The 72,089-nt window shown below is 46.8% G+C and overlaps 1 protein-coding gene across 1 annotated transcript; it reads left to right on the top strand.

Annotated features, from left to right (window-relative positions):
- Positions 1–230: 230 nt before the first annotated feature.
- On the top strand, positions 231–22,126 carry LOC142572015 (LIM/homeobox protein Lhx9-like). Its single transcript, XM_075680806.1, has 4 exons — positions 231–289; positions 3,016–3,218; positions 20,120–20,262; positions 21,370–22,126. The coding sequence occupies exons 2-4, from the start codon at positions 3,071–3,073 to the stop codon at positions 21,526–21,528; spliced, it is 450 nt and encodes a 149-aa protein (XP_075536921.1). The 5' UTR covers positions 231–289; positions 3,016–3,070; the 3' UTR covers positions 21,529–22,126.
- Positions 22,127–72,089: the final 49,963 nt, after the last annotated feature.

A 72,089-nucleotide genomic window follows, 5' to 3' on the forward strand; every position in this document is an offset into this window, starting at 1 on the left:
TTAAAAAGAACACTTAAGTCGCCTGTCTGTTCCCCGGCTTAATTATCTGTTGGCTTTGTCTGTATGTAGCTATGAACTACATGTGTACTCCATCTACAAGGTGTAGTTCTAAGCCTACAAAAGTGTAAGACCATTTTTATTTTTATTTTTTTGACCGCTCTCCGCAGGCGCTGGACCAGCCTTGGCACACGGGGTGTCTGCGCTGTTGTCTTTGCGGCACAGGGCTCGACTCGCAAGCATCTTGTTTTGCCCGAGAAGGGCGAATCTACTGCAGGGACGACTACCTCAGGTAGGCGTTGTCACTATTCCGGTGATAGTGCTGATCAATGAGTGCAACTAACAACGAAGGCTGCGCCAATAAGAATTTGGCACCGCTCGTAACTTTCAGAAATGCGTCTGCGTATTCCCACAGCACTGCACTACGGAGCCAAAAGAACTGGTCACGATGGCGTAGAGTCGGCCGTTGCCTGCTCTGGCCTGACTTTCCCCTGCCGCGGCTTTTCGCATGTCTTTTCATCTTGTGCGTTCAAAGTAAACCCACCCATACTCCCTTAACAGTACTGTCGTTGCCGTATTGCAGGAACATCGGTCGCGCTGTGGTGCTATATTGAGCAGGCGCGTGTGTCAGTGACTGGACGAAGGGTAGGATTTTCCGAGCGTGAAAACAGCCCGCGAATACACGCAAAGGGCCTCGAGCGGCCAGTCGGGCGGCAATTTTGCGTGTATTCGCGGGATTCTTTGACGCTCGGAACAACGCTTTTATGTAGCACGTACTGAGCAACAGAAAGCTGTATCAGGAGTTGTTCGTGTTGCTCTACAATGTTCTCATGGATACTTTTCATCTAATTTTAATATCTAAGAAGTTGCTTAATTATTTAAGACTAATTATCTAATTAGGCATAATGAAAAACATTTCAGTATCTTCAAGTGACGGCAAGCAAGATTGCCGTTGTTCTGTCCAGCTACATGGCATTCGCATATTTTTAAGCTCTTGCTGAAGTTAGCTGGGACACCCTGTATATAGAGGGTGTTTCAGCGAACAATTTCAAAATTTTTGAAAGGTTGCCTCTGGCAGATAGCTCAATTCTAGTTTATGAGCCGATCTACTGGAAGCGGCGGACACTATTCTCACAAGAAATTGAAATGCAAAATCGACTAATTAGCAAGAATTCACTAATAAACATTTTTGGCTAATTATCCTATGACCCATATTGCAATTTACCAATTCTAGCCGTGGACTTCGCAAGGCGGATCCACTTGGAACGAATTCTCAGGACGACATCAGTTTCGAGATATTCATTCCCGTACTTTGCGGAGAAATTCATTGGCGTTCTAGTTACTTGTGTGCTTCAGTGCATGAAACGAAGTTTTGTTAACAAATTAATTGGAACGCCAATGTATTTCTCAGCAAAGTTCGGTAATTTATATCTCGAAACTGGTGTCATCTTGAAAATTCGTTCCAAGTGGATCCGCCTTGCGAACTCCACGCCTATAATTTGTAAATTGCAATATGGGCCATAATGTAATTAGTTAAAATATAATTAGTGATCTTTTATTAATTAGTCGATTTTCCATCACAAATTTTTGTACAAGTATTGTCCACCGCTTCGAGTAGACCAGCTCATGAACTAGAATTGCGATATCTGCCACAGGCTACTTTTAAAGATTTTTGAAAGTGTTCGCTGTAACACCCTGTATATTCTGTGGCCGTGTTGCAACACGAGAAGCACTTTTATGTAGTGCGCATTCAGCAGCAGAAAACTGTATCGGGAGTTTTTCATGTTGCTCTCCAATTTTCTCATTGACACTTTTCATCTAATTATAATCTTTGAGAAGTTGATCATTTAATTAAGACTACTTATGTAGGCGGAATAAAAACTATAATCTTAGTATCTCCAAGAGACGGTAAGCCACATTACCTTGGTTTTCTCCAGCTACGTGGCAGTTGCATATTTTTAAGTCTTGGTGCATAATATTTGGGATACCCTGTATATCTCAACGAGAAGTAGGGAAACAGAGGGGCTCGATTTTTGTTAATCACCACCATATAAAGCAAGCAGGCTGAGAAGCCAAGGAAAGCATAGGAGTAACAGCTGTGGTTGAAATAGAATATGTAGAAAACAATGAAGAAAAAATGGAATGAAAGTAGACGAAAAGATAGGTTCGGTGGGTTCGGTGCCCACCGGTGGCAAGTTGTCTTTTCGTATACTTTTATGTCCCCTTTTCTTCATTATTTTCTACATTTATATTTCTGCCATAGCTATTACTCCTATGCTTTCCTTACCTTCTTTGCCTGCTGGCGTTATATTGTTGTGATCTATCTATCTATCTATCTATCTATCTATCTATCTATCTATCTATCTATCTATCTATCTATCTATCTATCTATCTATCTATCTATCTATCTATCTATCTATCTATCTATCTATCTATCTATCTATCTATCTATCTATCTATCTATAGTGACATCCATGTCATGCCAACATGCAATGAAACTAACAAACTCATAGGGTAATTCACTTGTTTTAATTGCAACGCAGAATTAATAAATTAAAGAGAAATGACAGTGGACGAAAAACATGTTGTCTGCTGCTCTGTGAGATGCGATTTACGTGTGCGATGCTCGTGCCAATTGAGGTGTCGCAGCGCCGTGTTGCCATTCACTTCGTCGGGCACATTGATACGTGTACAAGACCTAGAACTGGGAGTGTTAGCCAGCCCCACAACTCACGGCCGCCATGGCAGTGAGTGAATTGTGGCGTCTCGGTTTCTGTTCCAGATCATATGCTAGCTGCGTTCCCACTACGCATACTGCCCCGTGGACGCCCTCACGGTGGCCCTTGCCAGAACGACAACAGTACAGCTGTGGTGCAGTACCTCCTATGCTGAAATGTTTATATATCTCTTTATCTACAAAACCCTTTTCTGGCAGCACGGCGTGTTCACGATATCAGGGGCCACCAAATGAAACGTCCTGCCCCGTTAACTTGGCGCGCGGCGGGCTCGTAATCGCAGGGCGTTCGTGCGATGCTGCGCGTGCGGCGCGGCGCTGTCCCCTCGTGACCTGGTGATGCGCGTACGGGGCGGGCTGGCCTTCCACGTCGGCTGCTTCCGCTGCGCCAGCTGCCTATGCCCGCTGCTGAAAGGCGACGTGTTCGGCATGCGCGACAACAGCGTATTCTGCAAGCTACACTTCCAGGACACCGCGCTGCTAGCAGGTATAACACGCACGGCCCGCGAAACCGATTCCGCGGCGTTCGGCTGCTACTTGCGCTCCGATGCCAAACCAATGCGGACGCGAGCTCTGGTGGCGTATGGGCTCAAATCCCTGAGGGACGAATGCAAAGCGTGGCATGATCTCCTGCTGCGATTCGAGCCCGTTTTGCGATCGACAGAATGAGACACCACCACCGTCGTGTGCTGCGCCAACGCTTGGAGTATAGTAATATTTGTTGTTCAAATGTTAAAATTGAACACTCTTCTTCACAATAACTTCGGTTTAGGGAATAATTCGTGGCCTAAATGATTTGTAATAATAATTTGCGGCCTATATAGGAAAATAGTGCTGCCATGGTGTGGCCCGCGGAACAGGGTTTTCATAGAGAGCTTGGCCTAGCATCATTACCTTGACTGCGTATTTTGGGGCTGTTCATGCAGCTCGTCTCTCTTGCTTACCATGAATAATACGGTAGCTTGTCGGGACTTTATCACTGTCTGGAGCATGGCAAAGCGTAACGTGTACGCTACATTTTGCCTATCCTATAGACGGCGCTATTTAAGAGTGCCTTCTGTGCCCTGAACTGTGCTTCACAGGCCGCGCAATCACTCGAGCCCGCATTTTCAGCCACCACTTACTTAATATCTGTCGCCTCGAGATGCATGTCCGACGTAACTTCTGGCTGCCCTAGTGGCCGTTGAGCGCGAGGGGATAAGACGCCTTCTTACCGGTCTCCTGCTATGTAGGTAGGCGTTGCCAAATCGTTCAGGCAGCTCAGATAATGCTTCAGATACGTCCAACAGTCGCCAGCCTGTTGTCTCTGATAAGTGAACACAGCATCACCTTAAAGTCAAACGGCATTTCTGATATTTTTGACGTGTCTTACATTGTTACCTAAATAGTTGTGGTGCTGGAAGAGGCCACTTCAAGATCTCACCCACTCTTTGTTACTTACATAGGTGCAGCTATGAAATACGCAGAAGTCTGCTTATTACTTAATTTGCGCCAATATTTTGGTACAGCTACGAGCGACCACCCGCACCCACACGCACACACAGCACAAACACACAAACGCACGCACACTAATTCTTTCTAAAAGTCAATTTTCTCTTTCTTGTTTGAGAGCTGAGCGCCGTCAGCGTGTTTTCGCTACGACCATTACGCCTCACAATCTTCGAAGCTGCACAATAGTACCTGAACACAAACAAGCACATGCACTCACAAAAAAGGAGAAATGCTGAAACCTTGTTTTAGTTGGAACTCGCGCCTTTTATACGCATCTGCTTACTTTGGCGCTGAAAACCTGGCGTGCACGCATCTGGGCGGTGTAGGTTGCCGCCTGTACAAAGGGATTAGGAGCGAGATTCCCGTACATGAGCTGCTGCGAAGAGGGATCCAGCTCAGCCCGCCGAGCTTCTAAGCTGCTTAACGTCCATGGCAACTAGACCCAAGTCAAAGCAGCGTGGGCGAATGCCCCCGGGCCGCACGCTGAAAGAAATGCAGATGTCGTCAATCCACAGAGAGTTTGGGAACCAACGTTGAACTTATGGCATATCATCCACCCTGATGAGCTCAGAACACCATCGCGGGAAGAGGACTTCGCGCACACAGTTGCGCACAATTAGAAAACGTTCACGGTCTTTGCGCGTGCTACTGGTCAAGTAGTACTAATCAACGTACAATGTATAACATAAACAGTGGCACCAGCTTGCATCTTACGTCAATTAAAATAAATCCGCACTTAATTAAGCACCGTATCTCATCCACACACGCGATGTAAATCGCCGCTTCAGTGCATGTACCATCCGCCAAACGTGTTCTAGCTGCATAGCAAGTTCACATATTCGAAAAAATTCTTGCATTGTTCCTTTCGTATTTAACTTTTCATCTTGTAAGACAGCAATGCCTTCGACTTCGGGGACGCCCTCGTTGTGTGTTGTTCTCCGTCATTTTCGAGTTGATAAGCACATCCAATTCTTTTTCCATGGATCCCTCCTGACGTTTCTTTTTTAATCGTGCGGATCAATGGTTCACAATATGCGTATATAGGCAGGGAGCAGGTCAAATGTCGTCTATGTCTGACATGACGGAATGTCCGGTTGCGACGCCGTATGAACGTACAGCTATGCCCGGTACAGACGTGGCTACGTATGATGCGAAGAAGCATCTCACAATTGTTAAGCTCATGCAGAAATGTGTCATTCCGGATTTTCTAAAAAAGCAGAAAAGAGATATAGACGAGATCAGGGAAGGGAATTATCAAGGGTGAGACGTGGCTTTAGCCCTCACAGGGCTGCCTCGGCGGCTCCCGATCTTTCCCTTGCTATTTCCCCAAAGGTCCGCGCCTGACAACTACTCGCTGTCGCTTGTGAAAAAACTGCGCTTTGCAACGTAACCCGCACCCTTGTACTCGCTTCCCAGGGGACGAGGTGATCGGATTATATCAAATGGTCGCTATGGGGTGGCACAATTGAAACTGGATATCGATCCTCGCGTCAGTCATCCCCGCGCGGGTAGGTGGGGATGGAGGTTGGGCGCCCCGCGCTTGAGTAGAACGCCGAATTTTAGACAACACACAAATCGCGCTCTTTGTGGCTGCAACGATATTTATCGTCGGGCCAGCAAAATAAGTACCGCTGTAGCCCGCGGAAGTTTGGTGAAGTGTCACGAAATATTGCCATTCATGGGGCTGTAGGAAAACCACGAATGGATACGCTGCGCGTATTCGCGAAGCGAAAATTGCAGTTTGCGAAATATTTGTCAGCTTCTGGGAGTATAGAACCCGGGACCTGGAGAAGATTATCGTTCGATGGACTTGTGCACGGCTTGTGGTCGGTTAATTAGCTCTCGGGCTATCTTCGGCATAAAATGCCACTTAGTTCCTTGACCGACTGCTCGGTCGGATCGACGGCGGTCCTAGGTTCCATTTGCAATCGGGTTGACAGGTTATACTGTAAAAGCTTACACATTGCCGTCTTCAAGGTTCCAGGTGTACTAGAAAAGCTTGGTTGCACTGCAGAAAGTGACCCGCAGTGGATATCTTGGCTCAAGACTCTTAGTCTGCAGTAAACCACATAAAACCAACGCTTACGCATCTGCCGTAGCAGATTTTGCTCGACTGTCGAAGAATAACTTACGGCACGTTGCTAAAGACACTGGATTGCCCAAAAAGTTTTCACATCAGAAAATTTAATGCTGCCCCTTAATTACCATGGCATCGTTTACAGTTACCTCAGTCAATTACCGACGAATCGGTGGATAATGGTTTGGATTATAATAAATGTGGGCAGTTTGCGCTAGTGGCGCAAGGCTGGGTCACAGCGGAGCTAGTTCCGGCTTTTGCTAAGTATTGCTAGGCTTTGCTCAGTTTTGCGAGGTTATACATGGCTCCGGTAGGTTCATACAAAGTGTTGCTAGGTTTCGCTAAGTTTTGCGATGTTATGCATGGCTTGGCTAGGCTAATACCAAGCGTTGCTAGGTTTTGCTAAGTCTTACGAGGTTATGAATGGCTTAACTTAGTGGCTCATACTAAGTGTCACCAATATTTGCTAAGTTTCGCCGAGTTTTTGCGAGGTCATACGCGGTCAGGCCGGTAAGCCACACAAGCCCCAGCAAGTCACACGCATACAAGCCACAGTATGTGCATCACAATTTATTATGTACATTATTATGTATTATGTACAGTGCTTCAGTACCAGTCATCATCGTCGATCCAGTCCTCGTCCTCGACGTCCGATCGTCGTCGTCGTGGTCGTCGTCGTGGTCGGTGGCGTCGGGGAAGGCTTCGCGAAGCACTTGCAAGGCAGAGCTCTTCTGTTAAAAGTTCCGCACCAAGCTCACCGTGGAGAAATTCACGGCGAACCAGAGCCGGTCAGAGACGCGGCAGCTGTGCCCGAACTCTATGCCAAGGAATTCGCGCTGGAAGCGGCCGTTCACACCTTCCATGGATTTGCGGGCTTGGCGTAGGAAGTTCTCGTTGACGCGCACGCCCGGAACCGATTCCCGGCGGCGCCGAGCATTCAGTCGGCAGCGTTCATTGCGTCTGGCGCGAAACTCGGAATCCTCGGCTCGGCCACGGCGTTTGTCGGCGGCCGCCTCGACGCGATGGGCAGGATCGGCTCTCCTTCGTCGATCGTAGTCCCGCTGAGCCGCGTGCCGAGCTTCCTTGTAGGTCACAGACGCGACAGCTGTGCCCAAACTCTATGTCCAGAAGTTCGCGCCCCCCGTGTCTCAGCGGGCTTGACGCTGGAACTTTTTGGAGCAGTCGCAGGCCTGGATCGCTTTCTCGACGACGTCGAACGTTCAGGCCCTAACTCTCGCGTTCCCTGGACTGAAACTCGGAATACTCGACTCGGCGTCGCCTCTTCTCAGCCGCAGCTTCGGCGCGAGGTTCCAGATCAGCTCGGTGGCGACGAATCGCTTCTCGCATGGCAGTACGGCGCTATTCCTGGTAAGCCGCTTCTTCTTCGGGCGTCCGGACATTCTTCAGTCTTTCCATGGTAGCAGCACATACGCACGGAGTTAAACAGGCGAGAGGTGTGCGTCCCGAGCTTTTACTCGCCTGTGACGTCACGACTCCGCCCTACGCGCGGGTTGTGCGAGGAGGTTACGTGGCTCGGTGCTCTTACAGGTGGCTGTTAGGCAACGCGAGGCAGCGCACAGCTGGGCTGAGTTTTCTGGTACCGCTCCACAGTGGAACGAAAGCTAAACAGCTCCGCTGTTAAAAGCGATGTACGTGATCACAGTATTCTGCATGACCAGGTTGCACAGTGAGCGCAACGTGATATGGGCTCTTCTTCACCGTTGTATTGTGACCATATTCCTCAGCGTCTTCTCAAGGATAGACTCGGTAGTATCCCAATGTGTGTTACCGAGCTTTCTTTTCGACGTAAAGGACATCGAATACTTGCACGACACGAATGCTGTTGTTGTCCCGTTATAAGCACAGATCCAAGGCTCCCAGTATAATGTTCCTCGCTTTTGTACGAGTAGCTGTGCCGATAAGCACTCGCAACAAGGAAGCCAAACCAAAGCCAAGCCAACGAAGCCACATGGACCGTATTTCCGCCACCCAGCGTTTGAGTGCCCATTCTAAGTCAAGTGATAACACTATCATCATCATCAACTTCTTCTACTTCAGTCTATTTCTAGGTCCACTGCAGAACGAAGGCCTCTCCCAGCGATCTCCAATTACCCCTGTCTTAAGCTAGCTGATACCTACTTTTGCCTGCAAATTTCCAATTTTCATCACCCCACATAATGCTTTACCGTCCTCGACTGCGCTTTCCTTACCTTGGCACCCAGTCTGTCACTTTAATGGTCCGCCGGTTATCTGCCCTACGCATTACATGGTTGGGCCAGCTACATTTTTTTCTCCTAATGTCCCCTAGAATATCCGCTATATCTGTTTGCTCTCTGATCCACACCGCTCTCTCCCTGCTCCTTAACGTTACGCCTAACATTTCTTGTTCCATCGCTCATTGTGCGGTTTTTAACTCGTTCTCAGGCTTCTTTGTTAACTCCAAGTTTCTGTGCCATGTGTTAGCACCAGCAGAATGCAATGGTGGTACACTTTCCTTTTCAATGACAGTGGTAAGCTTTCAGACAATATTTGGTAATGCCTGCCGCATGCACTCCAACCCATTTTTATGCTTCTAACATTAGCTTTGTGTTCTGCATATTAATATTCTACCCTACTCTTACACTTTCTCGGTTAAGGTGTTCAGTCATTTGGTGCAATTCCTGCCCAGTGTTACTCGGAAGGACAATGCCATCTGCAAGCAGAAGGCTGTTTGGATACTCTCCGCTGATCCTCACTCCTAAGCCTTCCCAGTCAAATAGCTTGAATACTTCTAAGCATGCGGTGAACAGCATAGGATAGTTTGTGTCTCCTTGCCTGACCACATTCTTGATAGGCAATTTTCCTTGTGTAGAACTTGTTAGAACGAAGTTAGCTGTGGAAACTTTGTAGATATTTCCCAGGATATTCACGTAAGCCTCCTGTACTCCTTGATTACGCAATGCCTCGATGACTCATGGTACCTCTACTGAATATAATGCCTTTCCATAATCTACGAAACCACTATACTATATGGTTAATTATTAAAGAAAAGTATTCACATTGCTGACACCCATGGAAACGATAACTGGCTTCAGTGTCTGTCGTTAAAGGCCTCTAGTAGTCTTGTTTCAGATTGCCATACTTGCGTGCTTGTGCTTGCTTTTGCACTTACTGGTTATATGAATTCCCTTTGAAAGCTTACCATTTATGAAAAGACTATCGTGAGAACGACGGAAGCATTCGTTGTCCATATATGACAATATTGTCACTTCTCATGCTACACACTGACCCACAGTGCCAAGAGATTTAGTAAGGAGCTCACGTGTACTTACCTTTTCAATATTTATTTGTTTTGTTTATTAGCTGATTTCTTTGATTACTCATGATACTACCCATATTTCAGTGCCTATGTTATAAAAAGGAAATCCACCTACGGTTCGTTACCGTAATATATCGGATTATGGTGACAAGCTAAAGTAAACATAACCACGGATTTTATCCTTAAATGACGTTCCTTTCTACATGTCGCACCTGTTATAAACGCTTCCTGGACACGCGATATTGCAAGTCAGCATGTTTAGCGTAAAACCTCTCCTTTTAGAGTTCTCCAAAGGTCAAATCGAGTGAAAGTTCGCGTGTTGCAAGTGGAGAGTAACATAAAAAAAAACGCTTAAATAAGATTGCTGGATCTTTAACAAGGTTTGCATTCTTTCTCAGACCGAATGTTCTGTAGGCGATCGTATGTACTGACAGCGGATAACATAAGGCACCAGTTGCCCGCAGCGGAGCCACACACTTTCCGCTGCGCGTTGGGAGCTCCACGGTCGCGCAAATGCTCCTCCACTGCGTGCTGCTATAATGCGCGGACCCAACAACGCGCGGCATCACGCGCCTTTTTCCTTTGCACTTGGCAAGCGAGCCGACACATGTTTTCTATTCAAGAGCACGTGACTCTTCACTAAGCCCCTTGTCACCCCCTACCGTACCTCGAGTCGTGCGGCGTTTATTAGGCCTCTCATCTGCGGGAGAAGCGCGGATTAAGGCGCCACGCCGGACGAGGCGCAGAAGCAACTGCCAGATTAGCAGCGAGGCCCCCGTCCGACACAAGGGGAGAGCATTCAGGCCGCACACGCCAGCCTCTTGACAAAGAGCGCCCGAGAGCTGTTGCGGTTAATCCCGGAGTTGAAACCCGAGCTCCCCGCTTGTCCCGCCGGGCGGCCCGCGCGATGCCCGACATTCTGTTCTCTGCGCTTTTTCGGGTGAGCGCTAGAGTAGGCAGCAGCGGGGCTATGCGCCTGGTGTTTGGTGTCTCAACGGTGGCGCGTGGGCGCGAGTGCGTTTTATGAGGTCCTCCGGGACCGTGGACGCTTTAGCGATGGCTGCTAGAGGAAAAGAGGTTGCGGCATGCCTACACCCGAGGATGAGACCGAACTCGTTTCTCACGAGGATTTTGACGTTCCGATCTGACAGTAGACGATGCGCGCAGGCCCGGACCCACCCCTTCTGCGCTTGCATTGCTGGGTGGGCGTGGCACTGGCTGAGCACTGCTGCTTCGGTCCCGACTGGTGTTCACTCCGGGAAAAACAATAATGTATGGGGAAATAGAGCGTGATGCACCAGTGCCGCAACGAGGAAAGGGTTTGGTAGCTGCAATTGAGCGTCGAGGAGTCTGATTAGGCTTACATGCTAAAACATTGTATCTGTAGAGACAAATCAAGTCAAAAGTAGCAGACAAAATGGAATAAGAGAATAGTGGGGGGGGGGGGGGCAGTAGCAATTATTTAAAAAACATACCGTCTGAAAAACGGAGCAAAAAGGGAGCTGGACTACTGGAAGCATTCGCAAAGGCCAGTTGATCAGGGTGTCTATTCTCGAACGATGCCCTTCGGAGATGCTTTCCCTTTGACGCCATTTTGCGCGTGCAGGACGCGTCGGTGTCCACAGTCGACAGCGTTCCTGGCATTGTGCTAAGACAACGTGCCTCCCCCTAAGGGGCTGTGTGAGGACTGCTGTCACTCGTCGACGCCGACATTTTCGATTCTGGTCACGACAAATTTCGCGAAAGGGACAGTATCGACGGGGAATACGGTCCCAGGAAATCCGTTGAAAATAACGTCCAATGAGGATGAGTGACCTAGAAACCTACGTAGCAAGCCAGCTAGAAACATAGTAAACGGAGTTAAGGCGCATGTTGTTGCGACCTGGTGCAGATCAAAGGACTTGTGAAAGTTGTTCGTTTGCTGTTGGTCACGTTATCGATTCTCCGATGCACGATATAGTTTTATTTACGGATCTTAACGAATTATTCGACGAACATTCAACAGACAACTCGGAACGTTATCTATTTTAGGTATGTAGTAATTGGGTAAGTAGTAATTTGGAGTTTGATAGTGGCAATGTTCCCCTTCTGCTCTACAAACGTATCTGACCAATCAATAACTGCAATCTGCTTTAAGCAGAATGTGATGTCTGTTCATCTTGTGTCCATATAGAGCAAAGCAAAAAAATGATATTGTTGATAGTTTTTCAAGCAATTCTCCAAGGTGGGCGAAACAATTACTTCACTTGCTTCATTAGCATAAAGCGCCGAGACGGGCATACTAATTCAATGTAACTTCGTGTGTGAAATGAGATAAAATGAATTTTCCGCATATTGATTCTCAAGAGAACGCAAGTAATGCTGCTCCTGATAAAAGGCTAATAGCTCATAATTAGCTAGAAATATAGTGCTAAGCAAAGGAAGGGAGGAGTAGGAGGAAAGATAAAAGTAGAAGGCAGGGAGGTTAACCAGAATAACGTCAAGTTGGCTACACTACACCGGGGGAGTGGGAAAGGGGAAAACAAAGATCGCAGGGAGAGAGAGAAGGGAAGGAAAGAAGGAAATTGCGGCGAGTTCGCTGACGCGTGTGGTTTACAGAAAGTGCATTGATAGTCACAGATGGTCGCACCAAACCCGTCCTCCTTAAGAAACACAAAAGCGCCTTCACCGCTTTATGGGCCGACGGGCGATGGGGGTGGTGTACCAGCAGCACCTGCACAGAAAGCGGCCGATTGTCCAGTTTTTGGAAAGCTTTGGCAAGTTCTTGTCACTCTGGGGCATATCTTGGACAGTGGCACAGCAGGTGGTCGATATTTTCTTCGGTGCCTCAGACCTCGCATGCTGCACTGTCAGTCACTCCAATTAATGTAGAGTATGCCTTTGTGAAGGCAACTCCTAACCAAAGGCGACAGAGAAGCGCAGCTTCACGTCGAGGAAGTCCGAGTGGAGGTCGGAGTTGCACGGAGGGGTTTAGTCGATGCAGTCGCGTAAGTCGTAAGTTTGGCGAGTTCCACTCGGTCACTGTGAGACTGTGTGCCAGGTGTCGAAGCTGCCTTGCAGCGTCAGTCCTCGAAAGCGGAATTGGAACGCTTTGCTCTTCTTGATGCGCTGTGCGAGCAGCGTTATCGGCGGAATCATTGCCACTGATTCCGCAGTGGCCAGGTACCCACTGAAAAACGACCTCGTGACCTTTTTGTTGGACATCATGGTAAAGTTTCACGACTTCGTATGTCAATTGGTCATGACATCCGGGTCGGAGAATTGACTGCGTGCACTGTACTGCCGGTTTTGAATCACAGAACACAGCCCATTTTCTGGGTCTTTCAGAATCAATGAATTCCAGTGCTCGACGCAGGGCCATTAGTTCTGCCGCCGTTGAGGTCGTGACATGCGATGTCTTCAACCGCAGTGTCATTCCTCGAGTTGGTATAACCACGACACCACCAGAACTGCAAGACGTAGTCAATCCATCGGTATAGATGTGCACGTAGTTGCTGTACTTTTCATGCAGAAGAAGTAGGCTCAGCTGTTTTAGAGCAGGGGGTGGTAGATCTGTCTTCCTCTGTAGTCCCGGAATCATCATATGTACTTGTGGACGGCTCAGACACCACGGAGGAAACGCTGGCTTGGCCGTAGATGCGTATCCTGAAGTAAACGACGCATGATGTGCACTGACAATACCGCTAAATGTCGAGTAGGGTTTGAAGCAGTGAGGCTCGCCAAGTGGTGGGAAGGGGTCCTAGCATAATGCCTGAGATGCATACGCATTGTCTCAATGGCAATGTGCGTCGTGATTGGGTAATCCTGCGCAAGGGCAATGGTTTCAGCCGTTGATGCACTGCGTGGAAAAGCCAACACATATCTTAAGGGCTTGGGCTTGAATACTCTGAATCGTACGCAGGTTAGCCTTGCAGGTGTTGGATATTGCAGGCCGGCTGTATTGCAGGAATCCAACGAACAACGCCATGTACAGCTGTAACATAGCCTGTATAGATACTCCCCAACTTTTTCCTGCAAGGAACCTGAACAGGTGACAGATAGCAGTCAGCCGCCTTTTCACGTAATTGACGTGCGGAGTCCAAGACAGGTCTCTGTCAATTACGACTCCCAAGAACCTGTGACTTCTGCTGTGTGGTATAAGTTGTCCGTTAATACGCCGTAACCAGACATTGGCTTCCTCGTGAATGCCACCATTGCGCACGTTCCGCATGAAATTTCAAGTCCTTGTTGACGAAGGTAGCAAGATGTCATTGTGGCTGCCTTCTCAAGCCGAGCGCGAAGCTGAAGTCGTGTCACACCTGATGCCCAAATGGAGATGTTGTCCGCATAGATGGAAAGTCGTACGGTTGGCAGGTTGTCAACTAATCCACAGAGGGTGAGATTGAAAAGAGTCGGGCTAAGCGCTCCACCTTGAGGGACTCCTCGGCTACCGTAATGCTCGGATGTCGGGCAATTTTCTGTGTGCACGTAGAATGGTCTCCTTCTCCTCTGTAAGTAGCTGCACGCCCACATATATATCTTACCACCAAGTCCGACGGCTTCTAACGTGCTAAGGATGGCTTCATGGGTGACATTATCATAAGCCCTTTTAACGTCTAGAAACAGAGCAGCAGATAGTCGCTTACAGGCCTTTTGGTGTTGCACAAATGTTATCAAGTCAACAACGTTGTCTATTGACGAACGGCCACGTCTGAATCCGGTCATAGCATCTGGGTAGATTTCATAGCACTCTAACTACCATTCCAGACGTGATAAAATCATTCTTTCCATTGTTTTTTCGGCACAGCTGGCAAGTGCGATCCGACGCACTTGCCAGCTCTCCGAGGAAATGTCCAAAGGCGACTTGCCAGGTTTGAGAAGTGGAATAAGGCGACTTGACTTCCATTCTTGCGGAACCGTACCCGTCTGCCAGGAGTCGTTGTACAGGAGCAAGAGTGCCCTCCGAGCTTGGTCTCCTAGGTTATACAGGGCACGGTATGTAATGCCGTCAGGTCCTGGCGCTGGAGAACACCTGCACAAAGCCAGCGCAACTTCTAGTTCTTCCATAGAAAAAGGGCATTCCATGCGGGGAACGCGTGAGAACAGTGGGTGGTCGAGCGTTCCCGTACCCGTTCTATCGGAATTTGCCTCGCCAGCAATCTTTCTGCAGAAAGATTCAGCGACGTCAATATCTCTACATTGTAGATAAAGTGCTAGAGATTTAAACGGGTGGCGCTGACCAAAGGTTGTGCGAAGGCCACGAACAGTCCTCCATATAAGCGACAAAGGTTTTCGCGGATCCAGGGACTCGCAAAAGGATGCCCATTGTCGCGAAGCCAGCTTGTTCATGTGACGCTGTATTTTCTTTTGTGTTCGTCTAGCCAATCTCAAATCATGATTAGACTTCTTGCGTCTATATCTTCGCTCCACATGACGGCGAATTGTTCGCAGTTTTGCTAGTTCGATGTCGAAATCGGTGGGGGAAGAACTCCTCGAAAGCAAATGCGTGGTTTTTTGTATGGCATCCTTTATCGCGCCCTGTAGGTTATAGGAGGTGTCGTCACGACAACAGTCTAACATTATTATTTTGTATTTAGGTCAATCGGTGCACTGGACGGTTCTGGAGGACTTGGAGCTAGTCAAACCTTCGATCTTCAAATAGGTTGGGATGTGGTCGCTACCCCGTGTTTCTAAATCCGAAAACCAGTGCACTCTTCTCGAAAGCGAACGTGAAACGAAGGTTAGGTCCAAGCAGCTGCTATACGCTGATCCACGCAGATAAGTAGGGCTTCCATCATTTGACAAGCAAAATTCGCGTTTAGAGGCAAAGGGCAGCAACGTTCTGCCTCTAGAGTTCACTTTGTAGCTTCCCCATAGGTAATGGTGGGCGTTAAAGTCACCAGTGAGCACCCACGGCTGTGGAGTCGATTTTAAAATTCCCCCTAGGCGCTCACAATCTAGACGGCTTGCTGGAGATAAATAGGCTCCAAAAATTGTGAACGTGAGCTTTTTCTTCTTCACTGTTAAGCAAACGTATTGATTTGCTTCGTCAGGAGGCACTGGGTGTTTCCAGAAGAGGGTTATAGCGCCGAAAAAACACAACACACAGCAAGCGAGACGGGACGCTTGCTGTGTGTTGTGTTTTTTCGGCGCTATAACCCTCTTCTGGAAACATGCACCAACTAGCCCCCCAACAAGTATTACTCAGGCACTGGGTGCTGTACATAAGTCAAGTCACGGCGTATAAACACAACTACCTTGCTGCACTCTCCGTGGGTAGAGGACATAAAGCGCTCATACCCGGACAGTCTGATGGCAGCTGACAGGTTGGGCTCGCAAATCACGATAATGGGGAACTGGTGCGTAAAGACAAACTGTCTAAAGTCGCAGATGCTTGACTTAAGCCCTCTGGCGTTCCACAGAAAGACAGATGCATTCTTGACCTCCTCTTGAAACAACGGCATCTCTCGGGCCGTGGTTTTACCCTAGAGCGGCAAGCACCGGACTTAAGGTGTCCAGCACCTGCAGTGCGCTCTTTGCCAACGGGGTTTTCATGCTGCTCAGTAGAATGCGCATGGCGTCCATAAGTGACTTCAACATCACTATGACTTGGCGATCCTCAGTCGTCGTCCCATCCGCGGTTCGTGAGGTCATTGAGGGCGGCGCAATTTGATGCGACTCCGAGGCAGGTTGTGCTCGTGGAAGTGTAGGCCACTCTTGAGGAGGTGAGAGTGTTGCCCCAGTTTTCGTTTTCGCAGTGTCTGTCTTTGTGGAAGTCGGCGTTGATACGGTAGCCGCTTTGCCGGAAGATGCTGTATATCTTTCAGTAGACGTAACTCTTCGTGCTGCTCTTCGGTGCTGATGTCGTCGTCGCCTATGAGTAGCGGCAGCCTCTCTGTGTGTTGAATGGTCCCGTACCATACGTTTGAGTACTGCTCGCTCGTTCCTCACCCGCGGGCGATTATTGGATGAGGCCTCATGAATACCATGGCAGTTAGGGCACTTTAACACAGTTGCGTGGCAGGCATCTGCTGAATGAGATTCAGCGCACCGTGGGCACACGAGGTTATTCCTACAGACACCTTTTACGTGTCCCATCTTGGAGCATTTGTAGCATTGCAGGGGCTTCGGTACGTATGGGCGGACTGGATGGCGGACGTGGCCAACTTTGACGTGTGAGGGAACGCTGTCTCCATCAAACCACAGCTTCAGGCAACGGGTGTTGCCAAGTCTTGTGATGTGCGTGATAAGAGTGCCTTCGGTAGTTGGCTTTATTATTATTGCTAAGTCGTTGGTTGGTATAGAAATATCGACATCATAAATGACGCTGATAGTGCCATTGCAGCCAGTAGGTATCATGGATCGCACTTGCACTTTGTCGATCTCCTTTACGTGCTGCAGGCTTTGCAGTGCACTACGGTGTAGAACATCTACTGCAAGGACATTCTTCCGTACGTTTATTCTCACGTCCTTTCTCATCGCGTTTTTGCGCGATTCCCCCAAGAAACGCAGAAAGGACTTGCCTGTTTAGGAGTCGCAGATTTGACACTGGGTCCACAGGCATGAAGAACATAGTGTACGGCCAGCGCTGTGGTGTTGTCTTCACGGTGGAGACACTTGGCGACGATGACCTCCGTAGCAGTCTTCTTTCTGTGGTTCGGCTCATGACAAGCGTGAAATCGTCGTCCGACGAGTCGACGCTGTCCGAGTACAACTCGGTTGCCTCGCTGTCCGTGTCAGTTGACGCATTTCCACGTTTCCTGGACGCGACCCCACGTGATGGCTTGGCCAGGAAGGTCTTCGAGGGCTTCTTCGTCCATTGCCGCAACACGGGAGCGGCAGCTCCCAGAGTTTGGGAAGAAACAAAGCGAGACAAAGGTACAAGCGTTCTATGATAGAAACACTTCGTCGGCGTCCAAACTACTACCAAAAGCAAAGGAAGAATACACCACATGACACAGGACCACAATTATGGCATACCAATAGCCCAAAGCGCTACCCTCTTAAGTTAATAGCTCTTTTGATTAGTCTTCCCATTTCTTCTTAATTTGCTTCAGTAAGCTGATTACTTCTCTATTTTATTTGTTTACCTATGGATTGAGCATATCACTCCACATATACGCATTGTTCTTCCAAAACAGTATAAACATTTGCTATATGTTGCACGGCTCCATAAAGACTGAGTGATATTGTTTATGCCGTACCGTCAGAAATCGTAAGCCAGTTGTTTTACTTGTAATGCATAAATAGCATTGATAATCTTTTCATGCTTAAAATGTCTCAGTTTATTGCCCTTCTAATCACTGATATTTCTTTTTCTACGACGCACGTGACTCCACTGAGTAGATGCCATCCCCATTCGATCCGGTCTCATTACGACTCTATCGCCCCGCTAGGAGGCACGGAGGGGTGGCAAATCCCCAGCTACGCAGTAAATGCTCACGCCTTCGACGTAAGTCGAGGCTTGTTAAACAAAACACCGTAGCCTGCTTTTTATTACTGCAGGAGGGCTTTGCATCCCGAGTGAAAAAAAAAATTTTTTTCTAGCTTTCATATTTTTTTTCGCGAAGAAGACAAAAGAGAGCGGGCGAATGATAGAGACGGGGAGAAAGTTTCTGCCCCACGTCTTCCCTTTGTGCGCGAAACGTGCTCTCGGCGGGGCCCGGCCGAGTGCGCCGCACGCTGGCTTTTCCGGCCCCCACAGCCAAGCAGGCCGCCGAGAGCCGTCGGCGGTGAGCGCGCCCAAGAGACACGCGGCGCGCGCGTTCGTGCGCAGTCCGGCAGAAGGGCAAGTGTGCTCGACGCTTTTGTGTCGAGCCCTCCGTCCACCGTGGCAAGCGACCTGCTCATGGCGCGGCGCTCCCTCTTGTGTACACGGGTGCACTTCTCTCTCGACGGCTCCTCGTGCTATCGGCGCCGCACTGCGAGAGGCAGGTTTTCAGCACTGCCGGCTGAGGCGCGCGGCCAGGGCGAAAAAGGCAGGAGGTGGAAGGAGGGGGACACCTTGCGCAACAACAAAGGTTCTGTGCTGGGGTCTTTGGGGGGATAGTTGAGTGTGTGTCCCAGAGTCACGTGCTCCCGAAGTGCTTTCCCAGCGGCGGGGGGTTGCGCGACAATGCGGCGCGCGTCATCGGGCCGTCACCGCGGTGGCCGGGGACGTCGGCGGGAGCGAGACAACCGAGCGCCCGGTGACTGTGACGCGCCGCTCCGGAGCCAGCCTGGCTTCGACGAGCGGTCGCCTCGTCACGTACCGCTACGGGGCGCGCACTTGGCCGTGATTCCGGCTCTCGCGAAAAGTCGCCGTGTTGTGGTGGGGGTGCTGACACGAACGACGGGAGAGCCGCGCGCTCGATTGACGAAGGCTGCGACATCGATAAGACATGCTCCGTAACGTGCGCAGGCGAACCGGACTTATGTTCCTGCTAATCTCCATGTAGCCTGTATTCTCTCTGTTACAAGTGAATATATCATTCAGTCGTGCGCTACCTTGTGCTTTCAATACGTACTGGTCATTATAGAACGGCAATTAAGCTTGTGCACGTTTAAATCCCGCTGGCAGGGAGCGCAGAAGCCACAGCCTGCGTAAAGATTCGAACGCGTGTTGTAAATAAGTGACCAGGATCTTACCTCCACTATGTAGAGCGGGCGGCTGACATTTCTCAATGGCCTCATTCAAAGAATTCCTACAGTGTACACGTTTCATAGTTTGTTTTCACTTGCTAACACTTTATTTAGATGACTAAAGGTGCTTCAATAAATTTCTTGGTACCGAGTTAACCTAAAGCCTACAGAGCGGCATTAGGAGATTTCGCGAAGGTAGGCTATGTTGGAGTATGCCGGCTGCATGGTTTTGTGAAGAGTTTGCAACTAGTGATTTACTGGTAAAAATTGTCAGCTGCCACCATTCGTAGTTTACGAGAAGAGGCAATTTATAAACAGTATGAAAAGACAGCTCAAGTTACAGGCTATTTCTTGCCAGCTGCTCGCACAAAGTGAAAATCTACAGAATACGTTCAAACAATGCTTCTCCACAAAGACAGCAATTCAATAGTTGCTTCGACGACCTGCAAGTGTCGTCCGTGAATAAGCTTTTCTCAGCCAGCAGCAGCCGTATGCATTTGCAAAATAATTGTTACTCATAGGTCTAAGAAAAAACAGCGACTTGCCTAATGTTAATTTGATTGGGCTCTCTGATGACTGAAGCTATTTTCTACTACCTATACTTCAAACTTTATGAACTTCTGACGCACTCGTGCATATTTCACACTCCGTAGTTGCGATTATGGCATTGAGACAGACGTCATAGTCTCTCTGAGCTCCCTCTTTAACGGAACATTAATTGTGAATGGTGATAACAGTCGAGAAAAAGCAGCGTTTTCCTCGCCTATTTGCTATTGGCAACCACTACTATCGGACGCAAAAAGAGGGAGAGAGAGAGACCGCACAAGTTCATACTTGTGATACCTTTACGGAATATTCTTATGATATCGTATGCAGTATTTTTACGCAATATTCGATGCAATAATATTGTGCATCCTCGCAGAGCGAAACAAGCGCATGCGCACCTCCTTCAAGCACAGTCAGCTGCGTGCCATGAAGGCCTACTTCACCGTCAACCACAACCCTGACTCCAAGGACCTGAAGCAGCTGTCTCTACGCACAGGGCTCAGCAAGCGAGTGCTGCAGGTACCACCCGCTCCAGTTATTTGCAATGTTGCAGGGTTCATCTTAAAATAGTGTGTAGAGTATCACGGCGTTCAAGGCTTCTTTCGCGCTGGATCCGAAATAATCAGTGAACCGCAATCGCCTATAGTGGGCGTAAAACACAACATAACTCCAACGACGCTTACTTGGAGGATAGCATAACACTGAACTAGTTGATTCATACGCAATAAAATTCAACACCATATGGGGAAGGCAAAGAACTCTAAAAGACACAACGAATACGTCGTTATGTCTCGGTGAAAGGAACAGGCCTGGGGGCAAGAGTGCATGCACTCGATGTTTGCACGCTCTTAAACTAGAGCGCATGAGCTATGCCTCTCGAAAGCCCCAAGATGTGTTCCAGTTCATAGAACCCATGAAATTCAAGAATGGGTTCTGAGAATTTTTAAGCATTCGCTTCGCTCACAGCCATATTACGACTAACTGACTTTTAAGCGCTCGGCCATCTCCACTCGGTCCTGCATGTTCTTGATTCAGCTTCGATGGTTGCTTTTCGAGGACTTAAAAGGGGCCTGTCCCTGCAGCATTCTACTTTAGTTAGGTAGGTCCCATATTCTCTGTCTCAGTGAGAGTGCATCTTCGTATGCGAAGAAAACAACCATCAGGGAGTAGACAAAAGGGGGGGGGGTGAAGAAAGAATAAAATCTACTTCGCTATCGTATACTGACCAAAACGAGCAGTGCTCTGTTGTTTCTAGACCAGGAAAACCACTGTACAGTAGACCGTTTGCAAAAAAAATGCTTGTAAAAAACGCGAAATCCGCAGCAGCTCACACGGCAAGATTGCGTTATTTATTAGCGGAGAGGGTCATAAAAACACTATGCTAAATCTTCGATTGCACCCATTTTCATGCTAATTTTTTTTTACTAAAATTTGGCGGTGAGTAAATGTGCATGCCTTCCACTTGTGCTAAATGTGTCTGCCTACAATCTGTCACAGTGTCGTTCTGCAGGCGCACTAGAGGCCTCCGCCGAGAACATTGTGTTAGAGCTCCGTCTAAATACTTTCCTGCGTAACCTCACACTGTGCTTCACTAATGCGACTAACGACGCTTTTCCCGCTGGGCAGGTGTGGTTTCAGAATGCACGAGCCAAGTGGCGCCGGAACTTGCTGCGCCAAGCGAGCCACGGACCCGAGATTGCGCAAGACTCGAGCCCGCTCCAGGACCTCGGCGCCACCATCACGCTAGAGGAGCAGACGATTCACTCCTACGCGAACCTCTTCTGAGCCCTGCCCATGGCGTTTCGCTGCGCTTGTTCGCTAAAAATGTTGAAAGCCATTCTATAGAATATCACAATTATAACATGCGCAAACCGCCGTCTAGATTAGAAAAGGATACTCGCGGAAGGCGACGAAGCGATGACTTTCTTTACCAGACATTTGGTGATATCGCGGCACAGATCATGGCATCTCTGCGCCCCGTCTCATCTAGAGTGTAGTCTCGGCTACGGAAAGCGTGGCGCCCTTGTTAGTGTACAGTGTGAAACATCGAAGAGTACTTGGCGAGCGCTTGTGCCCTCCTCATGTTGAAAGCATAGTTCAGCACTCTGCCAGAAGCAGGCTTCTGAGACGGGTTTAAACGTCATAGGCGAGGAAAGAGCCATGCACTAGTTGGATGTCCTGTATTACAAATATGCCATTTAAAAGGACTTCACTTACATAGTATTATTTCCTGATTGACCAGCGCTCGGGCGCCTGTCACTTAAAATAGGAATAGGCGTGATAGCGAGATGGTCCCCGCAGCGATGGCCAATCGCGGTTAGCACTTGCGTAAAAGAAGTTTTGGGAATACAGACTCAGATGTATTGCGATATGTGCCTGTGATTCCGACAGTATATATATATATATATATATATATATATATATATATATATAGACCAAAGCACTTCTCATCTTTTTTTTTCCGTACAACGTTCTTGATAAGGTGCACAAAACGTCATACGTTTTGGTAAGCTTATCACTTTGGTGAAGTAATTTCTTAATGAACGTGTTAGTGGCGAATTCTAGAAGCTAACTAATCGGCACGCCTTAGAACATTACAATTGGTGAAGGCCCTCCAAGAAAGAAACACTAAAACATCTTCGAATGAAGCAAGTGGATGTCCTCCTAAATGTGAAATGTGTCTTCCTAAATGCACAATGTGAAAAATATAATTAGAAAAAATTAGAAAAGACTACTCATCGCCTCAAAATATCCTTAAATTGAATATATGTACTTTAGTGAAAAATTTTGCTAAAAGCAGTTTGCGAGGGCAGAGTAAGCGAAAAAATAAATAAAAAGAAGACCATTGACGTGTATGCATCCTTTGCTTTCTGTCTTGGACCGCGCGTAAGGTCGCACCCACTCAATGCTCGTGTCTGTTTATGTTGTTTCAAAGCAGAGCATACAACAATACTCTCAATTTAAGAAAAAATGGTTCACTAGTTAACCGGTAATATGAACCCAAGGGAAAAGACTTGCGGCCATCCTTGTCAAATAGTGATAATTAACAAAAACTTTGATTTCCGCTTAGTGGAGTTATGAGACCCACCAAGAGGACAAACAAAAATTAAAGCCAGGCCCGGGCCAGTGGTGAGATAACTGGTTGCTTCTACATATATACGTGTTCGCTCCACATAGAACATCGAGTTTTTCGGGCAGAATTTGCCTGCCCTTACCTGAACCTTTCCATATTACGACCGCTGTTCGCAGCTCCTGACGCACTAAAAGGAACAGCTTTCCCACGTTTTGAGCGCATGATACGCTGAAAAAGTGCGGTGAAATGAATGCAAAAAAATACGCGCTAGATTATCAGCGCTTTAGACCAAGGATTATAGCGCTCTGTAAGGAACTACGAGATCACAATCTATCATACGACTGTAAACGTGTGAGGCGCAAATGTTTCTAGTCAATACACCAAACTCTTATTCACAGTCACTTGAGCAACGAGGTAGTTTGTTTTGTCCCCATGGGGGAGAGGTTGTAGTAACTGTAGCAATGTTTCGTGATTTTTCTCCCAGGCTGCTATGATTAGAATACGAGGTAGATCAACGGTTGCATAATGCCTTGAGGATGTAGCAACATGGTGGTTAGTTGTCACGCAGAAAGGTACAGAAATTATGCGCATGTGACGCGTCTCTACGACTTCCTTATACACGAATAGAGAAAAAAAAGTTCTTATTTTTTCTTTTACTTCACAGAAAATGTACTGGATACAAGTGTTAGGCAAGCAAGCAACAAGTCGACTGTTGCGAGCTATCTCGTCACAATCTAGTCTTTAGTGGAAGCTCTACAAGCCGTTAGAGATTGTTTAGCGCAAAGTTTTGCGCCATCGCTTTGGGCTTGGCCATATAATAGATGATGGCTTCCAGAAACAAAACACTTCGCCTTGTTAGCTTGTTCACTGTTCCACTGGCAGCTACAAGTCTGATGAAATATCTGACGTTCGGAACAGCGTACGGGTTCCTTGTTCACCGAGTTGGACAGGAAATTGTCGTCACTTATGTAGCCATCAAGTGACGTAACGAGCGTCCGTAAATGACAGGTATAGTCCCTGCTGTGCGGTTCATCGTAGCTGGCGTCGACTGAATGATTAGCGATTCTAGCAGCCGCCCGGATGACATGTTCTTTTCCTTGGCGACAACAGTTGCATTGTCCCAGTCAATCTTGTGATTATGTTTTTTGCGCATGCTCGGCAGTGGCGTTCGTCGTCTGACTTATTTCTTACGTCACGTTTGTGTTCCTTGAGCCATCTGGAGAACTTCCCTGTTTCGCCAATATATATATTATGGCAATCAGCCATCAAGTAGAACATGTGAAAAAGAACATGTCATCCCGGCGACTGCTAGAATCGCTAATCATTCAGTCGACGCCAGCTACGATGAAGCGGACAGCACGGACTAGCCATTTACGCACGTTCGTTACGTCGCGTGCTGGCTACATAAGTGACCAACTCAGCTCAACTCAACTCAGTAAACAAGGAACCCGTGTGCGCTTCCGTGACGTCAGACATTTCATCAGACTTGGTCAGTGATCGTGATTCTCCTCATTCTATGCCTGACCAGACGAACGTTCGTCGAATCCTTGATTATGATAGCTACAGAGAAGTTATTTCCGGGTCCCATTATTACAGGCTCAGCGGCTTGGCTTCAAGAACTACTGAAAAAAGAGTAAATACAAGAAGGTTGTGGAGCACACCAGTTGGAACACCTTGGATCGTTGCGCTGTAACGATGAACAAGCACCTGTAAAGACAATTCCATTGAACAGCAATAAACATAAATACTTTTGTCTGTTACAAGGCAATGTTGACTGGCGTGTCTTATTTGCAGGTAAAACGTAAACGTGCACTCGCGTGTAAAGGTATACTAAAGAAAACGAAGAAAAACATAACAAAAGGAAATGATATGCCTAACGTCTTATATTCTGTGTAGCCTCGGATAGAAAAAAAAAATCTTAATTTAGCCGTAACCGCCGTCCGTATACTTTTGCTCAGCAGTGTACGTTCTCGAGGAAACACCACAGGAGTTCACAATTGAGGCTGTGTGAGACTGACAAGGGAGATATTAAACAAAGAAAGAAAAGAAAAGAAAAATAAATGTTATTGACGCCGCATTTTCTTTCTTTCTTTTTTTTTTAGTTGTTCACCAAAGATCTGCTTTAAGAAAATAACGCGCATCCAGCCAAAAGAGACGGAACATACTCCGCAGCAAACATTAATCTACTGCTGAGCCGTCTACACCGACTAACGTCGTAGATTCAAAGACAACGCTCTTTCTTTTCTTTTTGCTTTCTTTTTTTTTTTGTAACGGCGAAGAGCTGTACTTGCCGCGTAACTCAAGAAGATATTTTTCTGACGACTACATGGATCTCATTATTGTTGGAGGACTTGTGCGATGCACCGCTGACGTCGTATTGACGTTTAGCAGAAGCATGCGCGGTCGATCGCATACCTTCGGAACACCGTAGCGGCAACGAAGACGACGGATATCGTTCCGATGGGGGGAAAAAGTACGTACTTCTTGAGGAGCAGTGTTCGTCACTTTGCAGGCGAATAGCGCGGGCATGCGTAAAAAATTGAAATAAGCCAACTGAGTATACTACGCTAACAGTGGTAGCGGCCGTCGGTTCTTCGTTATGGTATGCGGATGCCATTCAATGTGCGCATATAGCGGAGTGCATCATTAGGGAAGGGCTCGCCGATTGTCTGCCAGTTGCTGGACACAAAACATTAACAGCAGTCACTTATAAGACGGTTCATCGCAGTTGTATAGATGACAGTCATAGCGTAATGAGACGGAAATTGTCCGAATATTTTTACAGCGACTGCCATATCAGACCGTTCAGCGCCGGTGATCGGTGGCGCCGTGTGTTGGTAATTCTTCTTTGCCAATCATTAAGTGGAAAGTGGCGTGCATGGCGTCGGCGAGAGGAAAAGAGGCAGCGGCAGTGCTCGCGCACAATTTTCTGTGACGGTGAAGGGAAAGCTACGGGCGCGTGGCTGCTGCACATATGTTACTGCGCCAAGTAGTGCGGCAGCGTTTGACAGCGCTTTTGGTTGCTCGGAACAGACGCTGAATCGACGCAGCTTCCACGTGCGACGGTTTCGCGTTGCCCCAGAGGCGGAAGGGCAAAGCCGCAAAATAAGTAAACCTCTACACTCAGTGGTACGTGTGTTCTGTCTTATTTAACTGTTGCTAATAAGGTGTTTATGTCTTGTCTTCACCAGTCTAAACGAACGTGGATTAAAACGCGGGACTCCTTTCAGAAGCGCTCTCACTTGTGCGCGCTTTGCCTCCGTAGCTTTCCTTTCATAGCCACAGAAACTTGTCTGCGAGTATAGTGATACCCTTTCGGCGACTACTTTGTTGCCGTGGCATTCTTTTTGTTGTGGCAGCCAGAACGGCGTCCGAAAAACAATTGATGGTCGGAAGGATGCCGATACAAAACGCGTAAAATGCGGCACCTGCGCCGCAACATGGTTCCAATAACGATATATACGAGCGATGGTGCCCTAACTGTGAGACTTGTGCAGTTCACCAAAACATCGCTGATGTGTCAAACGATTAAAGTCCCTCAAGCGGGACGCCGGCAGAATGCTCCAGAACTCGCAGCTGTCGCGTTCATTGCAAAGTAGGCAGCGAACTATCATTAAGTAGCAATAGCATTTGTCGACACCATAATCGCGCTTCAGCAACCCAAGTTTTCGCCAATAACTTGGTGCCCGTCACCGGTCTGTGTCTCAGGAATGAAAAAATGGAATTAGGAATTAGTCCAGCAGTGAGACTCGAGCCGTTGACCTAGCGGCCTCCATTATGTGGAGCAGCGGACTCCATATTTATTTATTTATTTATTTATTACGAACTGGGAATGTAGGTGGCATGCACAATATGTCACCGGCTTCTCCACAGCGTTCTAAATGGATGAAGAATTCCGATTGTCGATGTGAAACATTTCAGCTGTTCAGCAGTTCGCAGGGAAACGAGAGTTGTCATTTATTTCTTCTTAGTGATTATGAATCACTTTCCACTCTTGTGTCGTTCTTCGCTCCTACAGTGCTAGGGGCAACACTGCCCGCACGGAAAAGGTAGTTTTTTACAATGAAAACACCTCAATCCACTGGTAAATTCTTTCATCACCGATGTTCCCTATATGCGACAATTTTAACATACACGACAGCAGTTAATGTTGGGATCGAAATTTCCGGAGTCCTCCACTAAGGCGTGCCTCATAATCAGAAAGTGGTTTTGGCACGTAAAACCCCATAATTAATTAAAAATTAGTTGTTTCTTGCAATATATTTGTTTCTTGCAATAGAAGTTGTTTCTCGCAATAGATTTTCTGCAAGAAATAGAACTGCCATATAATCAGCAAGGCTTAAAGAGCCCTGCCTTCACAAAAGAGATAAAAAGTCGAGCCATCCCACTCTGATAAGGTGGATGACCAGCGAAGCTGTGCAGCACACGACGAAAAGGTGACGCAGAATTCTGAACAAAGGTACGAACACATTTATTGCTTCGATCGGTGGTCATCGTGACGAAAGGGACGGTGGTCATCGTGACGATTCGCGTTCATTCGTGTTATACATTCGTTATACACATCTGTTATACACATTCGTGTTTTCATTTGGCGATATATTGAGGCTGAAGGATTTGACAACAAAATCACCGCACCGGCTGGCTTTGGGCCAGTGCCGTCAACGCTTTCGCGTAGGGAAGGGCAGTAGGGGAACGCTGGCATGATGAGCGGCAACGGAGCCAGCTGGGGAAGAAAACGACAAGGACGAACTCGCGAGCAGTTGCACAAGCCATTGCTGATGACGATAGTTTTTGCTCGAACACATGAAAATTTTACGGATTCCTAGTCTTAAACAACTCCGCTGTAAAAAAATGCATGAGCCATTCATTCTACTCTGCGAAGGGGAAGCTGTTTAGCACACGGAATAGAGTTGACACAGAATTTCTAACAAAGCTACGAACACACATTTATTTGCATACATTTTGCCAGACGACCCTCTCTCTCTCTCTCTCTCTCTCTCTCTATATATATATATATATATATATATATATATATATATATCATCAGATAACAACAAGCAAATACACCAACGACAACATAGGGGAAATTACTTTTACTTAATACTTCAATTAAAGAAATGACAAATTAATGGAAATGAAAGTGGATGGAAAAACAACTAGCCGCAGGTGGGCTACGAACCCACCTCTTCGCGTTACGCATGCGACGCTTTTACCAATTGAGCTACCGCGGCGCCGTTTTCCCATCCACTTTCCGGGGTAATTATGTTCTGCTACTAGAACTAACCCTGAGAGTGTTAGCCAGCGCCGCCACTCACAAACCTTGGCGGGTTCGTATCCCACCTGCGGCCAGTTGTTTTTTCATCCACTTTCATTTGTATTAATCTATCATTTCCTTATTTTATTTAGTAAGTACATGTAATTTCCCCAATGTTGTCCTTGTTTGTTGGCTTCTTATGATATAATTAATAATATTCGGGTTCCTCGGTTTCCTTTCTGCTCGTTCATTACATTACCAGGGTCTCGAATCCGGCAATATTGATGCCTTCAGGTAGCATGTGTGGGTTTATTGACCAGTTGTCCGTCATCCAAATAGATCACGTGCACTTGAAGCGGGCGACAGAAAGAATGTTCCATATCCACCGTCAAGGTTTGTGAGTGGTGGCGCTGGCTAAAAATCCAAGGTTACAGTGGCGTAGCCGGGGGGGTAGCTTATGGGGCTTCAGCCAGCCCCGCCCGAATTTTTTTCGTGCTCTCCATGCACCGCCGACCTAAACAACCCCCGGCGCCGGCAATCATTCTGGATTTTTTTCTAGAATGACCTTTTCACGGTCAAAAAGACACCTCCTCAACGCGTACATTGCGAACTCGGGCTGGATTTCGCCGCAACGCCCATGCACCAGGAGTCACATAACGCAAGGAGCCCCGTCCGAGCACAAAATTTCAAGGGCGTTTCGATGGCGAGCGGCCTCGTCCCAGCACCTCAAGGAGGCCTTGGAATCTACGGAGCGCATGAATTTCAATTCCGCAACTTTATGGGTATAAAGTTCTCATAAACCTTTGATGCGAAAGGTGTATTTACATTTCTAAAGTCGTGCTTTAGATTTTCAATTCCGGAATTTTGTGGGTTAAATGTTGTTATAAACATTTGACGCCAAAGGTGCACTGACTTCTCTAAAGTCGTGCATCAGAACATACAACGAGACAAGCCAAATCATCACACTATCAGACAAGTTCGCAAAGCACGCAGCGAGGTCCGATGAAACGAAGCGTTGTGGTGGTTCATTTGTGCCGTCGTGTCACAGAAAACTATATCAACATATTTTTTTTTCGCCTGCACCAAAGCATCCATGTCAAGACACTAAAGCCAGCAAAGGTAACTACGTTCATAATTTTTCTTTGTACTTTTGACTTTTATTCGCGAGGACCTACTGAACCTCTTCAATTTTCTTGTACTCGCTATCCGCGGGCTGCCAGAGCCATCCAGAGCGCATGCGTTTTTCTCGTGTTGCCCCGACCAAGTTGTGTAATTGCGTTAATTTTGTAAAATCACAATTATGTAATAGATCACGTGTAAAATTACAAGTATGCAATAGATTACGGGTATTGAGAATGTTTTTCACTGATCTGAATTCTGTTGTTGTGTATACTTTGCAAACTATCGCATAGCCTTTGCTTTTCACCCCACGGCTGCTCTGTGTGGCGTAGGGGGTCATCAAGCTGCATTTGGAAGTTTTTTCCCTTCCGTCCTCTTTCATTCTGTACTTTGTTTTGAGAGAAATCTATCTATCTATCTATCTATCTATCTATCTATCTATCTATCTATCTATCTATCTATCTATCTATCTATCTATCTATCTATCTATCTATCTATCTATCTATCTATCTATCTATCTATCTATCTATCTATCTATCTATCTATCTATCTATCTATCTCCGCGCGGCCACTTTGGTGCGCGTTCGTTTTCCTCTGGCCGAGTGGGTTTTCACCTGACAGAGTTTTAGACGCTTTTCGGCTAGCAGACAAGAAAAAGAAACAATGGTCGCTCGCCGCCATCACTGTGGGGACATGACGGATTGCAATGCGTTCGCTTGAGCACAACCTCTCCGGAAAGTCTTGTCTCGCCGGCGTAGGATACCCAGCAGTATGCGCATGGTTCTCTGTTGACCAAGCGTCTCATGTTTTCTTCGATATTCTTTCGGAAGCCACATTAAGTGCCCAAAGTAGGCATTTGACAGCGGCCAATATGCTTTCCTTCGGTTTTTTTTTTATTTCGGTGCTCTTGCCCCACAAAAGAAGAAAAGTCATTGTTGCGGCGTAGTGAATTGCCGCATGGTGAAAGGTCAATTTTGTTACAAATTATATGGACACTCCAGGCGCATTCCTCCCGTCGCCGTAACCCTCATGTTCCGTATGACGTCCAAGGGCGATAACATCGTGACCGCGCGCCTCATGCTGTATGTGCGAGTGAAAGCGTGGTAGGGGGAGGGGGGTGGCATGGGTGAGCCGACGATGGTGGCTCAGTCTTGTGTGCAGAAGGGAGAAAAAAAACGGGGAGGATGCGCACCGCCTTCCGCTGCGCGCGATACGTCAGGGGGAGTAGAGGGAGGGTGGAGGCGAGCCTTAGGATTCCGTGATCTGTGAATCTATGGTTGCGCAACATGTTTATTGGCCTTGTTTGACGCAATATACACAGCGTCTTTTTCTTAGCTATGTAGATTTAGTGGAGACATTTACATATATTTATATATCTCGTTGCAAGGTTTTGTGTATACGTGCAGTGAATTTTGTTTCCAGTGACATGTTCTTGCCCTTTATCAAGCTGTATCTTCGCACTTGTATATTTCATTGTATCTTCGGATTTCTAATGTATGAGGGCGAGTCAAATGAAAGTGAGCCAACCCATCCCGCGCAATAATAGTTCGGTTCATTATCTGCGAGGCATGCGCGTAGCACACAGGCATCTCTCACTTACAAAAGTGACACACAGGTGTGAGGATAAATGTTCTTCAATGCTCTCATACACTGGGTTGAACATGGTTGTGTGACATAATGGACGCTCCAACAGTTGAACAGCGTGGTGTTGTGAGGTTTGGGAGAGCTGAAGGCGTTTCCGCCCCCCAAAATTTAGTCGCCGTATGACTGCCGTGTACGTTGAACATTGTATTTCATTGGCCGCTGTGAAGCAGTGGAGCGAATGGTTCAAAGAAGGACGTGAAAGTTGCAAATACGATCCAAGACCGGGCCAAAGCCACCGTGCAATCACTCCCAACACAATCGCAACGTTGATGAGCTGATTAGATAAGAACGGAGGATAAGCATCGAGGAACTGGCTGAGCGTGCGAACATCAGCCACGGCTTGGTTCACACCATAATTCATGAACATCTCGGTTATCGGCTCTTCTGCGCGCAACGGACGCCCGAGATTTTGAACCACCGAGAGAAGACGGAGAGGTTCGGATTAGTAAGATCTTGATGAGGGCTAGTTGGTTCATACTTAGAACTGAGGTTAAACAGCGCGAAAAAGACGAGGACACAAGGAAAGAAATACCACAGACAAGCGCTGTCTGTGGTATTTCTTTCCTTGTGTCCTCGTCTTTATTGCGCTGTTTAACCTCAGTTATGAGAGGTTCGGCCCTGCCTTGACTCATCTGATCCGGTATCACAACGGGGTGACGACTTCTTGTCTGCAATTGTGACCGGGGACGTGTCATGGTGTCAGTACTACGAGCCTGAAACACGATGGCAAAGCGTACAGTGGAAACATTAGAACTCACCACTCCAAAGAAGGCAAAGGACGTCATTTCCGCCGTTAAGGTGTTGTTGACTTATTTTTTTTTTCGATCGTCAGGGGCTATTACTGATCGAATTTTCTATACCTGGAGAGACGATCAATCGTTTCCGATATTGTGAAACGCCGGATTGGTTGCGTGTCGCAATCAAGAACAAACGACGTGGAAATTTGATGAATGGGGTCATCTTGCTCCACGACAATGCCCGTCCCCTCGTCGCTGATGTGGTTAACACAAAACTGGCAAAGTTCAAGTGGGAAACGCTGCAACCTCCGCCATGCAGTCCAGACCTGTCACCTTGCGACTTCCACATTTTGGGGCAATTGAAGAAACAGCTCAAGGGAACCAGATTCGTGTCGGACGATGACGTGGAAGTGTCAGTTACAGACTTTTTGAAGCAGCAACCCAAGGAGTTCTATGAGACGGGAATCACGCAACTCATTAGTCAGTGGGGCAAATGTCTAAATAGTTATGGAGACTACTTTTAAATAAAGTACGCCGTTTGTCACATATTCGCATTGGCTCACTTTCATTTGACTCGCCCTCGCACATTTTGCAGAACTCTTGCTTTCTATATGTGCTCTCTGTTGCGACTATAATTTCGATGCAATTACTCGCAATACACGACCGGTGACAGCTTCTCCTGCGCAATACATTGGAACAAAGAACAGAGACGTTGAGATTTTTCCCTGGCCGTTGCATATGTACAAAAGTGTAAACAAGGTTCTTGAATGACAAAGTTTCATTAAAATATTTGTCCTCACCTTGATGGCCTTTACGTTTTTCATATCAGCGGCATGCGCTGCTTTGCTGGTTTCGAACTTATATAGTTATAAAGCTCGTGTGATATTTACTTTACACCCTCCGTGGTTGCTCAGTAGCTATGGTGTTGGGCTGCTGAGCACGAGGTCGCGGGATCGAATCCCGGCCACGGCGACCGCATTTCGATGGGGGCGAAATGCGAAAACACCTATGTGCGTAGATTTAGGTGCACGTTAAAGAACCCCAGGTGGTCTAAATTTCCCGAGTCCTCCACTACGGCGTGCCTCATAATCAGAAAGTGGTGTTGGCACGTAAAACCCCATAATTTAATAATTTCTTTACTTATTAAATATACAAAAAACCCGGAAGCATTGATATCAGTTATTTCGGTACAATTTTTGGGACATACGAGTATATTCTTTCATAAAAAAATACATATTTTACTTGTCTTCACAGTGCGTAGCGTTCAACTTCGTTTGCTGAATTTTTTGGCAATGGCAACAGGTATTATTCATGTATTTGATCTCTCGACAAATTCCACAATGAGGAGGCCGAGCTGCAACGTGAGCCCCACTCCCGAACCAAAATTCTGGCTGCGCCACTGCTCCCCGGTAGCAGGCCTCGTTAGTATATGTCGGGTCAAGCTACACAGAGGAACATGGAGAGAAACCGCTTTTTGGTGCAGAAAACCACTCTTTGACAAAGAAAAGTTGAACGTAGGACAAAGGAGAGTAGGATCTGCACTGGTGCATAATCCTGTCGCACACACCGGACGGACGAGCCTTTTCATATTGACGAGCGTGACGGTTAGTCACGTGGTGTATCAGGCGTTTGGTATCCGTTCCATTAATTGACGCACAAAGTGAACCGCAACAATGGGAAAACGGTGCCACAGTAGCTCAACTGGTAAGAGCATCGCACGCGTAATCCGACGAGGTTGGTTCGTATCCTACCTTGCGGTCAGTTGTTTTTTCATGGACTTTCATTTCCACTAATTTATGTTTTCTTTAATTCAATTAGTAAGCACAGGTAATTTATGAATTACAAGTTTTTGTTGACGCAGAACCAAAATGCATGGAAGCCTAACCATAAACAGCTTTTTTGTAAAATGAGTAGAGCGGTACCAATCACTCTTTATTCCCCCCTCCGAGAGCAACACAAGCAACACAAACACATACGAAGCGCTATTATGCATCTTTGCTGCTATATCACGAAGACGTGGATTTGCGCCATGGGCTGATGATGCGTCACTCAGAGCTAGCAATAGTAGCTTTCACAGGAACCGTGACCAAAGAGGTCTCTATCAACTAGAAACCTTTATATGCGAATTGAAATAAGAACAGCCTCATCTTGAAGCGAACCCTTAAATGTGTACGTGCAAGTATTTCATATGAAACAATTAGCTGACGCTGAACGCGGCCAATTCGTTACGATCCATATTATTTTTCATTTTTCGTTTTCTTATCATTCGTCGCGCCCCGCCTTTATGGTTTCGACCATAAAGGCGGAGCGCTGACATAAGAACCAATGACGAAATGCGAAGGCAATGGAATAAATCACAGGAAAATGCGGCCTGTAGTGTTTCCGCAGAGATCCTCCAACTCTGCAGAAGAGCACTTGAAGTTGGCTGGACAGTTACAGAAGCTCTAACCGCCGCCTGCCGCGACGCCTGCCCCGTCAATCATGGTGTATGTCAATGTTCGTAACAGACTAAAGGCTAAATATCGTCGGCGGGCTTTCAGCACATCTGATTTGCCCTAAACATGATGTCGGAGTTTCCTTTTGTAACATTATTGAACCTGAGAGATGCCTTATGAAAACTTCGATGATGTGAGAGATGGAGGCTGGGAAGGAAACTGTCTCTTGTCGGCACTCTGGCATGTATACAATTCCAACCTGAGGGCCGCCATGTTGGTGGGTCAGATGAGATTTGTGGAGAAGCGCACTTGTAGGATAACAAGCGGGGAGGTGCGCTACTCCGTCTCGGATTATCCGGGTGCGGCGGTGACAACATACAACGAAATCACAAACTTGTATAAAGAAATCAGGCGACCTTATCCGGCGCCTCATCGGGACCTTACCATAGCGCAGGCCACCGTCTTTTGCCAGCGTCAGACAGACTCTTTTCTCAGCCCGCATAGACTGGCGATTATCACCAATGAGGAATTTAACCCCATATGTCAAAATTATAACCTGAACGATTTGACAACACAAGACCACATCCTCTGGGGATGTAGGCGTTCACCTCTTCCGGAAACACTCTTGCCAGCTCCCTCTAAACTTACCTGGGAGGCTGTACTTAGGACTGTCGTCGAGCTCGGGGAACAAATGAAAATCGTCACTTGGGCCGAAGGAGTGGGCCTCAGCAGGCGCCACCCTGAGATCCCGCCATGACCTTCAATAAAGATGTTGTAACCACCTGTCTTCGTAATGGGGAGGCCACGTTTACGGCGGTATGAGCCATTGCTTAAGGGGGTGTGAGCCATTCATCGTCTTGCGTCACGGACACGTATAATAACAGAGGTAATACGCGAATGTGTGTGCGTACTTCTATCACGGCGATGACCACAGATTAGCACAATAAATATCTTCGTACCTTTGTTCAATATTCTGGGTCACCTTTGTGTCGTGTGCTATACAGCTTCACTTGTCATCCACCTTCGGTGGCAGAGTGGAATGGCTCATGAATTTTTGGCACTTTCTCTCTTGCGGTTTATAGATGATCATGTATTTCTCTTCAATTCAAAATATGGTTCCCAACATATAGTGAGGAAATGCTGTAAACATTCAGAATATATTTGATCTGATTTTACTACAACATGTGAAACGCCATGTAATTGTGCTTCATCTCCTCTTTGCAAGAATTAGCAAGACTGCAAGCTTGGGAAAGTGCAATAATGTACTTCGGTATAGGTGTAGAAAACTTTATTTGCAGCTCATGTGTGCTCTTATTATCGGTTCTAACACGAACGCTTCTTGAGTTTTATGTGCAGCAACAACAAGCTAGCTCCCTCACGAGACATCGAACGCCATTGTACTTTCTGATGCACGCGAATGAACCGTGATATCGTGCGTCAAGGTAATACAATTTATTCGCCTGTATTAACAGACCATGACGACGGCCACTCCAACACCTCCATAAAGCATAATCCATGCGCGTCAGCTCTAAGAAGTTTCGCACGATGTATCAAACACAAGAGAGGAAAGTAGATTACGGGTACACAAAAAAGAAATTAATGTCCAACGACTAACTCTTTATGCAGTGAACAAGTGGGCCTTTATTTGCGTTTCCATAAAAAGCGGTAGCTGCAATTCCAGCGTTTCGGAAATTGCATACAACGTCCGTACATATCTCTTTCATGTTCTTTTTTTCGTTTGCGATCATGGAATGCAGAATTGCAAAGCAACGCTACGCAGGGCCTTTTAGTGCAAAAAGCTCGGAATGAAGTTAGCAGTGTCTGTCACGGCTTGCAGTCCCACTGTCGTCGCCGTTCGTGTCGTCGTCAGGGTATTTCCTCATCGTCGGCTGCACCTTCACCATATGGCGAAGAAGCGCGAATCATTGACAGCGATAGCAACGTTTAGCGGTGCGCTCGAGCTCATTGACCGGCGTTCGAATGATACGCGGGGGGAACATTCTGGCGCTACGTAGCGCCCGATGTAATCAACAGTGAGAGGGCTCAGGCAGCTACCAGACATCTCGCAAAGCTGGCGTTGTCAGGAGCGCCGCCAACAGCGCTGAAGGCGACGCGCGTATTAACGCGATAGCGTTAAGGAGCTCGTGTCGCAGAAAAGCCTGTGTCGTCGACGTCGGCGGTGAGCGAAAAATGGCAGAAGGCAACTCACAAATAAAAACAACTTGCAAGATGGGCTGGGTGGGAATCGAACCAGGGTCTCCAGAGTGTGAGACGGAGACGCTACCACTCAGCCATGAGTTTTTTTTTTCTTTATTTCCAATGTGACAACACAAAATAGAGAAACCAACACAAAAATGTTAAACGCGCCAACCAGTAGCGCGTTTACCAGTCCCAGTTGTGTACCAGTCCCAGGACGAACAGCCAACATGGTATCCTGTACTTAATGACCTAGTGTCATTAAAACATTTTTAGCAATGTCGCGTCAACAACCACTCAGCCATGAGTTTGATGCTTCAAAGTGGAACGAAAGCGCCTCTAGTGAATGCGGTGTTGCCTTAGAAACGTGCCGTAGTAAGTTGTACTGCGGTCATGGTTATATTGCGCTCTAGCCCCCTTCATTGCTTTACTTGTACTGCGGTGTATATCGCTAATTACGAGCATGTAAATTACAGAAGTCGCAGTTAAACGCGTAGCGAAGTACGTTTCCGCTACATTTCTTCTGCGCTTGGCACGCACGTAGAGCCATCTTGAGGCAAACACAGAAGACCCCCTCCTCGCAATCTACGGCGCTGCCCCGACAGGTGGCGCGCCACTCACCCGCTTCTCCCCTTCGTCTCGTTTGAGCGCATTGGGGCCGTGCGGGGACCGCACGGCCCCAATACCCTCGCGTTTAATAAGTTTGCTCGCTCTCTCCCTTTCCAACTTCCAGCGTGCGTCACTCGAACCCTCGTGTTTAGGCGACGCTGCTCCTCTTTCCGCTCGCAGCGCGATTCCTAGGTGCAGCGTCCGATGCGGGACGCCTCTGACGTGTCGCTGCGCCGTAGCGCGTCTGGTGGGAAAGGGTCCCCTGCGATGTATGCCGTGCTGCTGGCGAGGAGTAACGCGTCTGCGTGGTGCTCCCACGCGAGATAGAGGACGATCCCATAGAGGCGTCTGCCCCATGATCGCGTCCGCCTTCATGGCGCGTCTCGGCCCGGCTTTCCGTGCCGATCACGACGTTTGGCTCTCGTAGATTGTTTCTCCCTCCGAGACACCGAATTCCTTGGTTCGTTCCACTCGCTCAGGCGCACGTTTCGTCTTTGTGTGACTCAAGAGCATGGCGAGCGAAGGCGTGGGCGGTGCGAACGGGGTACGATAACGCTATCGCGTTATCTTAAGCTTAAGCGTCCTCCAAGTTTTTATTGGGTGTGACATGCGTTCCACGGAAAACCATCGGCGTCAGTATTGCTTTAAATGTACTGTCCAAACTGTGTGCTCCGCATTGTAGAATGCACGTAGGCCCAAAGCAGAACCGCTAGTGTTTGTGCTGCTGTCGTTTTAACGCGTATAAATTGCCGCATATATTGAGGCATATCTATATGCCACACTTTGCTATATGACATGCGGTATATGCGGGTTATATTGCCACATCATTCTATCAGTAAAGCTTCTCATACCTTGTCTTACATTCTTGGCAAATTTGTTCCTCGGAATTTTGAGAATGACAGCCGACAAATAAATATCATGAAATAAAGCATCGACAGCGCATGCCTTTTGTGTTAAATCTTCTCAGAATTGCATATTAAAACTGCCAAACAATAACAAAAATCTGAAAATGGTGCAATTTTTTGGCGCGGCTGTGCAGTATCTCAGGGATCGGCCACCGCAAGAGGCCGCGTTTCTACCAGAAAGCTCGCCTTCATGCACAGCGTTCGCCAACGTTTCCCGGTGAACATTGCGTTTACATAGCTGCACTTGCCGGGAAGCGTGAGAAGCAGTCTAGGATTTTTGGACGATATCGCGTTCCACTCTTAAAGGCGAAACTTAAGTGCCCTCCATTTTTTTACGGCGAAACAAAGCGCGCGTCTCATGTTTGAAAAATCCTTGCATGCATGCATGGAACGCACGTGCCCTTTTGACCGCGAGAGCACGACGGTGGCGGCGTGGACGCACCTCGAGTGTTATACTTGAACACGCCTCGAACAGCTATAGCAAATTTAATTTACAGCTCATGCAAACCGTCATCACGGGTTGTAACCCGAATGCCGCTAGCCCATCGTTCCCGTGCCTGTAAAAATAACCTAATGGCGCCCCAAGAATATAGAGTCAGATCTGCCTCTCAACCGTCGAATAAAGTTTTCTGGTCACGGGGCTGAAAAATTCTCTGTGGCTGATCCAAATGGCGTCTAAGGCCGCATGTGTAAAACGAAATGGCCAAAAATGTGTTACCGACTGGTGCCGTAATACACAAATGCTATCAATTGTCTCAAAAAAAGGAAACCGTTTAAGTCGGCTTTGAAACTCGCGAACATTGCCCTGAAATTTTACGCGAGAACCTTCTAGGTGGGGGCGGGGATGTTGAAACAGGCGTGTCTAATCTGGCAGTCGAGGCCGGCCACGGCTCCGCCTGTAGCATCGGGGTGTACACACACCGGAACCTGTTACTGTCGCACGCCCCTTTAGAGCGTGTGCACTTAATCTCCACCCCTGTCATCTGTCTACGCAGCCCACGCTAGGCTGCCAGTTTGATGACGGGCCACCTGACGACAAAGTCATGGCTAGCGAACTAGAGCCGCTTGGGCGAACACCGGAGGCAAGCATGCGATAAGAACTGACGGAGCGTTATCACAGTTGTTCTTTCGTTCTTTCCTCCATTTCTCGCGGTCCCCGCCAAAGATGGCTGTCCCCTAGAGGTGCTCCAAATTCTGGTCTATAGTTTGTCAATACACGGTCTGAAAGTCCATTGTCTCGAAGAAACAAGCACAAGAGGCTCAATACTCTTCCATCCAGAAGGCCACTATATCGTCCCAAAAGTTCTGTTTTTACATATGTAATTTACATATGTCCACCTACTTGACTGAGCTGTGGTCCGCCCTTCCAGACAGTCGCGTCGAGGACAAAGAAACACGAGCCAAGTAGGAGGCACCAAGTGAGACGACGACGACGACGACGACGAGGACGACGACAACAACAACAACAACAACAACAACAACAACAACAACAACAACAACAACAACAACAACAACAACAACAACAACAACAACAACAACAACAACAACAACAACAACAAGTAAGATGGTAAATGGTACATAATCCCAAATAATTCTTGGCCAGAAGTGAAAAATAATAATATGCAGATTTAGCACACAGGTTGGAATCTGTGTGAAGCGAAGCTTTTGTGATTTGTGATGCCTGTTTGATGCTATACAAAGACTTGCTTAATTTGGTTTAAGTTGGTTGATGAGTTATATGTAGGACTTGTGGTGGGATATGGCCGTTCTGGATAGTTCACCAAGAACAGGCACGCATAGCGTGCCACGCTTTCAGTTGCTAAATCAAAGAAAATAATATAAGTCAGAGAATCCGATTAATATAGTTCACCATTTGATTAACAGATTGGTATTCTGTAGAGATGCCTGTGAGCCGACAATATATGCTCAGGTTTTGTGTATGAAATTATTTTTTCGTTACGCCGAACGAAGGTGGGCATACCTGTACAAGAGTTATATAAGCCACTTCACGGGTGCTTTAATACAACCTGTGTGTTTATATTCACAAATACATTGGGCAATATAGCGACGTGATTTCTGTATGTGGGTGATCTCGTATATACGATCATCTCACATCTCATAGCATCACTACAAAAGTATGTGAAGTGTCTCTCTCACATGCATTGTGTCACATACACTGTACATATTGAACATCATTTTATATATGTGACAGTTAGGTTATGTGTAACTGTGTGTTTTCGTGGGTCTGTGTGGTTATAAGTTAGGGAGTGTGGACTCAAAAACTTCTTTAAAAACGTGCCGTGTGTAAAATGCTTCGTATTTTGTATATGTTACCGTCCTAGTTGAATTGGGCCATGATTGCGACTCAGTGTTCGCAGCGCTACTTGTTGAAATAAACTTTTTCTATACACAGCGGCTGGCGCAACAACCAAGCAGCCACGCGAAACCCGAGAAAGTACGCAAAGAAAGCTTCGGTTTGAAAACCTGGACGGCGGAATAGGCACACAGACGGGCGCAGATTGAGGGGAAACAGCTGAAAGTATGACGTGACGTCAGTGCGTTGTTGTTAGTATTGGATACCGAGACGAGGCACTAGAGACTTTCCCGAGACAAGCGAGCGAGGTGTCGCGGTAGACCCGTTAGATCGTAATGGTTGACAGCATACCCAAGGGAGCCTTCCACCAGTCCAGTCCTCGCAGTTATGCTGAAACAGGGTTGCAGTGTATATAGTGAATATTGCCAACCTGAAGCTTCCAAGTGCCACCACCAAAATGTTTTTCATACGTGTCGAGTTTCTCACGTCTGTTACAGCGCACTGGTCAGTGAACACTTGCTTCGAAGACCAATAAATCTTAGGTTAACTGTTCTGTAACACCAACAACGCGTCTTTAGCAGCTTGTTCGTGGCGTTGTCTGACAATGTTGGCGAATAGCAAGCCCACTACAGCGTTAAGTGCCACCTGGATGTATACAGAGACAACGACTGCGCCAATTACGCCATTTGGCGCACTTCCATCCGTGCGGTGCGATTTTGTCACTGTTGTTTTGTTTTTTTCTTACCCTTTGCTATTTACAAGAGCAGTAGAAGAGCAGGAGAGTCAGTATTCGGAACCTATGTTTAGCGGCACGCACATTTGTTCGCAAAGGTCTGCCCGCGTTCACAGCAGCCGCTATTCTCTTTTCGCCAGCACCTTTCTCTTTCCGACTGTATGTACTCCCATGGTGCGCTGCATAAAATAGAAAGAAGAAGAAGAAGAAACGAAAGGATAAAGACGCTTGCCGGTGGAATGACGCGCGTTGAACGCGCCAAAATGTGGCAAGTTGGCCACTCTCCTCTCTCGGAAGCGCCCACCGTCTCGCAACACGCAAAAGAAAGAACACACCGCGTGTCGGAGCCTTTCGCTCGTCGCCGCGTCCCTCTCAAAGGACGGCGTTATTTCCGCGGAGTGGCAGATGCCGCCATGCGGCACGGCGCAGCGCAAAAGCGGCGTCGGAGGCGCGGCTCGACAGCATCACTCCTGCGGGCTCCCAGCCGCAGTCCCTTGCGCGCAGTGCAGATCGCGGTGCGGCGCGTCTTGAGATCAGGGGACGACGCGGAATGGCGGCGGCGGCGCGCTAGGATCGCCGCAGCGGTGCGCCCATGCATTCCGGGCCCTGCACCTCTGCCGCCAAGGGAGCTTCAGACGCGAGGTGACGCGTATAAATAGTGACAGACCTCGGCGGGGTCCGTCTCGGACCGCGGCTTCCGTCGCGAGAAAGATGGAGAAGGAGGGTGAGGCATATAACACATCGTGTGTGCGTGTGTGTGTGTTGGTAGGGAAAAGTTGGGCTGAGGGAGGTTGGGGGTGAGGGAAGGGGGTGGCGCAGCGGTCTGACTGAGCGCGCCTGACATTCGTAAAAAAGAAGGGGAGGCTGCTGCGAAGGCGAGAGAAATAGCCAGACAGTTGGCACGGTCGGAGAGAAGTCACCGAGTCTGCGTGAATGCGCGCGAGCACACAAGCACATACATGCAGCGCAACCGCGTCGTCGAGACGCGCCATACTCGCGCCTTGAACGCTTCCTTCCGCGCCTGTAACTTTTTCGTTCGCTTGTGGTCTCCCTTTCTCCCTTTTGCTCTTATCGTCAAACCACGAGACACTGCTTCTTCCGCTGGGACGTCGACGCGTTTCCTTTTTATCGTTGTTCTTTCTCTTCATTTTTCCTGCCCCTCTCCCCCGCTCTTCCCTCTTCATTCCACCCGCTATGTCGTCCTGGGGAGAAGCTCCTGTCGCGCGATTTATTCTCAGACGCGGCGCTCGAAAGCAAGTGCCTTACTGTCATTCTCGTAGCTCTGCTCCCTTTGCTATTTCCATTCAGTTCTTTGTTGGTGTTTTCTTTTCTCGAATCTTCCTCCAAGTGGTGCTGACTATATTTCGTTGGTTTCCCGTTCCCCGCGGCAAAAAATTGTTGCCCCCTCTCTTTTTGACAAACCTGCCAAGACACGCGGAGGCCTCAGGTTGGCAGACAGGGGAAGAGATGCTTAGAATTCTCGAGAAACATAAAGAATGCGATAGTTTCTCTTTATTTTCCAACACGTTTGACTCGCTTGATGGACAAGGTGTCAGCGTGCGTGATTGATTAAGTATAACTGAGAAAAGGAAAGGATGAACGATGTGGTGGTGGCTGTTTGAGTGATTTTGTCGTGGGCGAGGCGCCGGCGTGATTACTTGGAAAGCGCCAGATGACGATAAAGGGTATATAGGGAAGTATTTGCCCCGGGGTTCTTTAGGGACTTTGCGGGGTTTCCCTAATTTTTCGAGCTGTTACGGTCGAACTTCAGCCTGTAGAGAATAGGAGAGCTTTCTGCGTACGAGACCACTCTGTGCGACACACGCGTGCAACGCGCGTGTGCAACAGCAAAAGTTAGCCCGTGCGCTGCGCTGACGTTCTTGCGGAGGCCCCCTTAGGCTGCCGCCTCTAACTGCAGCGTAGCGCAGAACACAAAGCGGTGCAAAGAACAAAACACCATGCCCATGAAGGTAACGTTCTGCTTAAATATGTTACTAATGTTTGTTGAACACGAAGCCAATGGGAGCGTTCTTAGTTTACGCCTCGGCCCGTTAGGCCCGTAAATCGATGTGCACAGTCTATGGGGTACCTCGCATGCAACATAAGAGTAGAAAATTCTATGGCGCGCCGTGGGACGCCAATCGATGTGCGCGTATTATCAGAGTGCGTGCCACATGCGTTCTTCTTGATTAGGCTTAGATTCCTTCTACTCATGGCGTATAACCACTATTGGGGATCGACCAAGTCAAAAATGATTAGGGCAAAGACATTTAGTTAGTTCTGACTGGAAAACAACGGAAACACTTCGGGAAGAATCAACGCAATGAAAAATGACTAGGGTTAGGCCTTCCAAGTTGCGAACCCTGATCGGATATTTCCCACTGATTATTCGAATCGGTTAAGAGCAATCATTTGGCATTTTCGGATATTCAAAAATTACGAAAAACATTTCAACAGCCTATGTTAAATTATGGTTACTTTCCTGCATTAGCTAATAAAGTACCGTAAATTATGAGAGATGAAACAACGACGCAATGTGTTGACACAATGCACCAAAAAAATAAAAAAAAAAGAGAAGGGGTGTGGGCGCTGTTAATCAAGCCTTGTTTTAGGTTTTTCGGCGGAAGTTTGCATGGCAACCTGTGAGCCTTGCTTGTATTCTGTCGTGTTGTTTTCATTGTAGTATAGTCATGTAGCAGTCTTTTTTCTTATGCTACGTACAGTGATGTTTCCTTTGCAACGGGCCCTTTTCGATATGTTTACGGCACACAAGTTCTTCCACATATTTTTCGGTTTTCTTTCTTCTCACAACTTCTGACTTGTTTTTTTATCAACCATTTAACTGACGTTTTTGAAAGCTACTCAGACAGGATCCATCCATTCATGGATGAGCTTGTTTGCAACCAGGCTCGGAAAGTGGTTCAGCGGACACTTGTGCAGTTCTTTAATGACGAATTAGAGATCTTGAGTTGAAAACTGATCCTTTGTTCCTGATAGTTAGGTGCCTGTCTACGCTATAGTCATTAGAGGCGTGGTAACTAATTATAGCGGAATAAATATTCATGCTACAAATACATCCGTCTACGTTTCACTATTACGATATTCGATTCTTAATATTCGCATTCGGTTTGCATTCGAAATATTTAATATTTGCCCACGTCCAATAATAGCATAATGTACTAAGAATTTGGGGAGAAAAACGCCTTGAAACAAATAGACGTTTTTCACCGACTGAGCATTCATCCTTATGACAGTGCTCTAGAGAGGAGGCACCCAAAGAATGAATGTCGGGAATAAAAAATTCAAGCCAAGCTATCTAAACGGTTCTCCTAAAGTGTTTTCCCTCCTCCTTCTCCGCCTTCATTTTTTTTTTATTGAAAGGCTGAAAAAGAAGCGAGTGATACGATATCAGCGCCCCCTTCCCCGTTATGCACTTTCATTCGTCACGTCAAGCGAGGCCATTGAGAGCCCGCACATATTAGGGCCACAGGCAACGCCTGTAACGTCACATTCTCTGGTAAGTATACTGCTCGATTGGGTAAATTCGCATCCCCGTTGCCATTCCTTTATGGGTAGCCTGTTCTTCGCCGTACTGGAACGTGGTGGGCCTATACAGGACCATGCTTTTGAACAGCTTTTTCTACCCATTATTGCGCCTGTCGTCGGCAAAGCTTTCGCCGACATTAAATTCTACCCGCCGTGATGGCGTAGTGGCTATGGTATTGCGCTGCTAATTAAGCCCGAGGTCGCGGGGTCAAATCCCGGCCGCGGCGGCCGCATTTCTACAGAGTAGTTGATGTTGAAAGGAAAATGAGATGTTAAAATGAAAGCGATAACACTAGGAAGAATCAATATTCATTAGGGAAAAGCACATCCACACAAACATTGAACACATGCAACTTTAACACGACATTTGGTTGGACTTCATGCGTAATAAATTCCTGGACTGCGCAGCAAACAACCCTGTTGCTGAATCCCAGAGTAGAGGCCTCAGTCGAAAGAGTCCGAGCGCAATGCTAAACCTTTCCATCGCGGTCCACCCTTTATTGCCCTTCAGGCGAAACTGTCACTTTTTTTTTGTCCTGCGAAGATGATTACCGGGCACTAATAAAAGCGACAACCTCTTCTTTAATTTATGTCGATGACAAAAAAACAAACAAGTTACAGTCCGAAGTTCAAAGCAGATGCTTCATTTAGAAATCAAGCTGCGTAGTACTACTGCAGCAATTAGGAATTTGAGGAAGAAATATTGAAACGCCCTTGGAAGCAAGAGTCATTCGCGTTGGGTAAAATGTATCTTAGATTTGGCATTAATGTATGAGATCATAAATAATGAGCTCTAGCTGCTGCCTTCCGCCTAAACTCGTTCTCTCGCAGTGTATGAGTTCTGATACGTAACTCTCACAATCCGAAAGTTAAGAAACATCATTTGATTTCGTAGCTCCAGAGTCGAACAGCGGCTAGTGCCGTAAACCGCCGTGAGGCGGATTTATGCGATGCATGTAATTGCTTAATCTTTCTGTGGGCGGAGCGGGACGTGTTTCGGCGAAACTAAATCCAAATCGATGCCAATATAGGCCGCATCGCACTCAACCCGCTAAATCACCCAGCACTTGTGGCCAATTGTGGGACATTACTGTTCTCTTCAAATTGCAAAATTCAGTCATCCAAGCAGACCCTCGGCACCGCGCGTTCAACAGACGCTAATATTCTGAAATCTGGAAGGCAGTTCTCTTTAATCTGTTTTTTTTTCTAGTCATACATATAAGCAAAATCTCTCTATTTGGAACATCGCAAATCATCGCACATGAACGACGATGGAAAATAACACCCAAAAGAAGATAAATAAATAAATAAATAAATAAATAAATAAATAAATAAATAAATAAATAAATAAATAAATCTTCTGGAGGTAGGTTTGGGAGAAAATGGCGCGGATGATGAGCTTAAGAATACCCCGGTAGTCTTACTGGCAACGTCTGCATCACTTGGTACAAGCAGCTCCACTTCAAAACAGCCAAGTTTTTGACGCTATGAATTATTTTTAAGTCTTTACTGAAGTTATGCGTGTCGTGATTATGTTTAATGTACCATTCGTCAAGAATGCAATTGAACCCCTGTGGCGCACCATAATTCATAACACAAAGTGTCAGTTGGTGACTCCTTACAGGGATGTTGGCACGTGGCGATTGCAGCCTGCAGCGCAACATTGAACAAACACTCACTTCCAACCAATCGTCTATAGACCACAAGTTGCCGACAGGTATTGATCGCTTTTCATGTTCATTTGTCGCCAGAAATTCTACAAGTGTTCGGCAATAGCGATCATAAATACAGCGACGGTAACTTGGGAGCGATTCATCCAAGCCCTGCTCGGGCGCAAGAATTCGTCAAAGCGGTTTTCTCTGCGATAGCAGTTTTTGTGAGAAAGAGCCTGCTTCCCCTATGCAACGCTTTATGTGCTGCGTTCCTTTTTGCACTCCTGTCTCCGTGTTGCGTTACACTTCACCCCACTGGCGTTGGAATTGGTTTGCGCACGTGCACCAGCAGCCTGATGGCGCTCCCTTTTCTCTTTCCCTCCCTGACCAAGCAGCTATTTAAGCGGGGCAGGAGAAGGAAAGAAAAGAAGAAGGCAGGGATGTTAACTAGAAGTGCGTCGGTTGATTACCCTGCACTGGGGGATGGGAAAAAGGGAATAGAAAGATGAGATAGAGAGAGGGGGGGACGTGATGGGCAAAATGATCTGCTTCTCGCATTCTAGCGTAAACACCTCTTGCGATTGACTTTGAGCGATATACAGTACACTCAAAACCTTCGTTTTACAACCAATAGCCACTACATTTAAAGTACGTCTATCGTTCTTTACAGCCAAGACAGTTGTCATAGCAACGACAACCAAAAACAGGTTTGTTTGTTTGTTGGTTTGTTTGTTTGTTTGTTTGTTTGTTTGTTTGCGCGGCGTGCTGAGCGCAGATGATTACCGCAGTGACGAGTAGCGCACATTCGTAGGATATATATAAGACGTGACGGCAGTGATAAAAAAAAAAAGAAAAAACAAGACTCCGCAGCTCCTAGTAAATGGCGGTGCTAGTCAGCTGGTTCTACCTCGCTTCGGGTTCCGTCGCTGTTGTTGACCTGCAACCACCGATAGGCACGATCACAATCATATGCAGCTTATTTACCGAGCCTTAGTCTTAATTCTCAGACACCGTCAAGGGGTGCTATGGCCCCCGATCCTCATCGGGGGACTTCGCGCTGAATGGAAGAATGCTCTGTGTTTGCGCTTCAGGTAGACTAGAGGACGGGTGTGCGCGCATCGAGCTACCCCAGAGCGTGGCGTAGTAAGTCCCGGGGGCCATGGAATGGGAGAATACTTTTCTGCACGCGCCGCTTGATGGCGTTCGTAAACGTCAAGCGTAGCACGTTTTATTCAAGACTTCTTCAAGGTCTAAGTTCAATCCAACATGAACGAGTTTCCTATTTTAATGGTACTCTTAATGCGACCCATGAAAGTTGTTTCGTGAACTAGAAAAGTAAAGTCCTAACGCGACATTTTTTTTCCGCCTGAGGAGGGATGCAACACATCCTAAGTGAGGAGTAGTAGTGGAGTGCACGCCTTACAACCATTAATTTTGATTCGAAATGAAACACAGACGTTTTCTTTTTTAATTTTTTTCCTATTCTTGATACGCTCGAGCGTGTTGTTACGCAAAGTTGCTGAGTAAAAGATGGCATATTGGTTTACACGCATGGGCATAGCGTGTAACATTCACGTAACATGTAGGATTCATCTGCAAGTTATTTTATTAAAGTGTGGATTTTTTAAAAGGAAAGGAAAACGCTTTCTCCGTGATTTAAATGGACAATTAAACGTTCCCCCTGCGTTCAGGTAGGGCAACAAATGCGTAACTCGCAGAAAAAGAATGGCCCGTACAACTTCATTAAAACACTAGTACCATTTAGCAATTTTCATTTCGCTCCCACATTAAAGAGACACTCGTGGCTTTAGGTGTTTGCACATTGTGGCTTCCCGGTTGTGTCACAAGTTGCTGTGTCAGTCGGTGCAGGCACTCGCGGGCATCGACTAAGCTGAAGACGGTAGGTTTTCGCTGCTGCAGCAGAGAGAAGATCGGAACTCGTTTTGCTGTGTCAGCTGGTCCGTCCTCTCAATCCCACCGTTGTCGTTGTTGCTATCGTTATTGTGCCGTCGTCATCGGGTCAACTCTTTGCTGCTATTTATTCCGCTGGAAAGTATAAAGACTCAGTGACTGCAAAGCATTGGGATTCTCAAGCTTTCTTTCCCCCTGGTCAAAATGTATTGTCCTGTGCGCACCTGAAATGGGGGCCGTATTATTCAGCGCCGACCATCTTGTGCTAGCGCGGTCCAGTAGTGTACATTGTGCGATATCTTAAGGAGCTAACTCAGCGAAAAAAATAATAATGATAAAGAAAGTGGTGCATTCTATGCGCTTGAAACCAACTGCCCAATGTAACATTCATCTAACGCAACCTGCGGCATTCTTTGTTTCGTAGTTAATTAAGTAATAATGACTCTGGGATTAACAAGCTCTTCACAGTGGCTTTGTCAGTGCCAAGTATTATATCACATCACACGGTGTCACCTTCGGTAGTTTTCTAATTGAGGATAAAAGTAAATGAGGATAAAAAGTAAATGAAAATAGCGCATCGCGGTTGGGGAGTCGCAAGACCCGCGAAAAAAAAAAAACATTAACACAAGCTAAGGTGTTGTAACGAGTTCGCACAGGCCAGTTCTCGAAGTAATCGCTCAGTATTCTATCCTGACGATTGGTGGGGCTGAACTCTGGAAGTCCAACTTCTATAATCCCTAAATGATGGTTACTTGCAAACCATCTTGAGGTTTGCCAGCACTTCACTCAGTGTATTCAGACCATGAATTGGAATGCAATTGAGCCCACGTAGATTGCGGGTTGTTTAAATGTGCATGGATAACATCCATTCATGATCCCATCGCGCACATGACTTGGCAATCTGCTGCAGTCACTTGATCATGCAACATAAGTAGTTTCTCTGCGTATGGGGGAGCACGTAGCACACTTCCTAATAGTCAGGCCCCACTTCCTAATAGTCAGGCTTTCCAGGCACAGTCCACGACGTACTAAAATTCACGGTGGCTGTGCGAAGCACTATAGAGGGATAGATTACGACGGCAGAAGTAGAAATGTTCTTGATATCTAGCAGCCGTAGTCCATCTGGAAGGTCATAGTTGGCAACGTCGCCACCAGCGGGCAGTTTCAGCGGTTTCTATTACGTCCGATTTCTCCCCAAATAAATGCCTGAGCATCTGTATTAAGGAAAGCGAAGCCGCGTTAAATTAGGGGTCAGTGTTTGGAAGTAGCGCTGCGAGAACTGTGGCAGTTCGCGCGCTTAAGACTGTTGCATGACGTTTGCCCTTTTCCTTGAGACGGTCCGTGAAGCAAATCCTGATCTACGGGGAGCCTCGACGTACTTCAAATCTATCATCGCACCACGGGCAGCTTTGGCCCTCGGGTCTCGCAGTGGCAAAACTAGAAAACGTGATGAAAACCATGTACGTGTTCTGCATGAAGAAGTACTTTGTTATTGCCTCAAACGTGACATAATTGTTTAAATATTAGTAATTATAACAGCAACAATTAATCAGCACTTATTGTTTATTTAGTGAGCACAAAAACACTGAATACTTTCTCATGTGGCTGCTAACAACATACAGCTAGTTTTTTTATTCCGCAACGAAGCCCTCGTTTTTTTTTAATTAAAGAAAACGTGCTTGCTTCATGTCAGACTGGCCATCGTATATATGTACATGTGTTACACAGCAGACGTACAACTTGATACAGCAGCCCTTAAGTGTTGGTCCAACTTCATTTGCTCTTAGTACGTTTAAGCAGTGGTTAGATCTGCGCATTAACAATGATTACATAACTTTTGCGATGTTATTTTTATAATTTCTGATTTATTTTATGAGATCATTTCCTATGCGTTTCAGAGAAGAGCCTATGAGCCCAATGGGGTAATCAGTAATGAACTGAAAATTCAACTAATATTCGCTAATAATGTTTAATTAACAACTTAAGAGGGTATGCTGTATTTGCAGAACGGAAACTAGCCGCGACGCAACACATGTCGTTTCATGTGCTAGTGAACAGTCCTGTAACTAGCACCAGTACTAAAATGTGGATGCTCAAAATGGGCGCCGGAATGTGCCCGCTGTTCCCTTCTACGTTTTTTCCGAGTTTCACATTTCTACAGTGCTCAAAAGAGTTAGCGGGACCACCTACGTAATTCGCCGCGCATTCTGAGTACGTATTTTCGCCAATTCTTATGGCAAGGCACATGATTTCTAGCAATTGCATAGTTTGCTTTGCGTAACGGCTGGATTCAAATTTATAATAACGCATATCCTAATACCGTTAATTAAAGAATTCATTAGTATATTTTAGTGAATCCCGTTTTGTACTAATTGTTATTACGGGTTGCAAAAAAATTGTAAAATAAAGTGTGCTTTTAAATTTCGGTATTCCGCTGAGTCTCGAAAAAAAAATATCCGTCGGTTGTTTTACAGGAGAAACTGATGCACCAAAATTTTTAAAACATAAGGGAGGATCGATGGCCTGCTTATTATAATGTGCCTCTGTGTTCCCACTGGCGCAAGATGAAACCGCGATGGCGGGTTGTCATCGTATTCTCAGCGTTGACTTGTTTTTCGTGAGGTTTGGAGGAGTCAAGCAAACCAGCAGTAAACTGGACCTATACACCTTCATGTTTTTGAGAGAGGACGAGTTTCTTTCCAAGCAAGGGGCTGATATGTATTTTGCCACACCGACTATAGGACGCCGACATATACGCCCGTCGTGCAGCAGAAAGAATCGCCTCTCTCTGATCTCTTGCTCGCGAGAAGTCGTCAACAGCGCGCGTGGCATGGAGTAACGTTCTACGCACGTCCTGCCCAGGTGCTGTTGGATTCCCCTCACAGGCGCAAGCCCAGAGATGTATAGTTCAGTGACGCAAGAGTACGAAAAGGATGTTCAGGCAGGACAGACGAGAAGAAGAGAGAAATAGAGAGTACGTTAGTTCGTAGTGCAAGATGCCTCCTACGTGGAAGGGCAAAGAGACAGAGCGAGAGAGAGAATCGTCAGGAGGTGGGGGGGGAGGGAGACGGGGGACGCGCTTTCATTTCCGCGGTGCTCCTTCCGACCGCGACAAAACGGCGTCGATGGCGGCGGAGCGCAGGCGTAGCGGCGCGCGACACGGCCACTTATCTCGGGAATGAGCCGCGGCACGCGGCGCCCCGGAACGCGGCGTCGTTAACGAGCCAGCCGCGGCCACGGCTCTGGAGGCCCCGGGCTCGGCACTCTTTGCAGCGCACCGCCTTGTCTCTCTCTCCGGGGCGCGGCCGTAATGGAGCGGGCGCGCCGGGGGCTTATTTGGGCACTCGGCCAGTGGGTGGTCCCATGGGGGGCCCCGGGCAATTTGTCAGCAGTTGTTGACACCGCCACACGGGGCGGAAACGAAACCGCCGCCCGAACCCTGCGGGATCGGAATCCGCCCCGCACGTATATACGCGGTGGGGGCGCGCACGGTGTAGCCCCGGAGAGAGAACCTTTCTTTCCACCTCGCGTATGACACAATCGGCCGCGTATTCCGCGAACAACGGGACGAAGAGAGCCGTTCCTTCGGCCCCGACGGGAACCGCGAGCAGGCAGCAAGGGCTGCGTGTCGCGCAGGAGAGAGCGGTGCTGCGGAGCACGCACATTTGTCTGTGGCCAGGACGCGGCGAGTTGGCCGGAATTTCCGGTCTCTTTGTTATTTCCTTACGTACGCTTCTTATTTTTCGTTTGCTCCTAAGTTGACAGTTCCTCGCCCAGTTATATTTGTGAAAGGGTATGAGATTAAACGCGATTTCGTGGGGTCATGTTATAGCCAATAGTTAATTTTATCTTGGAAATGAACGTTTCTTAATTGGGCTGCAGTGGTGTTTTGTGATGAATGTCACCGCGTGTTAGTTTGGGGGAAGCAACACAGCAGAAATCCCATGTCCCAGCAAAGTAGAGTCCCATGAGTAGAAACCCGTGCAAGAAAAGTTAGCCTTAGTATTTACGTCACAGCACAGTCTTTTATGATTTACAAGGAGAGATGACGCCCGCCGAAATCATCAAAGTGGCTATAGCAATATAATTAAGCAATGCCTACGAAGCTTGCGGAGCTCTCACATGGATGGATGATGGATGCAAAACTTTAATAAGGTCCTGAGGTACGCGACTCAGCGCGCTGCGGGCCGCTCCCACGTTGGGACAGTCAGGCCTTGCCCGACCGCCGCATCGTGGGCCCTCTGGACAGCCCATAGTTGCGCCCCAGCATCGGGGCTCTTGATAGCGGGCTCTCACATGTCTATTAAACTTAATCAGCGAGTAGATGTTGCGCCTGTGAAGCTTATGTCATGGTGATAGGTACTATGTCTACAAAGGTTCCTCTAATGTTGTATGAAAGGAAACAGTTAATACTGAACATGCTGCATTTCACAGTACAATAGATGCAGTTCAAGCATCTTACCTTAAACTGAAATAATTTGGTATCGAAGAGACCCTCATCCATGATAGTATATGTGAGCTCACGAGCGTTTCTTTTTTGCTTCTCTTGTTAGCTAATGAAATTGCTGTAAGAACTTAGGGGCTGCTAGTTTTAAATACACGTGATCTAGCTCGCACTACGGAAGCAAGCTTCTACGCGCGGCTCAGTACGAAAACAAAATCGCCGTGGGCAGCTGACAGCAGGGATTGTCAAAAATTATAACTATACCACGGTTGGTAAGCTTTCTTTTTTTTCCTCAACCAGTTGTTACTTTAAGCGAGCTCTGCGTAACAATTCAGTCTAAACTGGCTACTATACTGTGGTTCCATCGTCGGCTACGTGCATGTTTCAAATATCAGCCAAATACAAGCGCTCACCCTGGAGACAACTTGCTTACTGCATTTTGAATATTGTTAGATGAGCTTCTGAATTGTACAGTTGTCTGATTCTACCACTCACGAGGTCAATCGATACAGAAAGGAATACTAGTTGTCGCTATGATGAATGCTAATGGTTAAAAAGTAAATATGACAAAATTCATTTAGCAAGTCATAGTCCAGCGACAAGTAACGCAGTAAGCTTCATGAAAATACAACCGGTCAATCTCACCTGTTAACAGGCGCTAATTATTGAGTAAAGCTGTGACGTGCTTCCAAATGGCTAAGGTCAGGTACATACAATAAAATGTGCTACTCTCAGAGCCATTGCATACATGTCGTCATGATAAAGGGACAGCTCGTTATACCCGAATGGGGAAGAACCCGTAGCCTACATTTTCTTAAAAGGAGTTCCGAAACTCAATCGTATGTGGACTATGCCGAAGCACCGCCTTCCATATTTTTGTCGCTATATCGCTGCAGCCGAGAGGGTCTGTTCTATTGGGTCAAATTATAGAAGTGCCTGCTCCTTTCAGGCTCGTTATTCCTCTGTATACGCACCGTTACTACCACAAGTAAGAATGCGGAAAGCAGATTGCACTCTTGGCCTTGATGTAGCTATGGATAAAAGCGCTGGTGAAAATGCGCTACAATCAGAACCATTGCATACATGCCATCATGATTAAGGGGCGTCTTTGCGTAGGCCACTGAAAAAGTGAAACTGAAAACATGATACCACACCGCGTCCCTTGTGTTTTGCAGCCTACTACGAACAGGGTATAAAGCGCTCCCTGCGCGATGCTCTTGGAAGAGCCTTGCGTGCTGGCTGTTGCATGTCTCAGGGTCTCCGCGCAGATCCCGCAAGCACAAAGCAGCAAGTCTAGGCAGCTGCACTGGAAGCGTTTGTAAAAGCAGGCGTGTTCTCGAGCAGTGAGAAGCCTCGGTGGGGCGGCCGTAAAGCGGCGCCAGAGCGGATTACCATGAACGACGAAAGTGTGCCCAGTAAAAGCGTGGCGCCGAAAGTTCGAGGTATCGTGCGTCTCCGGTACACGAGCTAGCGTGCGCTCCTTGACGCACGAAAGGCTGCAGCGCTAAAAATCGGCGCCCTGTTTTGCATGTTCCCGTTCAAAACGTACTGTATCTTCCTGTTTAAAGCCCAGAGTTGACGAACGACGAAAATTGGGTTTTTAGATATCACGCCAGAACCCTGCATAGAAAATCGAGGTGCGTCGCTATAGCTCTTGTAGTCGTTGCTTCACCGCACATGGACGGTGCTTTAGGGCCGTTCGTGTTAGCCATTTCGAGAAGAGCGTCAAAATGCTGCTATTTTGTCACGGGAGCGAGTGGTGAGAAGTTTATATGAGTCAACAAACATTCTGATAACTCATGTGCGAAACGACGATAATCATTCAAAACGTGAGAGAAACTTCTGGTGCACTTCGGTCTGATGCATATTCTTCTGAGAAGAATATGGAAAAATGGCTCTAAGAAATGTAAAAGTTGAAGTCACAAGTTTTAAAGTGTACAGAGGTAAAGTCTCATGGCCGAAGTTTGGGTATTTCTTATATAAACGAACGGAATTATTCTTGCTTGTTGTAAAGGGACTTTGTCGAATTGACAGAAGAGGATTTGAGGAGCGTGTTCAATACCTACGGATGTATCTTCAACCATTCGCGGTGTGTGCACGCTGTGAACCTTAGAACTGCACGACACAATTAAACATCGACAATCAATGATGTGCATCTTGAACATGTCAATCTGCGGATTTAATTCGGGATCAGAATTGCTAACATATGGCAAAGCATATCATCGTTAGGAAGGTACCCAGAAAAAAGAGCCAGAGAAAGTTTAATGATATCTAGAGAAGTTGGCCTAAGTGAAATGACTCGTATCCCAGTTCAGGTGAGAGGAGAAAAGAAAGAAAGGTAGTGAGAGAAAAACAAAAGCCAAAAGCATACTCAAATTATGCACACACGCGCGCGAAGAGGTGGAGCGATTATGCTAACTGTTGTAAGTTCCTCTACGACGTTCCCAAGTGGAAGCAGGCACTTTCGCTTTAATCCAGAGCGATCAAACCCAAATCTGCGATCTTGAATATTTCACGCATCTTTTGTTCCGCGCTGCATCTGAGATCACTGATTGCCAACAATCTCGGATGACAGCGGCGCTTCAAAAACCTCTAATTATCTTTCGCGACAACCCTGTCACTTGTCGAGCATACTTCAGTGGTGGTGGTGTGAGGTGTACGCGCCGATCTATAATTTGGCGGAGGTGTGCCGTTATTTACCCCGTCTAGACGTCCATGTAACGCGTAGCACTCAGTCGCACCACCACTGAACGATGAAGCCAGTTTCATGCAAGAAATCGGGCTGCAGGCGGACCACTCTCCGTGTGTCTGCCTTGATGCCAGGAGAATACACCAGATCGGCTCTATTCTAACAGTGGAGACCTCAGCGTTTCAAACTGTTGAACAACAGGCGCCATTTGTCTTGGAAAGCTGAACATTCAGTTAGACATTGTGTCCCATCTCTCACGATGCAATTAACACAAGGGTGAATAAGGGATCTTGTAAAGCCACACTGGTTGACGGGTAATTCTAGTGCAGACGCGGTAGACAAGAGAAGCTGCTGGTCTAGAAATAACTTTTGCCAGGCAAGGTCGAAGAACACGGGCATCGATACGCAGAATGCTTGCCCGTAACAGTTATTCGCCTACATTTGAAATCGCTACGCATACTAATTGTTGAAGGACGAAGTTATGGTTTCGACACGAGATTATCAGCCTTATTTTCGTGTATACTGATATGGAAGGGCCGCACTACCTACTGTATGCTTCGTATAGCATAATCAGTTCCATGTGAGTGCTCAGGTTTCAAGTGTTTGTGGTGGTTTCTCGTCTTTTCTTCTGAATACCCAAGCAACGAAGCTAAGCCATATACTTGCGAGCTGATTGACCTTCGGCATGAAGCATATTTTTGCATCGTTACCTGTGTCCACCATTTCAGCGTACCCGTCGTGGTGGCTTACCGGCCATAGTGCTGAGCTGCTAAGCACGAGGTTGAGGCGGAAACATTTTTATGGGAGCGAAATGCAAAAAACGCCCGTGACCCGTGCATTTGGGCACGTTAAGGATCGCCAGGTGGTCAAAATTATTCCGCAGTCCCCCACTACAGCGTGCCTCACAATTAAATCGTCGTTTTGGCAAGTAAAACCCAAGAATTCAATTCCATATCATCCCATTTGAAACGGGGCAGTGGCAAACGGCACCAAACGCGTTCGTCAAAACTTTCTGTTTTATTTAAATATTTACCTGTATTTACAGCCTGAGCTACATTATTCACTGTAGAAAGTTCGCTTTATTGTGTTATCTCTGCCTTTAAGCCATCGATCTTTAAGCCGTCTTTTACTTCTGTCCGCAGCAAATAGTTTCATTCATGTTCCACCCACAATCCTGAACACCTAATATCTTGGTCAAGCCTACTGATTCGACATTTATCGCTGCATGGATACTCTGACAATCTAACAGAATATACTTCTATGGTTTCTGCCTGCTTTCCACACTCTATTCACGAGTCGTCCTCATCAGAAAGTTTTCTCCTATAAGTATGCATGCCCGGCAGCGCTCCCCGTTTATTGGAATGACCACTGTGTTTCAGTAACAGCTTTTGGTGATTTCTCAGCCAAAACTTCCTGCCTATTGTCAGTGTCTTCTCGAATGCATGGTTAAAGACCGAGAATGCTTCTGGGGCAAATCGGCGTTCAGGAATCGACGACAACGACCGTTACTGAGAACCACTGTCTTCTACAGTTAGTGGGCGGCGCCGTGCTCCACTCGGTGGCGCCGAGGAGGAGCTTCAAATTCAGGATCGTTCTTGAATACGGGGCTTATTGTATCGACTCAAGCTATAACATGAAAAAGCTGCGTTCATGAAAGTATTGCACTTCCTTTCCAACCTTTCTGTTCGGATCATCTTGATTAACTAACTAGTCGACATACGTATAACTTATGTCTTCTTCCAGGATAGTGCCGCTCTTGAATAAGCCCTGCAAGAGCCCGTTCCTATTGGAATTGCAAATGGAGATGCTGCTGCATCAAGTAAAAAAAAAATAAGAAAAAGAAGGAAAGAACGAAAAAGGCGGTGGCGGGCGATATGAAGAGGCGTAAAAATGCGTTAGCATTCTTATAGGTTACCTCACACACATTCCAGGAATCAACAATGTATGCATGAATGTATCTAACCATTTCCCCGCCTACCTGTGTCACTGGTTATTCCATGGTTGAGTGGGTAGCGCATCGGAAACAAGGTTCAAACCAACCGTTGGACCATCTTGGGTCACTGAGTGTGTGGCATGTGTAAATACGTGCCGCTGTTCAAGGAAGCTCTTTAACGCCGACATGGGTCACCGTAGACGCAGCACTGGGCAGTCCCCGCTGTTCGAAAAAACTCTTTTACGCCGACCTGCAGCATGCATCTGCCACTCGGTCTGTGCATGGTCTTCAATGAACTTTTTTTACGCCAACTCGACTCACTGGGTGGGGTCAGTAGGAGTATGCCGCTCTTCAGTGAACGTCTTCGACGCCAACTTGGGTAACGAGGTACGTGCGACTGAGAATGTGCAAATCTACAATGACAAAAAAGATCCCTTGTTTCTCCCATTTTGATCGGAGTCGAACCCCCGTCGCAGGGGTCGAGCAAGGACAGCAAGCAGGCTGCGCCACAAATGCACTGGGTACGTGGCGCTTTTCAACGAACGCCTTTCACGGAAATGCATGAGCGAGCCGCGCCATGAATGCGCCGGGTATGTGCGGCTCTGCAGCGAACCTCTCGCCAGCTTGGGCCACTGAGTCTGATGTGCGACTGAGTGTGTGGAAAGCGAGGGAATGAATCTCAGCACTTGTAGGCAGCGACACGCCACGTTTCTCGTCTCGGAAGCCACTGGCGGACTTCTTGGCAGTACCACTAGATGGCGCAGCGTGTCCAAAAAGAATCGCGAGGGAGGAGCCCGATTCCCGCATGACGCGTTTCCCAGCGTTCGCACGCGCCGGCATGCCATGTATTTCGGAGGCCACGCGCCGTCTTCGCGGCGGCGGCGCTAGATGGCGCCAAGTTCTTAGAAAAAGCGCCAACAAAGTAGACATTCGACAAAGTAGAATGGGTTTTATTTATAAAGGTAAGGGGGAGAAAGACAGAATTCACTCATACAGAACGTTGACCATCACATCGGTAATATATACAGGTTAGCAATTCATGCAATTAAATTAAAGCTGCAAGCAAGGGCAGGGAATAATGGCATTTTGGGAGAACTTCAGAATGGATTCAGAATAGGTAGGCGCGTGGATGATAACTTATTTGTCTTTACTCAATGTATTGAAATATCCGGAGTAGAAAGGAGACCATTATATCTGGCCTTTTCAGATATTACAGGAGCGTATGACAGCGTAGACTGCAACATTCTGTGGGATATTCTGGAAGGGGAAGGCTTGGGCAACGATTGTATACAGCTTTTAAGAGAGATTTACCTAGAAAATACCGTTTGCGTTGAACGGGAAGGGGTGAGGAGCGAGGAGAGAGGTGATATCAACAAGGGACTGAGGCAGGGGTGCCCTTTATCCCCACTGCTGTTTACGAGGTACATGGTGAGGATGGAAAGGGCGCTAGAGGAAAGTAATATCGGGTTTAATCTCTCATACAAACACGCAGGTACAGTATCAGAGCAGCAGCTTCCAGGCTTGTTTTATGCGGACTACATTGTGTTGCTAGCTTACAAGCAATGTGATAGGCAACGTCTGGCTAATATCCGTGGACAGGAAGGGGAGAATTTAGTTCTGATATTTAGTGTTAAAACTAAGGTTTTAGGTTATTCAATGAAAGTAGTGAACAGACAGTGTCAATTCAGGGCCAGGAGATACCTCGCGTAAAAGAATATAAATAGCTTGGTATATGGATAAACGAAGGCAATAGATATATGGAAACACAGAAAAAAACAAAAGCAAAGGGGAAGAGAATGCGGCCATATTGAAACACAGACCGCTATGGAGATACAAAAGGTACGAGATGCTACGGCATATGTGGAATGGTGTAATGGTTGCGTGGCTTACATTTGGAAATGCGGTTGTTTGTTTGAAATCAGGGGTTCAGGAAATCACGACTCGATGGCAGCCAAAGGTTAGTGGGACGCTCCGTATTGGGCGCTCACGGGAAGACCGCAGCTGAAGCTGCGCAAGGTGATATGGGCTGGGCAAGCTTTGAAGTGAGAGAGAGAGAGAGCAAGGACAAGACAGGCAGGGAGGTCAACCAGACGAGCACCCGGTTTGCTACCCTACACTGGGGGTGGGGGGAGGGGAATAGAAAGAGAAAAAATGGAGATAGTAAGCACTGAGTGCGCGTGGGAGGGACACTATACACAGGAACGCTGTAAATGGTCTCTTAAGCCGGTCCACTTCAATTATTGTACTAGTGCACGAATCGCTTTTCGTGCCAGTGACGGGTGTGGCCACGGTCCGAGTATCTTTGACTGGGTGAACGGTCTTGAGTCCAGTCGGTGTAAAGTTGCCCGCAGAGAGAGGCGTTGTACAACGTAGTGAGGGCAGGTACACCAGAGGTGCTCGATGGTTTCCTCGCACCCACAGGAGTCGCACACCGGGCTCTCGGGCATTTCCAAGCGATAGGAGTAAGCGTTCGTGAACGCCACTCCCAGCCATAAACGGCACAGCAAGGTTGTTTCGCCGCGGGGAAGGGCTAGATGGCTACACCATGTTACTATAACTTGCTTCTATTATTTATAATTATTAGTGCTTGTACATTACGTATCATATCTTTTTTGTATTCTGTGCGTACATTATTTTAACTCTGTGTAATTCCTCATCTGTGTATATCCTCATCACGGCCGGTTGTGTGTGTTTGTGACTTTGTTTAGAAACTAATTGGTGGTGCAACTTGCATTTGACTTTTATGTTGTTATGTTCATAGGTGTATAAGACTGTGTGCTGTGTATTTCTGACCGTGTGACGTGATTACTTTCTATTTCCTTACATTTTTTTTATATTGTTGTTTACGCTATGAGAAAAGGAGTAGCCGTCACCATTATAAGCTGACTACGTCTCTTTCTTTTATTTTCATTTCAATTACAAAAAAAAAGAAATTCTTGCCTAGGATCTCACACAGCACATGCATACTCACACTTAAAGCTTACAAGAATTTTATACAATGTTAATTTAAGAGAACACGGTACCCTTGAACACTTGCAGCGTAAATAACTTAACGTGCGATTAGAATTGATAATAATGTAATTCACATGAATTCGCCAAGAAAGGTTAGCAGTTATGTGAACTGCTAGATGCGTATAAGAGGATACTTGGTCTGACTGAGAACCATCAATAAACTAAAGAGGAGGGTTACAAGTTGTCGATTTTTGGGAAATTCACATTACCCTTTCTAGCATTCAAGCGCATTTGCCAAGCATTGCACCAGTTATTGATGGCGTTAAGGTCAGACTGATGTGCTGCAAGACCAGTGTCAGAAGATATTACGCGATTAATTATGCAATCGTCAGCATATAGCCTCATAGATTATTGAACTACATTAGCGAGGTAGAAGGCCAGAGATAGAACCCGGCGGCACACAAAGAATAACTGGATATGAAGGGGAATCAAAATTGCTAGAAACAAGCTGCGCTTTTTAAAAAGAAAGTTTGCAATCTAGGCAATAATATTTTGATCGATGTTTAATTTGCTTAATTTTAAACATAGTAGTGCGTGAGATATAAGAACGAATGCTTTCTGAAAATCTAGGAATATGCAATCGATGAAACACCCGTTGTCAAGGGCAGCGAAAAGTTCATTAGTAAAACGAATTAGATGCCTTTCACATGAAAATGATTTATGAAGTTCATGGTGCTTAGCCTTAAAGAACGCATTAGTCTCGAGGGCGTTAACTAAATTGCAGTAGATTATACGTTCTAAGTGCTTGCAAAGGATGCAAGTTAGTTGTATAGTAAAGGTCTGTAGCTAAGAGAAGAATGAGGGTCACCTGATCTGAACAACGGTAGCACCTTGCTCACCTTCCAGTCGCCGGGTAACTGGCCGAAAGCCATGGGATGTAAAAAAAGTTCTGTTAATATAATGAAACTATACATTTCAGTATTCTTTAAAAATTTCAATACCCTTGGTTCCACATGAGAACGACAACTTCAAGTTTGTAATTAAGTAATTCATTATACGATTCATTACTTAATACTCTGTTAATGAACGCAGATCTCTATGAGACTTCTGCAAGAGCTAGCGCGGCAGCCAACTCTTGCCGGCGTTTGAAAAAAACGTAAACGTGTAGACACTGTATGCGCCTGAGTATTCAATTTAGTCAAGCGAATATATTGGTATTTAATCTTCTGTTCATCTGGTTTCTTTAACGATGCACGCCCAGTACACTTTTTTTAAATAACGTCATACACGTTTAAGGGCACCATAGCGTTCCTGAAGAAGGAAGTAGAGCGAGGCGAACAGCGTTAAAGAAAATGAAACGCACACAAGATTTATGGCAATTACCCGGTTGCAGGACACAATCACGCCCTTCTTGTGTGTATAATCTTTGCAGATTTAGCACACGGAAGCGTGCGTAAGGCATTCTTTAAACAGCAGCTGCGAACTGCAGTTCGAAGAACAGTCTGGTGAAAAACACTACATCTATGCAAGCTTAATCGCGGAAGTCTTTCGCCAAAGCAGAGACTGCTGATTCACAATTGCCTAGCTGAGGAACTTTGTTTATAACAGTCCCGTTAGAGTTTTTTTGTTTGTGAAGACGAATAAAAAAAATCACCGAGGACGAGGGGAAATAAGGTGTATTAGTTTGGACGTAACTAAGCTTGCAACCTCTTTGGTGAGCTTAGGAAGCCTATACAAAAAGGATCAATCGGGCAGTGTAGCCCAGTAGTCTACATATTATATATATATATATATATATATATATATATATATATATATATATATATATATGTATATATATATATATAGGAGGGACAAGAAAGTCAATACATGTGGGTCGTGCTGAATGAAGTCTTCGACGGCTACGTGCGGAGAAAGCTGCGGCCACGAAACACATCCAATTATGCCGTCTAACGCAGCCTAAAGGCTGTGAAACGCGGTAATGACACTCGGGCTTTTGTGCCCTTGCGCGCCACCTCCTTTTTAACGCCACGCACGCAAGCGGAGACCTGGAACCGCGCGCGGTGGGTCTGGTATGGCGGTGCGTGTTACAAGGTTATTTACGAGCCCGGACACCGAGACTGCGGCGCGCCAGCAAGGCGGCTGCAGCGCTCGTCCTATTTTACGAGCGATTTATTGAAATACGCCGCGTCGGATCGAAGCGAGCACGCGGCTTCGTTTTCACGCTTCTTCGCGCCGCGCGGAACCGTGCGTTCACAGCGCGGCAAGGGCTTCCCCGAACAGCCGACCGGTCGCCACGCGATCGCCTGCGTTGCATCTGCTGAGCTGGCGCGGGCGTCATCCGATTTGTACGCCGCAGGTGCACTTGGGTATCACTCTTGAACAAACGTACACCCTTTGGGGTGCATATTCGCCACACAACGATAATCGTCATCTGTCTTGCTAGCGTGTCCTTTCTTGAAAACGCTCCGCTCGCTACGATCCCTATCGGGAATGCTCTGTCATGCTGATAACGCGCATGCCGTTCGTGACTTGGTAGGGGCTCGCAGCAGTAAAGAAAGGAAATTCGGACAACATTGATGACGATTATCGTTGTGTGGCAAGATACGACCCAAAAGGTGTAAACTTTCTTTAGAGCGTGGTGAAGATAAAGAACGAAACGAGATAAATTAAGATAGACTGCACGTGTCAGGTTGGATATATACCTTGTTCTGTTGACAGGGAACAACGGAAGCTTAAGACAAGCGAACGAAAAAAAGAGAGCATGTGCAAGCTCACACTGTAGATGCAATAGGAAAGCGTCAGGCAACCGCCACAGCCCGAAATGCAGTCAAGGTGCCCGAAATACATGCTTTCAGATGTAGCGAAGGCGTTGAAATTTGTCTAAAGCTTCTCTCATGCAGCGCGGGATATATACTATTCATTAATCAGTCCTCCTGAGCTTTTTCGATGTGCGGTAAGCTCAAGGCTTAAGCTAAATGCGTCTTTACTCCCCGGTTCCTCTTCCCAGGGTACAAAGTAGTCCACCTGTTTTTCACTGGTTACGCTCCTTATATTACTTTCCCGTTTTGGAGAGCAGTTGTTAGGCGCCCGTTCCTGCAGTGATTGTGGGTGTCAGCGTTGTCCCTCGTAACCAAGCGAACGAGCACAGCGAAGGATAAAATCGAAAGCGGAGCGCAGCAAGGTATTAAAGACGGCGATAGCGAAGAGAGCGCGATAAGAAAAGTGGGGGAGGAGGGTGCTGCGGTACTATGAGGCGGAGGAGGAGGGTATGGCAAAAGCGTGAGAAGCGCAGTGCTGAACAAGACGGGCTTTGCAGCTACGATGGCTACGAAATGGCGCCAGAGTAGCGCGCGTCGTCTGTATAGAAACAAAGCGCTGCATCAGCGGACGTCAGTGTGCGGCTGCTGCTAGGAATTGCGCCCACGCGTCACTCATGCGCTGCCTGTGGTGATCTTCCGATTTGCGGAGCAGTCACGCCAAACTTCTCTCCGCTTGCACAGTGCCGCACGAGGCAGGTTGTCGGCGCCAGCCGATATATCGCGAAATGAAAACACGTATAGAGCTGCGCTCAAATTGCCCATTAGGGAGTATCGTAATCGTCGGTGAACTTTTTTTCTTCCTCCTGCTTGCTTCGCGTTCGTTTTCTACGCTTTCGTAAAAGTGGACACAGGTCGAAAAGGAATGCTGACTGAAAGATAATCTTGTTTAAAAACAAGCCGCGGTCTCTCTCCATCGTCTTCCACTCCACTACCGCGAGTCTCAGGCACGCGCACACACTTAGTTCGGCAGAAAGCGAGTCACGAATTTCGTTTCCATTTCATTTAGAATGTGCACACTGAAGACGTCGTATTGTTGGGTCACATCTGAAGAATTGACTGTGATCTCGAAATGAATATATACACCGTGCATGTGAGGAATCCGACCTGCAGACTGCGCCACTGCGGGCCTCAATCAGCGCACTCTCGAAACTGCGAGGCATGGTTGGCACGCCTCATACTACGCCATTTGGGAACCGTGCCCGCAGTCTATTTCGGTACGGAAACTTGTGAACCCTCTTGAAGCATGAAAGTCATTTGTTTTCTGACGTAGGCTTGGATGCGTTACATCGCCTGATACATTGCACTTAATTTTGTGTGCGTGTATCAAAAAAATAAAACACAGTTTGTTATCATTCATCACACCAGTTCACCTGTTTTCTTTCTTTTTCCTTCTTTTCTTTTTTCAAAGGCATGAGCTTTGTAAATGTAGCAACACGACCGCTCCCTTCTATAGTTCGTCGAGAGTCCCTGCATGCAAAGGGTGCTCTGTTCCTGAAAGCAGAATGCATACGACCGCAGACCTTCGTGCTCCGTTTTTTTTTTTATTACGACGCTGCAGCGATTGACTTGCTCGTAACTCCTGACCACGCTGCGCGTGTGGCATGTGCACGTGGATTCGCTCCGCTCATATCATCCTTCGTCAACAAAAGCACGTATGCTGGGATCGTTGAGACCTGAGGGGGAAGCGTGGCATGCAGTGTAGCAGTTCCTTGTGTCTTTCTTTTTTTTTAAACGTTCATGCATGGATTTTCTTTAGCTTATTCGACCACACAGTTGCTGGCACTAGCCCTTCACGTTTCATGAGCTCGGTTACTGACTCATAAATTGCAGCCGAACGCTCCCAGTCTCTCGTTTAAAGGCCGGGCTACTCAGCACCTCCTAGGTAACAAAGGACTACATGCTTCGAGCATTGACGGCGCGTGGGAAGGCAGGCAGTCTGCGTATATATACTTCAAGGGGTGAATAGGGGGGCGAGGATGGGGGGCGTGGACAATGCTTGGTGTTATCGTCAATTTTTCATGCAAACCATGGTTTCAAATTGAAAGGCTGGCCTTCCTAGAGGCGGAAGCATGGACTCGAAGTTCCTCCTCTAGTCCATCGAGTGTATACGATAGCGTCACCACTCGGCTGAAGTAGACAATGAGATTCGATAAAGCGTATTGTCTATTCCTGCATTGAATGGTTACTCGACAAAACATCTCTCAAGTGCAGTTCCGTCCAGTACCTTGCCACCTTGAAAAAAGAAACGAAAATTATGTCCTTCAAGAAATTAGAGAACTTCTCAATACCTTGCGATGTCGGGAGTTTTGGAAATCAGACGTCGAATACCTTCCAAGGCTGCTTACGTTACCGAAAATAGAGTTTACCGAAGATGGTATAATTAGAAACCAGGACATGTTCATTAAAGCTGCTCAATGCTTGGAATCCCAAATACACGTATATGAGGTATTCGTACATACATGTGCAGATGGATGGTTTTCGTTTAGCAAACTCTTCGACTTCGGCATTTGTTACATCCCACTTCGATAAACAAGAATCCATTTAAGTTACATCGTGAAAAATCGTCAACAGCGACTGAACTACTCGGTGTCCTATGTGCGATACATTTATAACTTCTGTACGAGAGGCAGAAAAGTCGGTAGTTTTCAGCGACTCCAAGGTAGCACACGCATTGTTTTGCAGCAGAAAATTTTAAATACTCAATGCTATTATAATTCAAGAGATACTCAGAGAGCTCATAAACGTAAACCAAGAGAAGCGCGAAATAGTATTTCAGTGGATTACGGGGGCATTGAAATATTTCAGGCAACGCAGAAGTTGATGCAGCAGCACGACAAGCACATGGCACAGGTGATATGATTCCCCTCCCACTTGGGAAGTAAGCTGCGCTGCTTGCTAAAAGCAACGGCATTCAAAATATGTAGAAAGACGTGGATTGACCAAAATTCCAAGAGCTCCGATGTATTTTATATTGACAAATTTATTGAATTCACTATTCCATTACGTTTAAATATAAACATACAAACCCTTATTCATCGATGACGACTTGGTGCCGCTCACAAAAAAAAAAAAAAAAAAATTACACAGAGTTGGCCATGCTGTAATTCCGCAGGGTGATTCTTGCTCTGTTGACGAACAAATATATTATCTCCTTCTAAAATGCCCGCATCATGACACGCCAAGACATCGACTTAAATCGTCTACTGGCGTTAGTCCAGAGACTACTCAATTTACGGAAATTATTGTGTCCGTGGCCAACAAGTCAGGCAAAAATGGGCTTCAATATCAATAACTGCAAAAACTTTTCGTAAATAGGGGCAATGTTGGGAGGCATTATTCATCAACCAGTCTTATAGGTAACGAATTGAACTTGATGAATTACATGCAGCTAATTACGTTTTCTTTTATTGTTTTGTAATCGTTCGATTATTTTTTTTACTCGCCAACAATACCTGTAATTCAATTCCTTTTTTTGCTAACAAATTACATGTAACCAGCTACTTTACTGTCGAGACAAGCTGTAACAGCGGACGCATGCTTTGAGAACTTCAATTTGTTGGGAACTACAACAGAACACCAGCGGTCGTGCCACGCAGCATTCTCGCGGATGCCCATGTTGAGACAGGCAAACCCTGATCGCGCAGTATTGATTTCCTCATCTTAGCGCTCCACCAGATGTTGGCCGACGATTCGAAACGGCAATGATATATGGCTCGGTAGCGATGGTCACTCCAGACGTAGATGCAGCAGGAGATTGCCTACGACAATGTTTTTTGTTCAACATTTCGTTTGCCGTACCGGAAGCGCCTTCAATGAGGCTCAGCAACAACGAAGGGCTGCGCTTCATAGACGACTCAGACGCAAGCATCACGGCATTCAGTACGCACAATCAGCAAGCACACTGAGTAACAACAGGGAGTAACACCACACATAAACAGTGAGTCTTCACCCGCAAACGAGGGAAGATGTCCGGCGAAAATTCTTAGTGCAATCGTTAGTGAAGATAAACAAGGTGCAAAGAGCTGCAGAGGATTCACTAAAAGAGCCCGGCCGGCTCATTCTCTTTACGGTACTTGTGCAATGTTACTAAAGGAAAAAAAAGTAATTGATTACATTTTATAGCAATTGCTCAATTATTTGTAATCGTAGGTCTTATTCAAAAACATTCCTGAATAAACAAATTGCAATTGCAATCGGTTAGTCTTGGTTGTGTAACGTGCAAAAGTCTTTTATTAAGGCATGTAAAAGAAAAGTTTCGCTTATAAGATGTTCTTTATTTTTATTGTCGCTGTGCATGACATGTGACATTATTGTGAATCGCCTTGTTGCTTTCAGCGTTTTTGATCTAAAGGCATTGCTTTATGGAATATTGTTATTGGAATTGAGCTTTCAGAGTTCCTTTTTAATGTTGTGGTGTTGTTTTGACTCCTATGTGATAACGTCGTTGTATGCGCATTAAGGTGTTCTGCTGGTCTTTCTGGACCAGGAGAACACTTATGTGAACAGTTATGTGTAACAGTACCACATGTCCAAGAGCCAGGGAGTAGCTGGCGCTGTATCTGCGCACCGGCGTGTCCTTCTATCGTTCCAAAAAAGAAAAGAAGAGAAATGTTCTGGAATACGGGGGCAAGGCAATGCTGCAAAATTTCGAAATTGCATAATAAATAATTGTAGACACGCATCGAATGACTGATTGCAAGTGGCATAAAAAATGAAGTTCAAGTAGGTAAAAACCCTCATTGTAGTAATCTCGTCGACACGAGAAATATATAGCTATAACAGTAGCTGATAACTTCGCCCATTTTCTCCAATTAAGTCGGTGAAGCCAAATTAATTGAATTAGTGTTCATGTTAACGTAAATTTGCCCTTTAATAAAGCGATATTATGATGTCCATCGCCCTGAAAATTAAGCACTTCCTTGTTTTTATTTTGAAAACTCCTGAAGCCAGACAAAAATAGTTCCCAGCCATTTGCTTCATGCTTCCCGTCCAATTGACGCCACTTTAATTCTACAAGTACCTAGTTCTAATTATATGAGGTTTGGTCAACTCATTGTTATTTTCCGGCCACGACGGTGAACATATCGACGGGAGCGAAATGCAAAAACACCCGTGTACCGTGCATTGGGTGCACGTTAAAGAACCCCAGATGGTCAAAATTAATTCGAAGTCTCCCACAACAGCGTGCCTCCTAATAAGATCGTGCTTTTGGCGGGTACAAACCTAGAGTTTTAATTTTAATCGTGATTGTCAATATAATCTTCGTTAATAAATCACGCAGAGGGGGCTTAAGCGTATGTGTATACTATCTCCTAAGTGCATGTTGTTGGAACTTCCATGTCACGCTGCCCCAATGAATTCTTCAAGGAATATGTGATTATTTGCGTATCACTGTCGACTACGCAATCATTCTCGAAGCCAGACAATGAACAAATAAGGAATAGACGCCGAAAACACTGGGTTTTCAGACAGAAGTTGACGCGGTTTGCTGGGAAAAAAGCTTTCGAGGAAACTTATATGTCGTTGATTCCTTTCAAGAAGCCACCGGCGAAATAGACGAAACATTGACTCAGCTTGGATGCAACACCTATGCAGCGCGATGATTGTTCGAAATCCGAAAATATTCACCGTGTATTTTTATATCCAAGGGGTATTGTTAACGCAAGCGCTAATTTTGCAGAATTGCGCTCCGTCGCCGCGAAGGCGGAACCCCGCGTCTATCACGTTGGTGAAGAAAACACAAACCGCAATTAACGCAGCGGGAGATAGAGAGTGTATGGTGGTTCAAACGCTGCACATTGCGAGAGGACCATATCGGCGGCTTCAGCTCAAATGCCACTTACATGCCCCGTGAGAGTCGATATAGAATGAGACAATGACGAGCACTGCGCTTCTTCCGAAGAGTGCCGTCTCACACAGTGCAAGAGAAAAGGCCGCGCTCCCACCGAGACGAGAGGATCCGCGTATTACAGAGTGGCGGAGGCCCGTTGCGTCGAGGATCGCTCTTCCTCCTTGACTCCCGTGGAACTCCGGGGCGGGCGAGATTTCCAGAGTGGACTCCCCGCCGCGATGCCCCGATCGCGACACCGGTGCTTGTACACGTCGGCGCGTCTCGAGCCCACTTCTCCTCCGGCGCGCTCGCGCTGCATGCTGTGGCCTCCCCGCAGCGATCAATTCATGCACTTATAGGCGCTCCGTGGCCCATATAGTGCGCCTGTATATAGCGTCGACCGTGTAAAGCACGCACGCACGCACACCATACCGCGCACACCGGAGCCGCCTCTAGCGGGCCCCGAAGCGCGGAAACGTCCTCGCCGTCACACGCATGTAGTGCCCGGCCGAGCAATATTCTTTTTTTTTTCTTTCGCTCTCCCGCTATTTCTGCGTGCACCGCCGAATGAAGTCGTCATTTTATATTAAAAGGGAAGGAGGAGGGCCGCCTCGCTTTTTGACTCCGAGTGACGAGGCGTGTTTCCCACGCGACCCGCGCGGCCGCAGAAGTTCGGGGGCCTCCCGCGACGCTAGCGCAGCGGTGTCCGCGCGCTCCCGGTAAAACGTGCCGGCCGCGCCTCCGCGTGCTCCCCTCCAAAGCGTCGCGGCGCTGTTCCTACCGGCTCGTGCGGTTTTCGCGCTCGAATGTTCCGCCGGGCACGCATTCCCTGTTCCGCTGAGGCGTGCGACTTCTCGGCTAAAACTGGGAGACCTGACTGCAGGAAGAAGGGGAACTGGATGGGCTTTCAAAGTGTTCCTAAAGAGATTCTAAAAGCCAGCGCAGTGGGCGACGAAACGCGAATCCCCTCCATCCTGTCCTCGCGTGCGCTTGCGTTGGGCTCTATACTACCGAGGGAAAACGCGGCGGGATGCCAGAAGGCGGCAGCGATTGCGCTCCGTGGAAAAAAGTGGAAGAGGGGGGTGAGGCGCACCGATCATTGTTGTGTGTGCGGGCAATGAAGTCTTTTCGAAAAGTAAGTTAATGTTATGGGCCGCTCGCATTGCCTTGCCTTATGCGCAGTGGGAGGGAGAGAGTAAAATATATTGTTTGGCCACACCGCGAGCTTCCTAAAAAGGTGCCGGGTGAGATTGAAATTTTATTGAGCATCGCTCCGCGGTCAGCACCCTATAGCGGCGAAGAGGGGCGAACAAGAGAACCGCGTACAACGGTACATACCTGCCAGCAGAAGTTCCGGCATGAGACAACTGGTCTCGGCCGGGAAGCTAGCGGTGCATCGGAGGAGAAGGAATATTATTTAAAATAGAAAAAGAAAGAAGCGAACTCGTAATGCAAACGTATTTAGGACACGACAGGGTGCCAGTGAACCAAGCTTCTGCCCCTCTATGCCTCCTGTTTTGTTATGTCAGCGTCTTTCGAATTCTCACTCCTGTTATCACGGAAGCTTCTATACGACAGTGGTTGTGAATAGCGAAGGTGCACAGGTCAGTGACATCAGCAGCGTTCTTTCTTTTTCTTTCCCTGCTTCAATGCCTTTCGACGCTATCGGTGGCAGACGTAGAAACACAAAGTAGCGACAGAAATTTCCCATCCACCCTTTTGGCTCGTAGATCCCAAAATAAAGAGGCGTTTCCGCACGTCATACGTACCAATAAAAGTGAACAGCACATCGCCTTAAATATGTATATACACGGGGTGGTCATTTTTCAGTTTTATGGAATTTTTAAATATCGCCTGTTGCAGATAACATAATTCTAGTCCTTGAGCTTCACTATTCAGAGAGGTGGAAATTTCTTGCACGAGAATTCGAAATGCATATTCAGCTAATTAACGAAAATTCTCAACTTCACTTCCTAATCGGCGCACTGAGCACTGAGGACCTAACGATACGTTTTTTTTTCTTTTTCCCTTTTTTTACTGCAAGTTTGCGCCTCCTTTCTCTCTTTTTCTTTTCTTATTGTTATTCTTCGTTTTGCATTCTCCAGTGTTCCTGAGCGTTTCGTGTTAATTCTGCCGCCTTCACTTATTTGTTATTGCAAGAGGATGTCCACAAATTTTTTATTGAATATGATGTTTACCTATGCATTGTAGTCCTTTGTTTTATTGTTCTGTCCGTGTTCTGTTGCTGCCGGTTTTTATGTACGGGGGTGCGCCCCTCTGTCAAGCCATTCTTAGGCTTTTTGGATGCACTCCTAACATCCCTGATGTAGATATAAAGGTATTTGTATTTGTATGTGTATTAAGTAATTACCTTACGGCACATACAGCAATTTACCTATTGTAGCTAGTGCTTTTGCAAGGCGTATAGACTTGGAATGAATTTGCAGAATGACACCAGTTTGGATATATGCGCCATAAAACTCACCGTAAAAATGCACTGATGTTCCACTTAATTTTTCCACAAAACGACCTTTTATGCATTGACGCGCAAAAGTAATTGGAACGCCCATGCATTTCGTCCCACACTTTGGAAAACGATATCTCGAAAGTAGTGTCATTCTGGAAATTCATCTCGAATGCATCCGTTTTGCAAACTCTGCGGCTACAATTCGCAGATTCCAATATGTGCCGTAAGGTAAATAATTAAGAAGTTAATTAGTGATTTTTCCTACTTAGTTGATTGCGCGTTTTGATTTCTCGTGTTAGTAACGTCTGCCTCTTCCAGCTCAATGACAAGAATTGTGTTATCTGCAACCGGCGATTTTTAAGTATTCCATAGAACTTAAAAATAATCCCCCCTGCATATGACGGCCACAGACGCGGTAACGTGACTGACAATGTCGCAATCGACGTGTCAACGTAGACCCTACGCTTTACAGTTTACAATACTGGCGACGTACTATATAACTCGCGGAAATTTGATGAAGATTGGATGCCTTCATCTAAGAAGTAGCTACGTCCACCGAGCTCAGTATATAAAAAATGTCTAATATTCGGTGAATCCGTGGCCACCGCGCAATACAAACGGCGTATCTTGGCACATTTCTGCTCAACGCTTTAGTGATCGCCGCACCTGTATTCTTTAATCGCGGTTTTGTGCAACTTGCACTTTTTCTTAGTACAGAGTAGCTGGCCAGAGCTAAGCTGTGTAGCTCAGGCCGTCCTCTCCGCCTTTCTGTAAATAAAGTTCTCTCAGTCTCTCTCCCTCAGCGTGAATGAGAAATCTCGTGCAGGGTTGAGGTTTTGTTTAGTTCAATACATACAATATACACATACTATCACAGTTACACAGCGTAGCGCATCTTTCTTTCCCTCCTTGTTTTAAAGCGAAGTTTTCTTTGCATCCTCGCCGGAATTTGGCGTTCGTTGTCGTTTCCTAGCCGGAAATATCTTTGAATATACGGAATGTATTTTTTTTCTGTCGAACACAGTTGTTAAATATCTGCAAAATTTGCTCGAATTATGTCATTACGAATTTTGCCTAGGTG

The sequence above is a fragment of the Dermacentor variabilis genome, chromosome 1 (genome assembly GCF_050947875.1).
Source record: "Dermacentor variabilis isolate Ectoservices chromosome 1, ASM5094787v1, whole genome shotgun sequence".
NCBI classification, from domain to species: domain Eukaryota; kingdom Metazoa; phylum Arthropoda; class Arachnida; order Ixodida; family Ixodidae; genus Dermacentor; species Dermacentor variabilis.

Bases quoted from the DNA above. Each gene is read 5' to 3' on its own strand.
- LOC142572015 (XM_075680806.1), top strand. From the start codon at position 3,071: ATGCGCGTACGGGGCGGGCTGGCCTTCCACGTCGGCTGCTTCCGCTGC. The intron at 3,219-20,119 runs GTATAACACGCA...GCATCCTCGCAG, and splicing joins GGACACCGCGCTGCTAGCAG to AGCGAAACAAGCGCATGCGC. The intron at 20,263-21,369 runs GTACCACCCGCT...CCCGCTGGGCAG, and splicing joins TCAGCAAGCGAGTGCTGCAG to GTGTGGTTTCAGAATGCACG.